The 72,089-nt window shown below is 38.4% G+C and overlaps 1 long non-coding RNA gene across 1 annotated transcript; it reads right to left on the bottom strand.

The window, feature by feature from the left end:
• Positions 1 to 20,700: 20,700 nt before the first annotated feature.
• Positions 20,701 to 49,948, bottom strand: 1700092E19Rik (RIKEN cDNA 1700092E19 gene). Its single transcript, NR_045933.1, has 3 exons — positions 49,663 to 49,948; positions 23,630 to 23,879; positions 20,701 to 21,805 (listed from the first exon to the last, which is right to left on the bottom strand). It is a non-coding gene; the product is annotated as an RIKEN cDNA 1700092E19 gene (long non-coding RNA).
• Positions 49,949 to 72,089: the final 22,141 nt, after the last annotated feature.

Here is a 72,089-nt window from a genome sequence, read left to right on the forward strand (position 1 = left end):
TAACATATGCTGTGCTTGGTGTAAAAAACTGATGTGTCATGCCAGAAAAATAAATCAGGAGCCAAAGCTCCTTCCAGTAAAGGAACAATAATCCCTGATCATCTTCTTCCCAAAGCAGAGGGAAGCAAGCAGGGAATAGCATCGAGAGATCAGGGCGTTTTGTGACTCCATCGCAAACCAATGAATAAGTTAATGAATGAGATAACGTACTCAACCAATCAATATCTCCCAGCAATAGGCTCTCAAATTTAAAACAGTTTCCAATAAAAATGACAACTCTAGTATGCTATTTTTAAGTTTTGCCGCTGTAGAAATACACATAAATCATATTTATTTTCAAACCATTCTAAGCATGTATATCTGTGTTCCTGAATGTGGTTTGAAAGATTGTAAACCTTCACCTTTTACATGGTTTGCAATTTTTTCATCACCTCCGGCGAAATTGTCACCAATACTTGCTGACTCCCTGTCTTCTTATCTCTGACTCTGATATTCTCTACATTCTATCTCAATAAATTTGCCTGTTTCTATGGATTTAATGTAAGTCAGCTCATTCAATGTTTGCAATTTGTGTGTAATTTGTGTCTCATGGTGCACTTAGCATGTTGTGCTGATAGTTCACACATTTTGTCCATATAACAAAATGCAATTTCTTTTAATTGCAGAATAAGTTTTCATTGACAACATATGCCATGCTTTATTAGTCAATCCATCTAGGGATAGATAGACACTATCTCAGGAATGATAGGTTCTTTCTGCCTTTTGTCTATTAAGATTAGTACTCCAGCAAACACTATCATCAAAGTTCTGAATCTCTAGGTCACAAAGAAATTATTTGTGGGGACATGATTCCATATGTAAGGAGAGCACAAACAGGGAGTTTCTCCCTGTGGGTGCCATGGTGACCTTTGGTTAGTGTACGGCATGACAAAATGTTTACTCTCATCTACAGTGCTGAAAACAAAGCCACCTTTTAATGCCAATAGGACTGCCATTCACAGGGACCTGCTGAGCTGATTGTGAACAATATTGACTGTATCCTATATCATCCTCAGTGCCTTTCTGGCCTCTTTGGCCCTCTGAGGCCAATCCAAGGCTCCCTGGCACATAGATATGCAAGATGCTCAAGCTACCTCTAATATACATTTCCAGCCTTCTCCAGTAACAGCATGCCATGTTTTGTGTGTGTGTGTGTGTGTGTGTGTGTGTGTGTGTGTGTGTGTGTGTGTGTGTGTTTGTGTATGGTGTTTGTGTGTTTAATCGTTCTCTTATTGTCCACTCTACAGGTAATATTTATCTGTGCAATAACCTCTTTTTAAGAGAAAGATAGGAATTGAGAAGGATGTATCAAAAAGATTCTCTGGTAGGAAAGATGAAAATGTATCAATTGTGTGCTTTTTCTAACACTTCAAATGTGCTGCTCTTTGTGTGATTTGTATGCTAAAGCCTTCACAAAGGTCCATTTGTTGAAGGTTTGGTCCTTGTGTTGATGGTTTGGAGTGGCAGTGGTAACTTAAAGAGGTTGAATTTTACATTTGTGTATGGAAGTGGGAGGAGGGATATTTGGTGTTTGTAACTATGACCAGGAGATACTAGAACTTCTCATTTCTGATTCCATCTCTGCTTTTTGTATCTTCAGCATGACTTGAGCATCTTTGCTTGGCCTCAAGCTACTCCTGTGGTCACTGTATCTAACCACAGGCTCAACAGGAATGGAAACAACTGAACATTAGCAAAACAATCATGGTTGTAGATCAACAGTGGAGCAATGGGCGAGCATTTGCTAAAACACAACACTACAAAAAAGATGAGTTTGTCCTTGTGATTATGTATAGCTTGAACTTATGAGAACTTTACTCACATGACCTTTCTTAACCTTCATGGTGAAAACTTCACCATTTCAAATTAGTAGGGTTGAATGTCACATGGATTAATTTGCTTTGGCTTATTAATTTCATTCCATTTCAAAGGCCTGGATAAATGTCTAGAATACAGAGTGCATACACACAACCATTTGAGTAAACTTTATTATGAAATACCAAGAGACATTCAATTGATATTTTAAATGTGCCAAGCAGGAAAATACTTTACAAGAAGAAATAGAAAGTCTGACATAATTAATGATGCATACCTGTAATCATAGCCTTCAGACAGCTAAAGGAGAAAAGCCTTGATATTGAAAGCAATGTAGGAACAGGAAGTTGTTAAACTTGATTTTGATTAGCATGATGATGTGTCAGGCCAGAATTAATGGAGAAATATGGTAATATTAACACTAATAACTGAACTTTTATTTGTGACTGCGAGGTGGTAGGACGTTTCTGGTTAATCTCTGCTATGTTAGAGCTCACTATCTAGCGCTGACTGGATTCAATCTCATGGTACTTCTCCACCAGCATCTCTAGTGATGGGATTGCAAGATACGTCAGTATTCATGACTTAAGTGATAAATTACCTGGATGATTGTGTAATGGGCCGTTTTTTGACTAAAAACACACTAATGCACCATATTCATACAGGAGGTAAGAGAAGGGTTGAATTTCTTAAGCTCATGTTTGAGATCTGGTAAAGTGGATAGAACCAGACGTGGAACAGGTGAAAGCTAACCTGATAAAGAATGTTGAATTAGAGATCTGAGGGCTAAAGTGTTCAGACAAAGAACTTACTTTTGTCTTTTGTTTTTAAACTTCTGTGTTTATAGCTAACAAAAACAAGCTAGAGAAACTTTTGAAAACCCCTGTATGTCTCTCTGCCTTGTTATCCTGCCCTCCATTAGAGTTCAACTTTCCTGCTTCTGTCCTCCACATGTTTTATCTATTTATCTTTGTATTTATTGCTTTGAATATTGACAAAAGTTGTGCTAATCCAACAGTGAATTAAAAAAATCCTGGTCCGTATACACTCAAGGGAGGCACTTGTTTGATTAAGTGAAAGCTCTTTAACTATATATGAAGGTTTCTACATCATTTGTTTATATTCTGCCTCCTTTTTTTTTTTACTGATAACTATAAAGAAGGAAATATAAGAAGGTAAGACTCACCATAATTTCAAGTGATACATCAGAGAATGAGATGGCTTGATTAAATATCCCAATGACAGCATTGTGTTTAGTTGATATCCCTATGATACCTTCTCTTTTCTGAAGGGTAACTGGGGTAGAGGGGAGGTGGGGGGTAATCGAAAGGAGTAGAGAGAAAGGAGGCTGTGGGCTGGATTTATTGTGTGAGAGAAAAAAAGTATTTGTAAACATAAATATAAGTACAAGTTATAAATATACACAAAATTATTTGATAATAAAATTATTATAAACAAAATATGTGAAAAAAGTACAACAAAGGCTATGTGTGCATTTGATTAAAAATGGAAATTATGCTGTTTGTTTTGAGACAGAGTCTCACCATGAAACCTTAGTGGCCTGCACGTTATGTAGATCAGGCTAGCCTAAAATTCATAGATGTACCTGTCTCTGCCTCCTAGAGGCTGAGATTAATGGTGTGCTTAAAGATGGAAATTCTGAGTACTCTTTTTAAACTACTTGTGTATTTTAACTTCAATGAAGTTATCTTTTCATAACCTAGGGAAAACCAAAAACAAAGCCACAACAGAAATGCAATGTGTAACACCATGGTAAATGTTATGTTATTAGTTCTTGAAGTATTGTTATTATTTGGCAACACTCAAACCCTGAAGGTGATAAATATTTGCTAGTGACAGAGAGACTGCAAATCTTGATATAATGATAGGAAATACTTCATGCTTTATAATTGTGATGGGAACAATTAAATTGTCAATTTTCTACATCTTTAAAATGAAGATTCCATAATTAAATGAATTGATAGAACAGGTTTGCATTTTTAACAGCTTTAACTGTGGTGATTCACAAGGCATGCAATTTACTCATTCAGAAATCTAAATAATTTTGTGGTATATGTATGGTTATCTTTCATTTAAAATGTATAGTGCATCATCTTGAGTGAGGAAACCCAATCACAAAAGAACACACATGATATGCACTCACTGATAAGTGGATATTATCCAAGAAGCTCAGAATACCCAAGATACAATTTTCAAAACACATGAAACTCAAGAAGAAGGGAGACCAAAGTGTGGATACTTCAATCCTTCTTACAAAGGGGAACAAAATATCCATGGAAGGAGTTACAGAGATAAAACTCGGAGCAGAGATTGAAGGAATGACCATTCAGAGACTGCCCCACCTAAGGATCCATTCCATAAACAACCACCAAACCCAGACACCATTGTAAATGGCAATAAGATTTTGCTGACAGGCGCCTGATATAGCTGTCTCCTGAGAGGCTCTAACAGTGCCTGGCAAATACTGAAGTGGATGCTCACAGCCATCCATTGGCCTGAGCACCAGGTCTCCAATGAAGGAACTAGAGAAAGTACTCAAGGACCTGAAGGATTTTGCAGCCCTATAGGAGCAACAACAATATGAACTATCCAGTACCTCTAGGGCTGCCTGGGACTAAACCACCAATCAAAGAAAACACATGGTGGGACTCCTGTCTCTAGCTGCATATGTAGCAGAGGACAGCGTAGTCTGTTATCAATGGGAGAAGAGGCCCTTGGGCTTGTGAAGGTTCTATGCCCCAATATTGGGGAATGTCAGGTCCAGGAAGTTGGAGTGGATGGGTTTAGGAGAAGGGGGAGGAAGAGGAGGGGATATGGAATTTTCAAAGAGGAAACTAAGAAAGGGGATAGCATTTGGAATGTAAATAAAGAAAACATCTAATTTAAAAAAATGTATAGTGTAACATTTTCTGTCAGTAGCATAGGCCTTTTCAGTCACTACCATAGAGATTTTTAGACTGTTTCCAGGACCTTGGAAGTATGCCTCCTGTGGTCTAGGTCTTAGCAGCTGAGTCCCTCCAATGCCTCCAGCTCCCACCATCTACCTTCTGATGTTTTCTGTCTTTATTCTAGCATGTCATGTTAATGTAATGGAATATTATGCGATAATTGTGGATTACTTCTTTTATTTAACTTTCCAAGGCTCATTTCTCTTTTAGCATGTGTGACTACTCCATCTGTTCTCACACTGGAAAGAATATTCCATTGTGCAGATATACTGTACTGTATTTAGTTATTTCCCTCATCCGTCAAAGGGCACTTTGGTTTTTCATGTTGAAATGATATAGATAATGTTACTTTAAATATTTTTGTACAAGTGCTCATGAAGACATGGGATTTTAGTTCTTTTGAGTAGATTCCCACAAACAGACTCATTGCAGCATATGGCATCTGTCTATTTGACTGTTGGAGGATGTGCTAGACAAATTTTCATGGTAGCTGCAACATTTTTAAAAAGTGTGAATTTTCCTATAGTCTCATCAACACTATTTATTTTTTTTTAATTTTTTATTAGGTATTTAGCTCATTTACATTTCCAATGCTATACCAAAAGTCCCCCATACCCGCCCATCCCCAACACTATTTATTATCTAACTTTTGGGTTCTGGCAATTCTGAGCTATGTAAAGTAATAGTTTTGTGTGTGCGTGTGTGTGTGTGTGTGTGTGTGTGTGTGTGTGTGTGTGTGTTATATTGTTGTTGTTTTTGTTGTACTTTTATGATAGATAATAATGCCAAACAATTAAAACTTTGCTTATTGGACCTTCTTTATATATTTCTTGAAAAACTATTTTTCTTGTCTTAGCCAATTCTAAATGTGGTTCTCTTTTTATTGAACTCTAAGATTTTATTTTAATTTTAGAATGAGTACCTCAACACATACAAGTTGTGAAAACACTCCCTCCTATTTTCTGAGTTTTTGGGTTTTTTTTTCTTCCTAGTATTGTTTAAATTGCTGATGTTTCTATTTTTCTTACATTTTTCCATTTGTCATATCATATTTTAACATGTTTCTGTGTTACAATGTAATACTAAGTTTCTGTGTATATTAGTGCCCTATTTAACTTTGATTGTCAACTTGACACAGCATGCAGTCGCCAGAGAATGGAATCTCAAGTGAGATATTTATCCGATCTGATTTGCCAATGAGTATATTTGTGGGAGATTGTCTTGATTATCAATTGATATAGGATTTCCCGAACAGTGTGAGCTCCATCATTCCATGCACAGGTGGTCCAGGATTGTATATGAAAGCGAGTTAAGCATAAATCTGTGTGGAAGCAAGACAGTAGGCAGCATCCCTCCATGGCTCCTATTCAAGTTTCTGCTTGAGTGTATGCCCTGACTGCCCCAGGAATTGAATATGACCATAAGGATGGTCATCCCATAAAGTACTTTAAGAAAGAATACTGCATCATAAGGACAGAGGAAAGTAGGAAAGTGTGTGTGTGTGTGTGTGTGTGTGTGTGTGTGTGTGTGTTTAATCAAATCTAATCTTTTTTGTCATGCTTTCTATTTAACTGTTGTATTTAAGAATTTATTGCTAAACATAAACTTTGGAGATTTATGATGGTTTTCTAAGAGTTGTACTTTCCATTCTTACATTGAGGTCTTTTATCCATTTTTGGTTAATTTTTGGTCATGGCACATGTGATGACTTGAATGAAAAATGGTTCTCCATAGGTTAAATTATTTGGACAACTGATTCCCAGAGGGGCCACTGTTTGAGGAGGTTAAGGAATATTTAGTTTGTGAAGGCTTGTGGAACAGAGACTGAGGAAAGGCCATTCAGAGCTGCCTACCTGGGAATCCATCCTGTATACACTCACCAAACCAGACACTATTGCTGGTGTCAAGAAGTGCTTGCTTACAGGAGCCTGATATAGCTGTCTCCTGAGAGACTCTGCCAGAGCCTGACAAATACAGAGGCAGATGAGATGCTCACAGTCAATCATTGGGCTGAGCATGGGGTCCTCAATGGAGGAGTTGGAGTAATGACTTAAGGCGGTGAAGGGGTTTACAACCCATTGGATGAACAACAATATCAACCAATCAGAGCCCCCAGAGCTCCCAGGGACTAAATCAGCAACCAAAGAGTACACATGGGGGAACCCATGTCTCCAGCAGCTTATGTAGCAGAGGATGTCCTTGTTGGGCACCAATGGGAGGAGAGGCCTAGGAAGGCTTGATGCTCCAGTGTAGGGGAATTCTAGGGCAGGGAGGCAGGAGTAGGTGGGTGGCTGGATTGGGGAGCATCCTAATAGAAGCAGGGAGAGGGAGGATGGGATAGGGATTTTCCAGAGGGGAAACTGGGAAAGAGTATAGCATTTGAAATGTAAATAAATACAATATCCAATAAAAAAAAACGAATTTACAACCTCATCCTCTCTCTGGTTGTCCCCTGCTTCCTGTTGGCAGCTGAGAGGTTGTAATGGAAGCTCCTGTCTTTCTTCCTATATATTCTTCTTTCTAGCATGCTGTCCTTGTCATGTGGCTATCTATCCCTCTGGAATAATAAACCTAAATAAACTCATTCTTCTATAAGTAGTTATGTTGTAGACTTTTATTATAGCAACGGAAAATTAAGTGATTAAGGGTATATGATAAACTGCCAGTCTGACTCACCTATATGAGCCATTCGATTGTTCCAGAATGTTTACTGTACTGACTTTTACCCATCCTACTAATTGGTATAAGTGCCCTTCCCCCAAACTAGCTATTGACTAGCTTCCACACTCCTGATTCTGCACCTAAACACATGCAAGCAAACATAATATTAATCTCTCTTTGTAGTAAGTTTGCCTCCAAGAAACTGGTGCTTCAGAGACAGCCCAGAAGTTTATATGCCTACTGCTCTTACAAAGAACAAGCGTTTGGTTTCAACCTTCATGTTCAGAGGCTCACAAGAACTTTTAACTCCTACATCAAAGAATTTCATTCCTTTTTCTAGCTTCTTGTAGGCATTTAACTCAGTTTACAAAGCCACATTAAAATGCACACAGCCATGGGTAATTTACATTTTAAATCTTTAAAAATAAACAATAAAACCACCCAGCCATACAATGCTAATCTGAACCTTTGTTTCAAAGACACAAAATTGCTTTTATATCTGCCTTGCTGAATTTATACATTTGACCTTTATTTGTTGATTCCTTATAATGTTTTTATAAGAGTTTATTATATGATAAAGACTGTAGTGCTTTAAATGAGAAAGCACTCCAACACAAGACCTCATATATTTGAATATTTAGTCATTAGTGGAATTTGAGGGGAAAGAATAGGATGTGTGGCCTTATGGGAGAAAGTGTTTCCCTGAGAATGTGCTTTGAAGTTTCAAAAGGCCACACCAGGCCCAGTATCCATTTCCTCTGTTTCTTGTAGGTCAGGATGTAAAACACTCAACTGCCCCTGCAGGCACATGCATGTCTGTTTCTAGTCATGATTGTCATTGACTAGGACTCTGAAACTATAAACAAGGCCCCAGTTAAATATGATCTTTTATAGTAATTGTCTTCTTCCTGCTGCCTTTTCATAGCAATAGAATATTGCCTATGATCGAAACTGTTCCATTGTATCTTTGCAAGCTGGGTAAATTAATTTCTTTTTGTAATTTCCCTGAGACCTCAAATACTATACAATAGAACTAGTGAAAATGGGCATCTTTGTCTTGTTCTATGACTTGTTCTATACATCCAAATCTCACCATTAACTGAAGTATTAAATGGAAGAAATTTTGTGATTCTTTGCATCATGTTTTGAAGGAATCCATCATCTTCCTGAAAACTGTGAGGAAATCATTGAGTGTTGATTAGATCAGTTTTAAAGATAATATTTATTTGTAGTCATAAATATGTCTTTGTGTCTATGTGAAAATCTGTTATATAAGTGCAGATGTTTGCACAGGGGTTCAGATGTTTGCAGAGGCCAGAGGAGAGAGTCACATCTCCTGGAGTAGTAGACTGAGGTAGTTATGAATTGCCTGATGTATGTCTTAGGAGTCTAACTCAAATTTTCTGGAAGAGCAGCAAGCATCCAACCACTGACTTGTCTTTCCGTCTCCTAAATCCCTTTTCAAGAAACTAAATGAGTAATTTTCAGTTGTTTACTGATGACTCTTATTTATAAACATGCAAAACTGGAAAAAGCCCACAAGGAATTCTCATGTCATTTCTGTATCTGTTCCACAAATTGAGCTGATCTGTTTATGCCCTCATCTATTAGATAAGGCTGACTTTATCACAGAAATAATTATTGAAGTTTGTAATGCCATAGCTGTTTGATGGTTGCATGTTTGTTCTCTAGAATCTGCTCTCTATGTATAAACATCTGATGTCACCTATGTTTTGTGTTCATACACATAAAAAACTTTACATAAAAGGCACCAATAACTTGTTTCAATACATTCATATGCTTTTTCAGTCTTTTCTACAACTTGATATTTAATACCTTGTATCTATAATCTGCTTTATTAATTTGTGTAGTTCTATTTTTTCTCATACACTCTGATGTCTGCCTTCTAATAACTCTTTAAGTATTTTTGCTGTTGCTTGCCTTTATGTCTTAGCTTATTTAAAATCATATAGGCTTTGCCTGGGAGCACAAAGCTTACAATGGACAGAATACAAGGAAGTAACGGTGAAACAGTTTCACTTAGAAATAGCCACAGAAAGAAGACCAGAACAGTGGCAATATCCATGAACATATTAACATAGAAGGGAAAAATTTCCATGGGTTACCACCAATAAACAAAGAACTATAGATAACTAATGACTACCAGGAGAAGGAGAACTAGACTTTCTAGAGATGAGCCATAATGGTTGTCCAGTGCAGAGTGGTCAGTCTTTCAGTCTTGAAAGAATACACACAAAGAACAACAAAATCCAACTCAGCAGATTATATTTATATATGTTTATATAAACACACACACAATATATATATGTGTATATATATATATATATATATATATACATATATATATATATATATAGAGAGAGAGAGAGAGAGAGAGAACCATCAACTTGATAATACTGCATGAAAGGATTCCTAGAGAGGATCTTCCTGGGAGAAGATCGAAGGACAAAAAAATAGGAGGGAAATCGGTATGATTCTATTTCAATTTAAAACTTATTTAAAAAAATCAAGATTGGTTAAAGCTACTGGTGAACAACTGGATCATCTCAGATAGGCACTGGGAAAACCACTGGAAGATCTTCTGCAAAACAAATGTACATCACACTCCTGAAATCACAATACTTGAGCTCTGGTGGCAGGATGACCAGGAATTTAAAGTCATCCTCAGATGCATAATGAGTTTGAGGCTAGCCTGGCCTACAAGGACACATTGTTTCTGTTAAAAGTTCAAACAATAAAGAAAAAAAGAAAGAAGGATGGAAGAAAGGAAGGAAAGAAGGAAGAAAGAAAAAAGGAGAGATAGAAAAGAATAAAAGTCCAAGTGAACACACCACATGGACATTGTATTTATAGGTGTAGAGTTTAGGAGAACGGTGCCAGTCAGAGCCACTGATTGCATAGGTACTTTAAATCTACAGGACTTCTTCTCTGTGCTTGAGATAAATTTATCATGTTTTTAATGTTATTTTTATTATGAATGCTACATTTTGGAACCCCTCCAGTTTAATGCCACTTCTTAAAAATACACACTGCTTAGTAATTTATCAGGAATCCCATGTGCTGGCAATCCAGCTGTTGGTCATGTTATCTTTATCTTTTTCAAAATCAGAAACCAAGAGTAAAATGACACCTGATTCCTTGCCAGCACAGTACGCCTGGATGTGCTCACCATCTCAATCCGGAGCTGCTTATCAATCCAAAGGGCCGCTAAAGCACTTGGAAAAGTTAGTAAAACTGTGCTGTAATTTTTTAATTCAACAACTCAAAAATATATCCTAATACTGTATATGATTACATGACTATAACATTCCTTTCAATTATGAGCTTCTGAAGATGTCCACACCATTCTGTGAAAAATGCTGTAAAGATTGGAAAACACACCTTTCTATAAAACACATAGAAAGTGTAATATATAGTATTTTGGCAGATTCAAATCTCATGCAGTTTTTCTCATGTGAGCTCAGTTTAGTTAACTGTGCAGTGTAAGCAAACTAAATCTTTTCTATCATGAGAAATTTCAATGGTAACATGTTCACTGGTAGTCCTTTGTGTGTAGAGCTGAAAAACAGGATTTTTAGTAACCTCATTCCCAGTTCTGTCAACCAGAGGAGGTTAGAGCCACAGGGAACTGACTATGGGGGTGACTCTTGACTTCTTCATGCTAGGCCTTTTTCTCAGGTTCGAAAACAAAAATGGTATTTAGTAAGCAAGAACTACTCTTGAAATTCAGACAATTTCTGTGTTCCATTGTACCCTATATACTTAAAAAAAAAAAAACATTGTGGGCTTGTTTATAATCAATGGCATATTGTTGCACCCTTGCTATTTTATTTGTGATGAATACAGGAACAGCTTTTACTAAAAGCAGGGCAATGTACCTTTAAGAAACCTACCTAGGGGTCCACCAAAAGTCCTATCCTTTGTATTTTGCGTCTCTGACTTAGAGTTTTAATTCATTAATACAGTTGTAGTATTTGTTTTTATAATGGCTCTTAGCAAGCTTAGAGCAGAAATGCTAATTTTCAGTTTTATCTCTGAGCTCACATCATCTTGGAAAATACATCAGCGTGTGTGCTAAGCTCTGCAGAGACCAGGGTTTGTGCTCTGTTTTATTTTACTTTTCATGCAGTGATAATTATACATTTGTAGGAAAGTGCAGTTGCCAAGCAATGTATATCACCTTTACCAACTTCCAAGTTTATGTTGTACAAAATTACAGTGTAATATCACAAGCAGGGATTATGTGAGTGATATGGTTTAAATGTACAGGGCTTCCATAGGCTTATGTGTTTGAATTCATCTTCCTCAATGTTGTGGTTCTCTTTTGAGAGGGTAGGTGACTTAGATGGGTGGGTCAATTAGAGGAAGTTGGCTTGCTGGAAAAAAAATTCTTATAACTACAGCCCAGTAGTGGTTCCCAACTGATTTCCTCCTCTGCTTCCTGATCTATCATGGTCTGAGTCATATCCACACTACAAGCTCCTGCAACACTAGCTATGTTGGCTCATTCTGGATTCAATTGAGAGGCCTTATCTCTATTAATAAAGTGGACGAGCTATGAAAGATGACTCGTGAATCAACTTTGGGCCTCATCATGCAACCATGTGCCTGTGTACCCATTCATATGTATGGAAACACATATGAAAAACATCCATATACATATGAATACCTCACATACATGAAAAATTAGAAAAAGATTAAAATATAATGTTTGAGCTTGTTTTGTCAGTATTTAAACTCATATGCCTGTCTCATCCCATGACAAGTCTAAAGGCACTGAAATGAGTCTTTGTCCTCAACCTATGGCATTTTGGATTCCAGTAACACAAAAGCACCATGGAATCTACCTACTACCCAGATGAAGGTAATTATTCCTGAAAACCAAGTCATCCCCTTGAGAAGAAGTGGTTGTCTTGTAGAAAGAGCTTATCCTCTTAAGTGGTGACAGCTGCAATTTCTTCAGACCACCTTGGAGAACCAGAGCTGAGGAAGCAACAGACAGCAACTAGACCAAGGCTGCTCAACTGTGCATACTGTTGGCACCTTTGCCACAGCTCTTTCTTTATTGCAATTAAATCTTATACCACAACTCTAAAAAGGGGCTTAGAGTCATTGGCCCTTTTGATCTTTTCTTCTCCTTGATGTGGCCACACTGAATAAATCACCACTTTCTCTTTTTCATACGACTCCTCTATATTTCATAGGTTTGTCAAGGTGAGTGGTACATTCTAGCTTGTTGAGGCCCCCAGAGCCTGCAATTTTGCCCTGAAAACCACTGGTTATATCATGGATGTGGAATGTTTCAACCCTTTGAATAAATGAAGGCAGAACATAGAATGTTTGAGTAGCATGAGCCCGCTATGCATACATAACATCCTCTTAGAGGAAATGTACCTATTTCAGTGACCCAATTAGAAATATGCTCAAATAATTGGGAATAATTTAGAGACTCGATGGTCTATAAGGAATAGCAAAGCTTATCGAGAACCCGTGTTCACCTAGAGTTTGCCCCCATTTCCTAGGCAAAGGCTGTTCTTAATTTTAAGTTACCTCAGGCTAAAACCTGTTAAATCCACTGACAGTTCATTTTCAAATTCCTCTCTCTCCCTAACCTGGAAATGTTTGAATTTGATAATCCTTTTAGTCAGCACTCAACTGTGGAATTTTTGCTTACCCCAGGCAAAGTGGAAAGTGCTGACTCTTGGTAGACTACATCCTTTGGCTCACACAGGTCATCCTGTTTTTGGCCCCGTGATGTTTTGTATCTGGGTGGTCTAGCTCACTTGCTCTGTCTCTGTAGTAAACTCAGACTTTCATTCAGAACATGCACTGATTTAATAACTGTTCTGTGTTAATTCAGCTATAATACTGTGATGAAATTCTGCTTCAAATTAGTGACTCACCAATTTGAGGTTGTTAGAGAACTGACACGATAACAAAAATAATATCTTCTCAAGCTCCTCGGACACACTGTAATGGAATTTTCTGGGTTTTTGTGTTGTAGAAAATCTATTTTGTGTTACTTAGAAAACATAATATTGCAGGTGCCAATGTGCATGAAAGTGATTTGAATCCAATAGTCTCTAAATGGCAAAAATGGAAAAGGTAGATTGTATTAAACCAGCTCCCTCCTTTGTAATCATCTATTGCACCTGCCTTACTAATGTTGTCTCTTAACCTCCCAAATTAATCAGTATTTCAGTAAATGTATAATACAGGCAGAGTTGATACTAACCTGACTAATCAATACTATTTTCCCTCAATATCTACCACCAGTACCATAAAACCTACTGGTCTACATTTTCCATGATCTTAGCTCCTGATTCTTCTGACATGAGAATAAGAATCCTTTTGTGTCCTGACACTGAGTATTATGTTTGTGCCCTGAAGGGCATAGAGAGGGAAAGGGGGCGCCTGTGTTAGGTTCTACACAGTCAAAGGATTGAACTACATGATTACGTGGAAAGGTTAAGTGTTACAGGTCAGACCAAAATTGTCTCGCACTATTTTGTATCTCTTTGAAATCCATGTGTGGCCCGTCTTTGTGTCTGACCTAACATCCTTGTATCTATTAAAACTTTTAAAATGTATTTTCAGCAAGTCACAAGCCTCTGTTATACCCAAAGCTAACAATGTCACCAGATAACATCTGAAATTTACACTGCACTCATCCCTGCTCTGCTGTGAGTTATCCCACAGAGTTAATTATTATATTAGTATAAAACACTTCATGAAAACTGTTTTCACGTTGGAACATACTTTTGGATCTGTCTCCATCTATGTTCCCTGGAAGTCCATGCTCACTTATATTTGTCTCTAGAATAAATTCTTTAGAGTTTGTTATTTTCATCAACTTGACATAAGCCGAGGGTCATCTGGGAAGAGAGATCCAGTTGAGAAAATGTCTTCATCAGATTCATCTGTAGAAAAGTCAGGAGGGCATTGTTTTGATTGATGACTGATGGTGGAAGTTCAGCCCACTGTAGATGGTACCAGTCCTGGGCAGGTGGTCCTGCATCATTTAGGAAAGTAGCTGAATATGATCCAGAAAAGCAAGGCAGTCAGCAGTACTCCTCCAGGGCCTCTGCTTCCATTCCTCCCTCCATGTTCTTACCTTAAGTACTTGCCCTGACTTCTCTTCATGATAAGCTATAAGCTGTAAGCTAAAATAAACTACTTGCCAGGTTGCACTTGGTCATGATGTTCATTAAGCAACAGAAAACAAACTGGCATACTTCCTTATTCCCTTTGGGGTGAGAGCTGTGTTTATGTATGGTAGATCACTTTCAGAAACATAACTTCAATTATATTCTATTTTGGACCCCAGGGAACAAACTCTCCAGTAGCAATTGTCATAAATAAGAACATTATTTTAAAAGTCAAAATTATTGTGTCCCAATCTATATATCTATTGGCTGGAAATGCAATGAAGACTTTGGTCAATAAGGTACAACCTGCTCGGGTGTCTCTTTGCTCTGTTACTGCTCTACTGTGGTTTAGTCTAAGAGAAGAGTAGCAACTGTGATTCCTCCAACTCGATCTTTAGGTTATTTCACTCCTCTGGTACACAAAGATCTCACACTGCACTTAAAATGAGAAGAAATTCTTCCAGTGCCCTACATGAGTCTTTTTGAGGTAGCTTCTACTGCTGCTCTCCTCTCCTCCTTGCTACTTACTTCTTGTTTTGTGGCTCCTGCCTTATTACTTCTGGATTGTGAAGTTCTTATTCATATTCACAAAGTAATTATTTTACATCTCTTATGTCTCTTGCTCACCTCTTAATGTGAAATATGAGACCTTGCTATTTAAGTTGTAGAGCCCAACCCATGAAAGAGGGGGCTTCTTTCTTATACTATTGTTTTTCTTTTGTTCTTTCATTCCAATAGCATCATTCAATCCCATCTGTACAAGTGTTTAACAAGAATTTTCAGGCTTTTATTATACTTGCAAGCTAAGAGTCAAACCACCAGCATTTGAAGAATGATGCCAAAAGGTAGAAAATTGGGTCAGAAATGAGTTTATTCCTTAGGATACAGGAAGCTGAATATACAACCATGCTCATACCCAGGGGACATACAGGTCAAGGCAGAGTCCTCCATGCTGGCAAGGGTAACCCCCAAAATTTTGTACCTTATTGTTTTATAGTATGATAGAGATAGAGAGATAGAGATACATAGATACATAAATATATAGATATATAGATATACAGATAGATCTATCTAGCTATCTATATCTTTGCTTTGAGCAAGATTCTACTTTTTATTATGGCAATAAGGTCATTAATAAGTGATCATAAAAATGGAAGGATCCTTACAAGGAAATTTGCCCAAATTTTGTCTAGAGATACAAAACAGAAAAATGTGTCTGCAGTAAACAGCTAGCCAAAGGGTGTTCTAGATGCAGTATAGCTCTTCTAAACTGAACCTTGACCTTCCACATAGAACAGAACTGTGTTCAGCCAGGACTACATTTATTTTGATGACAGAGATCACATGACTCAACCTTATAAATGGAAACCAAAGGTAGAAACTTATCTGGTAAGACAAGGATGCAAAACAGTAGTTCTGAAACTATCGTTGCTGAAGCCCAGGACCACCAGAGAGATTTCTGGTCCTTGTTTCCTGGATGTCTTTTATGCTTGTCTGAAAGGAATATTCGAAGACGTGATTGAAAGTGAAAAGAAAACATAGACACATGGGTACGACAAGTGGATTGCCAGGCTTATCTTCCTCAGCATGCCATAATCCAGTTTCTGTCATAAATTCTTGAAAAGACCTCCAGGCTAGCAGCTCAATGGTACCTTCTTTACTGAGTTTCCTCTTACTATACAGGTACTACCTTATCGTTCCTCCACTCCCATCCATGAATCAATAATAACCATCTCTATGAAACACCCTCTGAGGTATGTAATTTCATCCATGAAATTCAAGAGGCAAGAATCAGAAAGTCACAAAGTCAGTAGAAGTTTTGTCAGTCTGATGCCCAAATCTGAGACTTTCCTTAGTGACTTTAGATATGACAATCTTTCAATAAGTTATCTATACAATGGAATTCACTTCTCAGACCATGTAGACCTTGAACTTGTGATCATCCTGGCTTCACCTCTAAAGTTGTTGAAATTTCAGTACTGTGTCTTCTAGCCCAGTTGAAACACAGAGTTTCTCCCTTAAATTTTATCATTTTTTCTATCTTTGCTGATGAATGTGTCAAAAGACATATGCCAAGGCCAGTGAATCAGTGATGTCTCAGACCAGTGCCTCCTTCTGTGCTTTGTAATATCTGAATTAATATATTTAAATTAATATATATTATCACCAAATTGAAGCAAAAATATCTAAAAGTATGAAACCAGCAGAAAATGAAATATGAATTTCAGAATGTCTGTGTCAGGCTTGAGTGGAGAAGACTACTCTCTGCTGCGATCCCCTACTGAGGGTCTGAGCTAATTTCATAGTCTGAAAGTCACAGAGGTCTAGTACACCAGACTCAAAGTGCAGGATTAGGACTTCTTCGTGTTTTAAAGGGGTCAAACATTATATCACAAATCAATTAGAACAAATTATCTTTTTTTCTTACATAGTAGATGTATTTCTGAGTGGGTGCTGAAGTATTTTATGGCTCTTTCCTAAAAATAAGACCCAGTAATCAGTTCACAGATGTTCACAATAATTTCCAGTACTATCCTTTTTTTTTTGTAAAAATAATTGCAATTTGGAACCAGATTTACTCAAAATTATATCATTTGTTTTGATACATTAAATTATTTGAATGAAAATATTTGACTTTTAAGAAGTGTTTGATATTTTTATAAGGGTAATGTCACCATAGCAGCAAACTGCTCATAGACACTAAACTGGTTTTGTTCTTACTTCAAGATACTCTTAACAGCCTTTTCAGTTTGAGGATTTCTGTTGACCTATTCACTAATTCAGCCAGAGCTATACTCTAAACCCATATTTGAATCTGCAGTGAATATTAATCTGAGTTTGCAGTGTCACAATCAGGCAGGAAAGAAGACTAGGCCCTTATTGCTGCAGCATGGGCTCATGAAGCTGCAGAACCATATAGGGTTGCAACCTTCACCTTGAGTCTGAAGAGGGGGAAAGACCAATATTCCATCTCAGTGCAGTTGAGCAATGGAAGAAGAAGGACGCTCTTGTGCTGTACCCAGTACTTCAGCATATTTCACAATATCCCATGAACCTCTGTGTGCTTTAGCCACATTGACCATTCTGTTTGCAGATGTGTACTGACTGCTCAGCCTGGATGGTCTGGCTATGTCCTTTGTCACAGCGAATTCGTCTTGCCACATACCTTTCCAACATCAATCTCAATTGTCTATTGTTTCTCTGCTGAAAAAGTTGTAAGATTTCCCTAGGCATCCGGGCTCACATCTGAGGTGACTGAAAAGCTGAAGCCGGAGAACTGCCTTGACTTTGAAGCTGGCCTGAGCTATGAAGAAAGTTTCCAGCCATCTAAAGTTATACAGAAAGATCCTCTCTTAGGAAGAAGAAAAATTACATCAAACTCCCAAACAAACACATAAATAAGAAACACAACAGGTTATAGAATTACTTTCCTTATGCTTATTATAGTTTTTCTTTATTGCCAATGGCAAGAATAAAGATCTGCAAGAAGTCTGACATCAGAGAAGCTATGGAGTGTATCAGCTCTCAGTTCTTTATCTTGAAGGACCCTCATTGCTTAAATGCCAAATCAGTAGTTAGCTTACTACATGGTTGGAGTAGGGATGATCTAGAGCAGGCGTGGCAAGATAAAGATAGTCAGAACAGGGACAGCACCAAAAAATTGACAGTAACCCTATTGACTTTTATATCATGATGAGCTGCAACCAGTTGCATGGCATTATTAAGACTTTGCCCATAGATATTGCACATTTGCAATGCTATCAATTAATTCTACTCTTAAAATACCTTTGATTAAACACAAGATCCATGTCTTTACCTTCATAGCACCACCCACAATGGCAATGCTATTTTTGTTTTAGACTGAAATTTCCAGTGTTAAATTGCAAAATAAGTACGGACAAGACTTTACTTCTACTTTTTGTTCAGCAATGAACACTCAGTATGCCCTTGAGAAGAATATGTGTACATGTGTGCATGTGTGTGTGTGTGTGTGTGTGTGCGTGTGTGTGCAATATTTACTAGTGAGTTCTTGAAAAATCTCAATGTCTTTTCTCCCTCCCTAGCTCAAAAACCAAAATAATAAATCTAGATTTATTTTATCTGAATGTATCAATAACTTTGAGCTATGAAGTTTCCTGGAATTTGAGTCAAAGTGGGCAATCTGAGATCTTGAAATGGGCAATCTGTTGTTGAGTCACTTTGATTCTTTCATCATGGGACCTCTGGAGAAGCTCTATCTCAGCTTTGCTCTTATTTTTCTTCTCACCTAGGGTGTCGATCCTTCTGATAAGCTGGATGCTGCACTAGTCTTTCTGCTTACCCTTGAAGGCACCTTCATGTCAGCTGAAGAGAACCCAAGCTTCCAACTCCACACCTCTGGTGGGAGAAGGCGCGATAGATTTAAGAAAAGGCAAGTATGAAAGAGAATTTGTGTCCCTAATCATCAACCAAAAAAAAAAAAGTTGTTTGAAGTCTCGAGTACTCTAGTGAAAATTAAAAGCATCCATTAGTATGTTCAATACCAAATGAACACTGTGCCTTCTGACAAACAACTAAGATGCCTGCCTGCTCATTTCATGTCAGTTATAAACTTTGCAACGTTGGAATTTCCAAAACAAAGCCCACATCGGCACTTTCTCCTCTGTACAACTGTCACTATCTAATCTGTACAAATATTCTGTGTAGTTTATGCCTCTGTGAAATTAAACATAATTACTTGATGGAAACCGAACAAAGGCCTAAATTGAAAGCACATTTTCAAAACTAAATTCATTAATTTGGTTCACACACTCATGACCCCTCTCCTGTCAACTTCAATATTCTTTGTACTTCTCTGTGATTAAGCCTAAAAATACATTCTGATGATTTTACAGCAGAAACCAGCTGGTATGTTTTCCCACTTTTTGGTTCCATCCCGTGTTCCTCTCTCATCTCTTCTTCATCAACACTATCCCTTCCAACTTTTCACCAGGAGCGGTATCCTGCAGAGGACTGCATAGCTAACCATTCACTTTAATGTTTCAAAAGCAACCCAGAAAGCTAACATCTTGGATGAAAAAAAAAGGGTTATGAAAGAATGTTAGAGCAGAAATTGAGAATAATGTTTATCAGCCTTAGATGCTAGATAGAAATTTCCAGACAGGAGATTGAGGGGAGACAAGCGACTAGAAAGAAATGTGTGAAATGGTCCCTGGACTGTATACCAAAGTCATCTGGTGTGAGAAAAATGCTGGAATTCCTGGATTTGTCTGAAAAAACTAAGAAGAGTGAAGTATGCCCTCCATCTAGAAAGCTTTCTAGGACACTGTCATTTCCATATGTTATGAGAAGCTGTGAGAAACATCCTTGTGTGGTCTCCAAGAGCTAAAGGAATGTTCACGGCTCGAGAGATTTTACAGTGTCTTCCTGTCCTTGCCTCGTGGGTGGTGTTTGGAAAATCTCTGTAGTCAGAATCAATGGAGCACCCACCCTATCCAAATCCCTGTGGGCCTACAGAGTGGGTAGAAATGTTTTAGCAGATACCATCCTGTTTTGAACATATTATTTCTTAGATCTCAGAGATTGTGAATGATGCAGATTTAAGCCCTTAGAGAATGTAATTAGATTGTCCCTGTCTCATTTGTAAGATAAACAGCTAGAAGAAAAGATTTTATATGAAATGACAAATGTCAAGGTTTGAGTGTGAAATGTCGCTCTGGGTTCATATGATCGAGCTCTGTGTCACCAGCTGGTTGCCCATTTGGGGAGGCTGTGGGATGTTTTGTACATGGGGCCTTTCTGGGAAAGAAAGAGCCATAGATGAAGGCTAAAAGGACACAAGTAGGCCCACTATCCAGAAGGGCTAACTCTGCCTCCTGATTCTCTGAGATAGAACAAATCACATTTGGTTTTTTCTGGGTTTGTTTTATATGGGACCCCATCTACCGTGTCTTCCTTCCCACGATTGACTGTTTCCTCAAACTGTAAGCCAAAGTAAATCCTCCCTAGTTTATGGCTATGGTCACAGTAATGAGGAAAGTAAAAAAGGGTCTGAGGTTGCCTATACTGGTTTCAATATCATACAGTTTATTTATTTGTGCATTAAAATAACATTAGATACTGCTACACTGTATATACCTATCCGCCAATTAAAAAAAAATTTAATTGGGTTTTCATAGTTTCTTTCATGGTCTTCTGAGCCCTTTCTGAAAGCAATGTTCAGGATTGCCTGTATGCTTTTTAAGGGAATGTGTGTGTGACATTTCTGCTAAGTCAGTGTCGATGGGCAGAGAGCAGAACCGGGATCGGAAACCTACAAATTTGCTTGCCAGAGCCACCTGTCTCTACACACAAAAGGCTGAGTGCAGCATTTGTGGTCTTCAGGATCCCTGCAGCAACCCCACAGCTGCCCAGAGCCCACACAGGTCTAACCAGAATGCGAGAGTTTCTCTCTTTCTGGTGAAAAGCTTGTGTGTTTCATTAAAGTGATTGCCCCCCTCAGGAATGGCCCCTTGGGTAAGCTGAATCCCCAGGGTTGAAGAGCAGCCAAGAGAACAGACTGCAGCCCCAGATCCTGCTAAGAACGCTGGTTGTGTGTAGAGAGCAGTGCACAGCCCATCGAATTTATGGCTCACCATGTTTATAATCTTGTGGCATATGCCTCTGCAGTATTTGTTTACAAAGAGCTGAAACTCAATGTCTGTGCACTGCAAGTGATATACTGTAGGTCTCCCAGGGTAAATGAAACATGTCCATTTTACCCCATCTGGATCTTGTTATTATTATTATTTTTTCTTCCCACGATTAGCATTCTGGCAGTTTTCACTCTTCAACTCAGCTGTTCAATGTGCTCAGGGGAGATAGAGAGTTGAGTACTTTCCAAAGCCAGGGCAGTGCTGTGTGCAGACAATCTGCAGCTGAGAGGGCAATTTCTGTAAGGTGTACTCTCCACAGTTGGTGGAGGAAACAGCGGCCATGTGCATGCACAGTGGGCAGGGAACAAGTTCAAAATCCAAGCTCTTGTGAGTCACAGACTGTGGAAAGCCCCCTCCTTTCTCCCAGATGAAGGGTGGCATGGAGGAGATTGTGAGGCTGAGAACTCGCTGAGCTGGTACACCACACACGATTTGCTGAACTGCAGAAGGAGTCTTGTGCTGTTATGAATTCAGCTTGCTGAAGAGGAAAAAAAAAGCTGGGGTCATGATGTGCATTTGACACCTTGTTAATTTATGCTGCAACACGATCCAAACCAAACCAAAGTTCCTTGCATGCACTAACATGGTTCAAAATAATGCCATAACACACCCAAAGCCTGGTTCTCATTTTGGCTGAGTTACTGGGATAAAACACAAAATCATCATAGTCCCTAAAAGCAAAGAAACCTCTAAGGCATTCTCTTTCTTCTCTCTCTCTCTCTCTCTCTCTCTCTCTCTCTCTCTCTCTCTCTCTCTCTTTCTTTCTCTCCTTCTATATATATATATATATATATATATATATATATATATATTCTCTGTCTGTCTGTCTGTCTGTCTCTTTATCTCTCTCTTATCTCTCTCCATCCACCTACCCCTTCATCTGTTCGTCCATCCATCCATCCATCCATCCATCCCTATCCATGTCCTTCTCTGTTTCTCTGTCACCCTCATCGTCCCTACCTTTTTCATCTCTTCCACGGGTGAAATAAGCAGAATAAACCCAATTGTTGAAGACTTGTTCTGTCTATGCACTATGGTTTAAAGAAGATTGTCTGTGTCAGCTTTGACCTTCCTACCCCATCAATGACCTGTAACTGATATTTTAAAGTCAGACTTTCTTTAAATGTAAAATAGCTTGTAGCTGTATTTTATGCTGAATATTTTACTGTGGCTTTTATTTATATTTACAAATTGGACTTTCTTTTGTATCCTAGAGATTTTATTTTAAACATGCAGAATCAGTAAACAGAAATAAATCCTTTCACTAAATAAACTTTGTACAAATTATAAAGGTAAGGGAGAATAAGGAGAAATAGCTTTATACGTTCTGATTAAGAATTAATAGACTAGGCTTGTTTACTGAGGTACTTTTAATATTTTCATGATGTTCCAATTAAAACTTACTAACAATATTTGCAATATTATAATGGTGATACTATAATTACAGGAATAATTATTGTATGATTAATGATGATTATTAATTTCTACTCTGTATTTATAGATGTTGCTGTCTCAACAAATGGTGAAATAGAGAAATTTATAAGAAACTCTAGGACAGGGGAGATGGTTCAATGTGTAAAGTCACTTAATGCCAAGCCTGCCTTTCTGAGTTTGAACTCCAAGCCTCAGTCTACATGTGCAGAGGAAAGAACACAGGTTGTACTCTGAAATGTAATACAAAATTTAAACCCAATCTTCTATTTAAAATATTTCACTATTCACTATATTTATCTTATTTAAATACTCTCTAAATTTTACAGTTGTGTGCATTATCATTGTTTCCAGATACTTACACTGATGTCAATCATCATATCTAACTTTTACTTTGTTACCGGTGTTCAGTTGTCATAACAATGAAGGATACAAGTCCTCTGTTCCCATTTCTGTCTAGCCAGAAATACTAACAACTTACTTTATTCACAGAACCAAATCAGGTTCAGCTGCTGCAACAATTTATCCAAAGTCAGGAACTAACTGTGCAGGAATCCATGGATGCCTCTTTTCACAAATGCCACTAACCCACTCTTTGCTGTTTAATGCTTGTCATGCATGAAGTCAGAATATTTCTTCTTTTTTATTAGATGTTTTCGTCATTTACACTTCAAATGCTATTTCCTTTCCTAGTTTCCTCTCTGAAAATCCCCTATACCTTCCCTCCCCACCCCCTGTCCCAACCCACCCACTCCCACTTCCTGGCCCTGGCATTCCCCTATACTGGGGCATAGAATCTTCGCAAGACCAAGGGCCTCTCTTCCCTACTGGTTCCCTGAACAGCTTGTAAAACATCTAGATTGTCACTTGCCTTCTTCCAAGTAGTTTTGTTTCTCTGTGCCCAGGATGGGGGTCAGAGAATTATATTCAGTTCCTTCCTGGTGGCTGATGCTGCAGGTCCTGAAACCACACTTTGAGAAGAAGACCATCAGGACCTGTGATTTGATATCATAGAACATGGCCCCTCTACCTCGAGCTGAAACACTCCTGGAGTCCTCTCTTGGGGGAGATTGTCATGAACCTGTTTTGCCATCATTCCCATTTCTTCATTTAGACGGGTCCTTGAAAGGAGGACAAGATGTCTGAGTCATCTCATCTCTAACCACATGTCTTTAGAGTCCTCAAAAACCATCCCTGCATCCTGTCTGACATGGCCCTGGTCTGCCTTGTTAGGCACTGTCTGTCTGATTACTTGGAGTATGGGAAGCAGACCCTCAACTCCTCAGTCCTCCATAGTCTATCTCTAGTATGACAAGTGACATGTGTCAAGTCAAAAATGAATGAATTTCCAAGCAGTAAACAGTCGGACTTAGTAAGTGTGGCCAATATGTCAAAACTAGATACTACGGAATTCAATTTGTATGATGGTCTGGTGACAGTAAAACACTAGAGACAAACAACTAGAGTGCAAACAACGTTTCCCAAGGTCTGGAGGGGAGAGACTAGCCATCAATTACAAAATGGCATGTCACCTTTTTTGTATTGTGTAAGTTATTTGTTTTTGTTTTGACCACGGTGATCTAAGTGTATGTTTTGTCAAATCTGAGGAGTGTAAATCTTGGGGTGGAGAGACTGCTCAGTGATTCAAAGTTGATACTGCTCTTGCAAAGAGACTGAGTTCAGTTCCCAGCACCCATGTCCAGTGGCTGACAACTGCCTGTACATTTATTTCTAGTTGGTCTTAAGGCTTCCACTGGCACCCATACTCATGTGCTCAATACCTATTAACAATTAAAAATAAAATGACTATTTAAAAAAGACATGTGCATCTTAAAAGTTGTTCATATATCCATAAACTGACTTAAAAATTAAGTTCTGTCAAAACTGGGATGAATCATTCCAGGAAGGACTTCCTATGAATCTTCAGTGTGATACTGATCACCTTATTACTGTTTGCATGCTTTTCAGATAAAGGCACAGTTTTTCCATCAAAAGTCAACCAACTGAATTTCTACAAGCTTTGAAATCATATTTCAACTGCCTTCACAATAACAGATGATCAGTGAGCTGAAAGCTGATTCCTCCATGCCTTTCAAAACAGGAGAGTGGAGGGAAGTATACAAAGTGTGGAGTAATCCTGTCACATTTGAAATTCTCGATTCCATTTAATCTGGTGATTTCTGAAGTTATTTGTGCTCACTAGAATGGTATAGGTTTTCTTATGGTAAAACAAGGGATAAGTGACATGCAAGCGGAAGAAAGAAATAGGATTAAAATGTAATCACCATCAGTGGCAAACCTTTCCATTTGGGGTATTTTAATGCTTTATCTGTGGTTAATTCTCAACTAAGAAACATGCTTGCTGAATACACTCTGCCGCCTGTGGGGTCACAAGCAGATTAAGTACAACACAAATCATTTAGACCATGTTGTCCAGCACATCCTGAAGATTTACATATCACTGATGACAAAGAGACAAATGACTGAGAGATAAATCCTGAAACATATAGTTAAAAAAACAAAAACAAAACAAAACTATATCACCATAGATTCTTCAGTCTTCCAAAAAGGATGAAGTTAGTTGAAAAGAGAATGTGGCTGGTTGTGGTAGCTGCTACCCTTCCTAATGTCTGTGTGAATCTTTATGAAAGGAACTCATCAGTGAAAATAAGTCACCATACATGATATCACTAACACTTTCCAATACTGTGCACTGTCATGATTTTTACAATCAAATAACATCTTCGGCAGTTACAAACTGAATGGTCCCGCCATCATTTGAGTTTGCAAAGAACACCAAGGAGTGAAGTTTTCATGTGGTTTTGTGAGAGCAGAATGCTCATGATCATTAATTAAAAAGGGATTAAATGAAAAAGGAATTACAGATTTAGCTCTCTACGACCATCTGCATTAGCACACTGGCCTTTTTCAAGCAGGGAATGAATGAATACAACATTTCTGGCAGCTAAATCAGAAACAGGCTGATTTCCCCTCTGAAAACCCTCTCCCCCATCTCCTCTCTCCTCCCCCTGCTCACCAACCCACACACTCCCACTTCCTGGCCCTGGCATTCCCCTACACTGTGGCGTAGGACCAAGGACCTCTTCTCCCATTGATGTCCAACTAGGCCATCCTCTGCTACATATTCAGCTGGAGCCATGGGTCCCACCATGTGTTTTCTTTGGTTGGTAGTTTAGTCCCAGTGAGATCTGGGGTTACTGGTTAGTTCATATTGATGTTCCTCCTATGGGGCTGTAAACCTCTTCAGCTCCTTGGGTCTTTTCTCTAGGTTCTTCATTGGGGACCCTATGCTCAGTCCAATAGATGGCTGTGAGCATCCACTTCTGTATTTCTCAGGCACTGGCAGAACCTCTCAGGAGACGGCTATATCAGGTGCCTGTCAGCAAGCTCTTGTTGGCATCCACAGTCTTCTCTGGGTTTGGTGACTGTATATGGGATGGATCCCCAGGTGGGGCAGTCTCTAGATGGTCATTCCTTCAGTCTCTGCTCCACACTTTGTCTCTGTAACATAGGAGGAGAGAGACATGGGTGTTTTGTTCCCCCTTCTAATAAGGATCGAAGTATCCACACTTTGGTCTTCCTTCTTCTTGAGTTTCATGTGGTTTGTGAATTGTATCTTTGATATTCCAAGCTTCTGGGCTAATGTCCACTTATCAGTGAGTGCATATCATGTGTGTTCTTTTGTGATTGGGTTACCTCACTCAGGATAATATCCTCTAGATCCATCCATTTGCCTAAGAATTTCATAAATCCATAGTTTTTAATAGCTGAGTAGTAACCCATTATGTAAATGTGCCACATATTGAATGAAAATCCCAACTCAATTCTTCATAGATTTAGAAAGAGCAATTTCCAAATTCATCTGGAATAACAAAAAACCCAGGATAGTGAAAAGTATTCTTAATGATAACGGAACCTATAGTGATGTCACCATCCCTGACTTCAAGCTATACTACAGAGCAATTGTGATTAAAAAACCAAAACAAAAACAACAACAACAAAAAAAAACAAACAACAACAAAAAAAAACTGCACGGTATTGGTACAATGACAGGCAGGTAGATGAATGGAATAGAATTGAAGACTTAGAAATGAACCCCCACACCTATGATCACTTGATCTTTGAGAAAGGAGCTAAAACCATCTAGTGGATAAAAGACAGCATTTTCAATAAACGGTATTGGCTCAACTGGCAGTTAGCATGTAGAAGAATGCAAATCAATCCATTCTTATCTCCTTGTACAAAACTCAAGTCCAAGTGGATCAAGGACCTCCAAATAAAACCAGATGCACTGAAACTTACAGAGGAGAAAGTGGGGAAGAGCCTCGAACATATGGGCACAGGGAAAATTTCCTGAGCAGATCACCAATGACTTATGCTGTAAGATCAAGAATTGGCAAAGGGAACCTCATAAAATTGCAAATCTTCTGTAAGGCAAAGGACACTGTCAAAAAGACAAAAAGGCAACCAACAGATTGGGAAAAAAATCTTTCCCAATCCTACATCTGATAGAGGGCTAATATTCAATATATACAAAGAACTCAGCAGAAACAAATAACCATATTAAAAAATGGGGTACAGAGCTAAACAAAGAATTCTCAACTGAGGAATACTGAATGGCTGAGAATCACCTAAAAAAAAGTTCAACTTCCGTAGTCATCAGGGAAATGCAAATGAAAACAACCCTGAGATTCCTCCTCACACCAGTCAGAATGGCTAATATCAAAAATTCAGGTCAAAGCAGATGCTGGCATGGATGTGGGGAAAGATGAACACTCCTCCATTGCTGGTAGGATTGCAAGCTGGTTCAATCACTCTGGAAATCAGTTTGGCGGTTCCTCAGAAAATTGGACATAGTACTACCTGAGGATCCAGCAATACCTCTCCTGGCCATATACCCAGAGGATGCTCAAACATGTAATAAGGACACATGCTCCAGGAATATTTTTATTGATTATTTTATTTAATTTCATTTCAAATTTTGTCCCCATTCCTGTTCTCCACTTTGCAAATCCACCATTCTATCTTGATCTATTTGCTGCTAAGTTGGTATCCCCTTACCTACCCACCCACTCCTGCCTTACCCCTCTAGTATCCCCCTTTACTGGTTCAATAAGCCTCCACAGGCCCAGGAGTCTTCTCTCTCATTGATTCCAGATAAGACAGTCCTCTGCCACATATGTAGCAGGAGCCATGGACCTACCTGTGTATACTCTTTGGTTGGTGGTTTAGTCCCTGGGAGCTCTGAGGGAGCACCTGACTAAGACAGATGCAGATACTCACAGCCAACCATTGGACTGAGCTCCGGGGTGGGGAGTGGGGTGGGGGGAGGGGCAGTGGAAGAGTTAGGGAAGGACTGAAGGAGCTGAAGGGAACTGTAATCCCATAGGAAGCACAACAGTATCAATAATGCCATGGACATTTAAAAGCGACTTATAATACACCAGTAACAGTTTTTTAAAAGATCATATATGCATAAATCAGCAACATTTTTATAACAACGGAAGTTTTGCAAAGTATCTAATGGATTTGCACCATATATTAAATTTATAGTATTAAGTTGTTTATCTTTACTATGCATCTTTTAAACCATTTAATACATTACAACATAAGAAACAAAGCTCACAGTGGGTGTATTGCACATATTCACATCATATAAAGGTTTGTATATATTATTATTAATGTATCAGTTGTTAATGATCCATGATTATGAAAAATATTTAATGTTATTTGGGCCTGGGTACCAGGAGTTTTCCACAGAGATCTCTATCCAGGCCGGGTGGGAAGGTTCCAGAGAAGTGAATCGAGTGCAGGCAGGAAGACAGTCTCTGCCATACTTTCCAGGTCACTTGGTAACTCAGAGCTGCTCTGAACCGAGTCAGGTCGGGCTGGGCAAAGGAAAATCTGACAATCCAGTGAGGACTGTGGCAGGACCTTGGGTGGCTCTTCAGAAGAGAAGATCGCTCCCCAAGTGTTACTACATACAGCTCTTGCAACAAAAGACTCAGACGAAGGAATAGTTCTCGCATACCTTTAATTCCCTGGTTGGATTTATATACAGTTCTGGGGGTGATTCAGGGTTTGACAGCAGGCACCTCTAATTGGCTTGGAATGAGAGTTTGGGAGAAACCTTATTTGCATGTGGGAAGGCTTGGTGCTGTTCCTATGTGGCTGATAGCCATGCCTCTCCTCTGGGGGCTTTGGGGGCAGTAACTTCGACAGGAGCCAGGGGTCCAGAAGACATGGTCTAACACCTGCCGTCCCATATAGATGGGAATTACCACCCATTGGGTTCTCTCTGGGTTCAAGATTTAGCCTCGACTGGAAACTAGACTGTCTGTGTGTAGCCCATTGCCCCACAATGTTAGGTTTTTGTCTATCAGGAACCAATAAGGAACAATATCTAGAAGTTAGGTCATATTACTTTTCCTTTCCAAACACACACACACACACACACACACACACACATATCAGCTCAGCATGGTGACTTTCTCCTAATCACAGTATTTAGGAAGATGAGACAAGAGGATTATGTCAAGTCCAAGGACAGCCAGGGGTTCAAAGTTTTTTATTCAAAACCAAGGGTTCATGGGAAACAACTTTAGTTTGTGAATGGAGAAAACATAGTAATGTGTGATATTTATATTAACAATGAAAACAGAAATTCTGTGAAAATAGAAATGCAGCATATTTTATTTTATGGATTCCGATCCAAGCTTTCATACTGTGTTTGTTGGTTACAACAAGAGAACAGGGAGAACTCTGAGGCCAGGGTCAGAGCACTCAGAAGATGCCCAATAAATGCCCATTGTGCTGAAGTGGAAACGCTATGCACAGAATGTTAAATACACTATAAATTCAGTATGCCAGACAGGTACAACTCTGAATGAATAAAAGAAGCTGAAGATTTAAAGATAGAGAGCTAGGACATGTGCTGGACAAGCAATGGAGGGGAGTCTTAGGAGCCTGTACATAGAGGAAGGACAGCGTTTGGTATTCTTTACCATTTGGTGTTGAGTGAGAGGGGTAACAGGCAAAGCAAAATATCCTGTTGTCTCTTTATTTAATGTTCTTTCTGCTGTCACCCCAAACCTCTTCAATGGTATTTAGATACAGAAAAAATGCTAACTTAGAAGGGTTTCATGTCAATAGAACCCTGCAGTGGTCTGAATTCCACCATGGTTTTAGACATATTTAGGTGAGTGTAGACAGGAGGGATTGGAAATCATGTTTTGCTTTTGTTCTTTTACGGTTTTTTGCCCAATAAAGGATTGAAGGTGCCAACCACCACAAGTAAGATCAAGAGTGATGAATATTATACTATAGATAATATATAATGAATAGATATATGATTTCTGATGCATGATGTGTGATAGATGATATGTAATATATGATGTATGATAGATAACATAATATATAGTGATATGTGATATATAATATAATACAAATATATGTAAATATATACAATATATAATCTGAAACATTATATATACATATATACATATATATATTTATACATATAAACATTTGGCACAGATATTTTAAAAATGTCATTAGTGAGAAGACAATCAGGATATATTACCATTTATATAAGGTGGGTAATACTACTATTAAATCATGGTAAGAAACAGATATGTATTATATACTCAGCATAAACCATCTATTAACTAATCTCACAGTATATTTTATGGTTTTTAAATAATCACTGACCCATATTTCTTACTAAACTATAAGATTCTGATAATAAATGATGACATGACACATGCTTCATACAAACAAAAGTCTTCTTAATCAATTTTTTTTTATTTTCCATAGGCCGCCTCCCAGAAAAACTTTAAGGATGAATCAAAAATATTAAAAATATAAAGCCTACTCAACTGAATTAGATTGTAGAGTGTAGATTCTATCTATACGTTTTTTTTACTATATACCTTATTTATTTATTTATTTTATTATTATTGGGTATTTATTTTATTTATATTTCCAATGCTATCCCAAAAGTCCCCCACATGCTCCCCCACCCACTCCCCCACCCACCCACTCCCACTTTTTGGCCCTGGCATTCCTCTGTACTGGGGCATATAAAGTTTGCACGACCAATGGGCCTCTCTTTCCAATGATGGCCGACCAGGCCATCTTCTGATACATATGCAGCTAGAGACATGAGCTCTGGGTGGGTACTGGTTGGTTCATATTGTTGTTCCACCTATAAGGTTGCAGATCCTCCCAGCTCCCTGGGTATTTCCTCCAGCTCCTCCATTGGGGGCCCTGTGATCCATCCAATAGCTGACTGTGAGCATCCACTTCTGTGTTTGCTAGGCCCCAGCATAGTCTCACATGAGACAGCTATATTTCTAATGTTTGTCTTTTTATTATTTATTCTTTAATCTTGTTTTATAGTCTAGACTTTATCCCCCTCCTGGTCCACCCTCTAACTGTTCCACACCCCATATTACCTCCCTTCTCTCTATCTCCAAGTGGATGTTCCCAACTCCTACCTGAGCCCCCCCCCCCCCCCCCAGACCTCCCGACTCCCTGGGACCTCAAGTCTCTTAGGTGCATTTTCTCTGACTAAACCCAGACTGGGCAGTCCTCTGCTGTGTATGTTGGGGGCCTCATATCAGCTAGTGTATGCAGCCTGGTTGATGGTTCAGTGTCTGAGAGATCTCAGGGTTCCAGGTTAGTTGAGACTACTGCTCTTCCTTTAGGGTAGCCATCCTCTTCAGCTTCTTCCAGCTTTTCCCTCATTCAACCACAGTGGTCAGCAGCATCTGTCCATTGTTTGGATGTAAATACCTGCTTCTGACTCTTTCAAAATCTTTTTGGGCCTTTCAGAGGGCAGTAATGATAGGTCCCTCTTTGTAAGCACAGCATCGCATCAGTAATAGTGTCAGGCCTTGGGGCATCCCCTTGAGCTGGATCCAAATTTGGGCCCATCACTGGACCTCCTTTTCCTCAGGCTCTTCTCCATTTTTGTCCCTGAAGTTTTTTTTATAGGAACAATTCTGGGTCATATTTTTTTGACTGGGTGATGACCACCCCATCCCTCCAGTTGATGCCCTGTCTTTCTACTGGAGGTGGACTCTACAAGTATACTCCCCCCTACTGTAGGGTATTCCACCTGGGTGGGAAAGGGGACAAAGAAGGGAAGAGGATAACATGATAAGGTATTGGGTAAGGGAACCCTGAGGGACAGTAGAAAAAATGGAAACAGGCAACCTTGGGAGGTAGGAGATGGGGGGACTCTCTAGAATGTACAAGAGACCTGGGAGGTGAGAGACTCTCAAGACTCAAAGGACATGTATTTTTAATTTATTATAAAGTGCTTAGGCAATAGTATAGCATGTACCTACTATGAACATGACCAATGCTGATAAGGGTGCTTCCCCTGTCAACTGGCACTGAAATCATCAAAGGGAGATCTGTGGCACATCTTTGTTATTGATCCATTTCCTCTGTCTCTGAATCTAGTAAAAAGTAACAAGTGTGCCTTTCTCTGAGATTTCAATGAAGTAACTGAGATAAATCTATTGATAAGTCAATAATGACTTCCTTGACATTTCCCCTTACTCTAAGGTATCTCCAGACCCCTCATCACATCTCAATATTCCTTTCCCTCAGAGAGGACAGGTGCATTCCAAGTACCAGCCACATCTTCCTCTATTACAGGACAAGCAACTGCTTTGATTCTTGTCAAAAAACAAAGACTGTTTCTTTAAGTTAGAACTTCATGTAGACTATTTCACAAAAAAATGGAGTGTCTTGACTCATTATTGTTCAACAATGATATAGTTTTGGAGAGAGAGAGAGAGAGAGAGAGAGAGAGAGAGAGAGAGAGAGAGAGAGAGAGAGAGAGAGAAAGAGAGAGAGAGAGAGAGAGTATCATAAATGTATCATAAATGTAAACATGTGACAAAATCAGGGAAACAGCATGCATCAAGTATGATCTTAAGAGGGAAGTGATGCCCATCATGTCTTAATGGAGCTGAATTTATTTCCTACAACAATATAGTAATTTTAGAAAGATAAACCATTCCAGAATATGTAAATAAAGACATCTTACATTGTTGTTGAGGAAAAATTAATACAGTGATTGACATGGACATGCCTATAATGGAACAAGACTTCTCAGATTTTCTTTGTTGATCCAGCCAGCAACTAAGATTCAAACAAAAGAATCAATACAGTTGGTCCCAACTTTCTTCATAGGAATATTAAATGCAGAAAGAGAAACAATCAATAGATAGATATTCCTTGGAAAAAGAATGGAAGAATCAAATGTTTCATACACAGTCAATGGCTATTACTCTTTGAAGGTAATGGAGATGAATTTTCAAATATTTTAAATCTCAGAGAAGGTACAAGCATCAGCCTGCTTATCAGGAAAGGTCAAAGGAAAACTCTAGACATTGCTGTTTAACTGACCAAAGAAGAAACAGAAAATCTGTGGTAAAATTAAGAATGGTGCAGATCAAGTTCATTTAAACATAAACTGAGGACATTTACATAGGCATGCTAGTTTTTTTTATTTAGATTTTTAATTTACATTTCAAATTTTATCCCCTTTCCTCATTTCTCCTCCAAAAACCCCCCTATACCATCCCCCTCCCACTGCTCACTAACACACCCACTCCTGCTTCCCTGTCCTGGCATTTCCCTTACACTGGGGCATAGAGCTTTCACAAGACGAAGGGCCTCTCCTCTTATTGATGTCCTATAAGGTCATGCTCTGATACGTAGGCAGTCAGAGCCTTGAGTCCCTCCATGTGCATTCTTTGGTTGGTGGTTTAGTCCATGGGAGCTCTGGGGTTACTGGTTGGTTCATATTGTTGTTTCTCTTATGGGGCATACCAGTTCTTAAGAGAATACTAATGCTGTAGAAGGGTGTGGACTTGACACAGAAATGTCACATCTGGATCCATTTCTTCAAATCAAGAGGTTATGAGGTAAAAGAAAGTTTAAAAATTCCATTTTTATCACTTCTGAATATTTTACAATTTTAATATTCTTGTACTTTAGTTATAGATTATTCAGTGTTTTTTTAAAATTATCTCTCATTGATGTAGTTTTTAACTGCATGGCTATGTGAATCATACTTTACCATATTTTGGTCAAAAAATCCCTTTAATACCATAATAGAATAATATTATTATACTAAAAATTAATTTCCATACTTGAATATTTAAAACAGTACATAAAAAATGAAAGAAAGTAAGAAACTTTATTGTTTCTCAATAATGGTTGTTTGAAAGTTTATCAGTTAATCTTAAATATAAGAATTATTTATCAGTGTTGCAATAATTGTCTTCTCTGGTGTTTCAGCTCTTTCATGTGCTCTATTTTCAGAATTTGTTTTCTGTTTTCTTAATCACATAAATGAAATGCTGACTCAGTTCATTGCTTTGAAGATTAAATGCCACTCCCAGTTTTGAGTCATTATTCCTCTGGAATAGTGTATTTATTGGGGCTGGAGAGATGGCTCAGTGGTTAAGAACACTTTCTTTACAGGGGACTCAAGTTCATTTCCTTGTAACCAAGCCAAGCAGCACACAACCGGACCCTTGCATTTCCAGCTTCAGGGGAATCTGTGATGGCTAATCTTGTCTATCAACTTGAATTCATCTGGAATCTGCTAAAACCCAAGAATCTGGCCCCCTTTTTGGTGGGTCTAGTTGACTGAATCACTTGAGGTGGAAGAAGACACACCCAAAGCCTGGACCATATTCTGGTGGCAGTATACATAAAAGGAAGCTTTCGCCTTTTTCCATCTTGGCATCACTATCTCTGGAAAGTTCATCCATTCTGCTGCTGAGACACTCTGCCCTTGGGATTAGAACACACTTTTCAGTATTCCAAGATATATGGAATAGCAGCTGAAGATGTCCATCTTAATGCACTAAACAAATACTGAATTCTTGGCCTTTATTTTAAGATACAGCCATTGTTTGACTAACTAGACCGTAGCCTATAAGCCATTTAAATAGATCTAAATTCATTGCACTGGTTCAGTTCCTTTATAGAACCCTAGCCAACAGAATCTAGGACCTATGGTATATGCATGACTGCACACATACTCACACACACATGGGCACACTTAAAAATTAAAATAAAATGTTTGTTAAAAATAATATATTTCTTTTACTTAATAAAAGAGATGTTCTAGTTCCTGAGATTATATAAGCAGAAAAGTTTAAAGATATAACAAAAAAATAATTCAAATGTCTTGTATTTCTATTGATAGGCATATTTGATGTCTGGTGTTAGTCACTCATTGTTAAATTGATACTGCAGCATCTCACAATTCTTTACATGTTATATTTCCATTGCAATAATAACATGTAAATTATCCCATAAGTCTTCACAGTTCTAAACTATGTGGATAAGCAGAGGCTTTAACCTAAACTTTGACATTAAAATGGAGTCTCCTTCAAATATTTGCCAGGGTAGGAGATAAAAAAAAATAAAATGTTTTTTTTTGTAAATTTAATTTGCATAGTTGTGCAAATTATGCCTACTTGTAGAGTATTTGAGCATTGTTTCTTTATTATTTATTATTTACATGTTGATACCTTAAAGTTCCTATTTTTTGAGATAGGCTTCATGTAACTGGTCTGCCATCACACTTGCTATGTAATAAGGTTTTCTTATTTTTAATTGTATTGACTGCTACATCGGATTCATAAAACCACTAAAATTGTGAACACTACTTGGGGTAATGTAAGTTTTTGATAGAGCCAGGTTGTTAGTTCATGTTTGGATTTTCTGATCTAAATTTTTACCATTAATATCTAAGCATTGATTGCATCTCTTCCTTTTCATTTAGTTTATGATCAACTAAACACTCTCTGCTAAAACCACTTTTGATCTATTACAGTAAATGGTTTTTTAATTTTTCTTTAGTAACATGGGAATTTTACTGAATCCTCCCCAGCTAACAGTAACACTTGTTACTATCACTAGATAACTATGAATATAATACTGATTAAGATGAAATATTTTAATTGACTATTGAAGGGTATGCATATGTGTTCATATGTTCAGGATCAATGTAATCATATATGGAGGGCAGAGGAAGACATCAGGTGGTCTCTATTGTTCTGTCTTATCCTAGAGACAGGTTCTCTAACTCAGCCTACAACCTACTATTTTAACAATTATGCTGGTGATCAACAAGTCCTAGTGATGCTCTGAGATTATAGGCATAGGCAACCACAGCTGGATTTTGATATAGGTGCTAGGATCTGAATTCTAGTCCTCACACTTATGGATCAAATGCTGTTACCCATTTTTGCCCACTGAGCCATTTTATCTGCCATAAAGTCTATTTTTGTTCCTCATGTTACACATACAATAGTACATTTATAGTTCCAAGGCAAGATTACATTTTACTTCAAAAGTTGATTTTATACTTTCAATAGCCAATAACCTTCTCTGGTACAATTTGGGGGTTATAAATTGGCATGAAAACTTAAACCAAGTTCCTTCTGATGCACAGTACAAATTATAGAGACTGTAGACGTTTTATCTCTTTGTTTAGTTTTGAATTTTTCAACTTAAGTTGTCTCTGGTGCAGTTTATATAAAGATAATTATTGTGCTATTAACTGAATATTACTCTGTAAATGTAAAAACTGCAGTTGTTTTGTTGACATTCAGCATCCTTCTGTGGAAATACAACTTTCACAACTTTTGAAGAAAATAAATGCAAATACTCTGATCAAAATATTAAGAAATCAAGTACAAAATCACATCATAACAATTGTATGGCATGAGCTAATGGTGGGTGTGGCATAAGAATGGCTTACCATGTAGAAATCAACAAATAGAACACACCATATTGACATCATCTCAGTAGGTCCAAGAAAGAAGCTGATCAACACTAATAACCTTTCATATTAAAAAGTCTCAATCAATTAGGTACATAAGGAACAGAACTTGAATCAGTATAGACTCCATTAGAACATTATGCAGAAGATGGGAGGACCACAGTGTTTCTTTTAGGGTATAAGGAAAGAAAAGGAAAGCAAAGAAGAAGTTTCACTCAGCAACATAGCAAAGATGTCTTAGCCTGAAGAATTAGTTCAAAGAAAGATTGCTCACAATAGAGAGGAGTTGGTTTATTTGTATTTGCCATTGATGTAAATTTATACATATAAAATACAAATGACCCCATCAAAAACTAGATGATGACTAAATTCACAACATGTTTATTATATGTTAGTTATGTATAGGTCCATGCAGCAAATTGTTGGGGGGGGGATGCTCAAAATAAACACTTTCTATTAACAATGTCAACAACAAAGATCTAGGAATAAATGTAATCCAAGAACTAAAATATTTTCTTGGTAACAATTAAGAAAACTAACCAGATCTGACATCTCAGGCCTGTAATTTTAGCATCCAGAAAGCTGAAACAGAATGATTTCAGCAAGGATTTAAAGTCATACCAAATGACTATATCTATACCAAACAGGCATATAGTATGAAGCATCCTTTGGAGAACAAAAGGAAAAAAATGACAAAGTTTCATGGAATTTTATATGGCCTGCAGAAGCCAAAGCAGTCCCAAGGAAATGAGCAAAGACCGAAGTATCATAATACCTGATTTCACTCATATTTGGAAGTTATAATCATCTAAACAGCAGGGGGCTGAGAAAAAAGATACGAAAGATTGTAGAGATGAACACACTGAGGAAGACATTGAAAGCAAACTGATATTTACTAAAGTATACAAGATGTCTTTTGGAAAATGTCTGTGTCTTCAATAAATGATTCTGAGAGAACCATAGATACATTCACAGAAAACTAAACTAGACATTGAGCCTTCACCACATCAAATAATAATAATAATTTCAAACAAATGCAGAAGACACTGATTATGAAGCAAAGAAGCATGAAAGTTCTAGAAGACACAAAATTAATACTTTAAACACTACTAGAAATAAACGTGTTAAAATAGGTTCTCGCACTCAGGAGGCAGAGGCAGGTGGATTTCTGAGTTCAAGGCCATGCTGGTCTACAAAGTGAGTTCCAGGACAGCCAGGGCTATACAGAGAAACCCTGTCTCAAAACAAACAAACAAACAAAAAAAAACCAAAAAACAAAACAAAACCAAAAACAACAACAACAGCAAAAAAGGTCCTCAAAGCACAGACTATGGAAGCAAAACAAGTGGATAGAATTCTGTCCTTTTGGTGTGTCATCATTCAGCCGTAAGTAAAAACAGATGCAATCATGTAACAACACATTTGGGTGGAAATAGAAGATGCTGAATCTGGGAAGACAACTGCTGCCTGTCTCCACTCATCTCTAGAATTGTCTGGCATAGATCCTGCAGTAGATGATAGAAAAAAAGCTCACCTGATGAAGTGGGAGACATGATGCATTGAATCAGCCTTGGGCACCATAGTACAACTCCATAAAGGGAAGGATATTTATCATTCTGTGGAACATTGGGGTAACTGAAGTCTGCAAAATTGATTACCTGTTATAAAATAACTACTGAAAAAGTCTTAAAATTTTAAGAAATGAAAGTGTTGACATTGAGGAGATAGAAATGGTAATTACCCTGGCATGATCACTATTTAATATATCCAAGCACTTAATTATAATATTACACTTTATAAATAATGGTACAATGTCATATATCAATTGAAATATATTTTTTAATCTAGGAAGTTTATAATATGAAGGAGATATTTAGATTTACATGATCCACATATAAAAGAAACCAACCACTTAACTCAGGATAGAAAAGATTCAGAAAAGAAGACTTTGTTAAAATGCAAACTGGCTTCATGGGCACTTTCTGGCTAAATAGAGCCAAGCTGGATGCTGCTATGCATTTGCAGTTCTGTATCTCCACAAGACTAACTAGATAGATGGATGCCTAATTCTGTGGGTTTTGTATCATTTGTTCCTATATGTTTCTCTCTAGTTTTTCAGATTCAGGTCTTATTTTGACTGATAAGTTTTGGGGTTTTTTTGTTTGTCCTTGTTTTGTTTTTATCATTTTAAACAGTAAAAGCATGACTCTTAGAATTCCCATACATGGAAACACTCATTCCTTATTCTTTCAGTTTAACCAGTGAAAAGAGGATGGTTGGACAGCAACCTTTTCATTCCTCTCATTTTCCTTGATTTTTACTTCTATGCTCAGACATGATAAGCAACAGGTGAATAGTTTGATGTCAATATGACAGAGTTTCTTTTGGGATGTAAAATAAGACTGGCAGAGTTGAAATATAAAATAATCCCCTGCACCCACAAGCTGCACATATGTGTGTATATATGTGTGTGTATGTTTGTTTGTATATGTATGTAAGTATATGTATGAATATATGTATGTATGTATGTATGGATGGATGGATGGATGGATGGATGGATGGATGGTGGTAGGAGCTAATTGATAACCTTATCACACTAAACAACTGCTCTAATTGTTTATCCTTGAGAGAAGTACTCAGCAAGGATTCCTTGGGTTTATATTTTTCTCCTTCAACTTATCTTAGGTCAACATCAAAAGATGTTTTTGATTTCAAAAGGTTTTGCAGAATGAGCTTCCTGTGGCTGATTGAGCTGTCCCATCCATCTTCATTGTAAGAGGATAATACACCCGCATTCTACAGAGTCTCAGCTTTACTTACTACGTGGCATATTTATGTTTTAGATTATGAGTGCTTATAGCCATAGTATATTCAAATGTTGTCACAGGGAGAAATGACCTCTCATTAGCATTTGTCTTAGTATACTTTCTATTGTTATCATAAAACATCAAAGAGACTTAGAGATAAAAAGGTTTATTTGAGCTTACAGTTGCAGTATGTCATAAAAGAATGTCAGGACACAAACTCAAGCCAGGAATCTGGAGACAGAAATTGAAGCCAAAGTCATGGAAGAAACTTGCTTTCTGGCTTGCTTATCCTGGTTTGTTCAACTTATGTTTTTATACAGGCTAAGACCACCTACTTGGGGTTGGCACCACCCACAATGGCTGAGCCTTCATACAAGAGTCAATAATCATGAAAATGACCCCAACATTTTGTCAATCGGCTAGTCTTGTGGAAGCATATTCTGAACTGAAGTTCCCTTCTCTCAGATGACTCTAGCTTGTGTCAAGTTGACAAAGTTACCAAAACAAGGTGCTTGCAATCCAGCCTATCATAAAAACACAAATTCTAGGTCACAGTTCTTTCTCCACTTGGAATCAGAACTGCAGGACTGCCTTAGGAGAACTGTATCCCTTGGTAAGGTTTCTTCCATCGGCAATGAGCTAAAAATATACCTTTGTACCCTTGAAGTAACAAAATGTGAGATCTTTGTGTCCACATCACTGGTCACTCATAAATCTATTGGCTTGTGAGCTTTAAAAGGAATAATTTTAGGAAGGCTTTTGACACTACATGCATTGACATCTTTACCACTGAAAACAGGAGCAGAAATGATTTTAAATCTAACCAATGCAGAAAATGTTGGAAAATATGTAACTATTGATTTGTTTACTTTTTAGGAGAAGATCTATATCAAAAAATCTCATAAAACCTCTGACCATTTAATAGAATTTTTGTCTGCTTCTGTCTTGACCCATTTATTGGAGCAGATGAAGCTGTCCTGCCCTGGATTAACCAAGCATCACGCTTTCTTGATGTTTTGATTATTCCAAATGCCCATCTCAACATGCAAGAGCAATCAAGTAGCATTTATTGAAAGAGCTCAGGAAGAAATATAGGTGTTGAAAGCTGCATTTTGTTCAATAGGGCATGCAGTGTTATCTCCTTTAGATAATGAAAAAGAGGAGCCAAGGAGAGATTTAAAAAAAAAAAAAAAAACTTTCTCTTGCCCCCAACCCTCAACCTCAACACATTAACAAGAAAACCACAATCTGTCATTTAACGAAGTACATTAAAATTAGGGAATGACTAATGGTTTTTAATCATGAAATGATTTTTCAGCATTAAGTAATTTTGATGTAGAAAATTTATTTATTAAGGATAATTCAAAAATACTTGATGTTGAATTTTTCAACACCAAATGACAGGAATACTTTTGTACCAAGGACTTTCTTAGTAACTCTCAAGCTATCATTGGCAATAGTCTCAAGGAGGGCTTGCTAAGTCCCATTTTGCAGGGGCCTTCTACAAATGTCTTGAGTCCACTTGATATGAGTCAACACATGATATTTCTTTTTCTGACAAGCTCCTAAAATGATGTGTCTGGAACTGACTACAAAATGCACTTCAAGAAGTACTGTGAGATTCAAGCCAACTAAAAGGGGGGAGGGTCCTTACCTTACTTGTCCAGAACTCACAGGCACCTACAATTAACTTCACAATTAAAGCACTTATTATCACAAATGGCTAAACACTAAGTGATGTGTCAGATCACTGTTTAGCATCACCCAAAGTTAAATGATCTCCTGTACTTCTTATTTAGCCAATACGAAGAGTAGAGCCAAACATATCAAACCCTGTTTAAATAGACACAATTTCTATCACTAATCACAACAGTGTGGGGCTTGCCAAAAACCTATAAAACTAATGGGATTGCAGGAAAATCACATCACCTCTAAATCTAGGCTGGTAACATCAATGCTATTTGTAACAACATGGAAATTGACAGTAGCACATTTTATGCCTGTTAAGGGAAGGTCTCCCTCCTAAGAATTAGTGTTACATTTGTGAGTCCAGATCTTTCTACAATGGCATCTTAGACAGGATAAGTGCTGGTCTTATATTTGATGCTAATTGAAAAGTGAATGATATTGGAATTAATATATCGCAAGGATGTGTTTGTCCTATAATGGAAAATTCACCTTTAAAATCCACTGTCCCTGTTCCTATTAAAAAATAAATATAGGAAAGAATTCACTGATTAATTCAAGCAACGTTTGCTCCATCATGAATGAAGCCCCCAGAAATTATAGCACACTGACAATCTAATGAAAAAGCACTGGAGGATACTAACCTGCAGCTGCATTTTTAACCTCTGCTCTGGGGGCCTGCATTACTTAGCAGATGAAATTAAAGTTCTGATAAGTAATACAAATTGTTTGTAGGGGAGGAAAGTGGTATGTGATCTCACCCCTGCCTTTAATCCCATTCACTTTCCACTCCTCAGCTTGCCAAAACCAGTCTACATCAGCTTGCAAAAAACAGCCTCAAGGAATCATTTTTGTCTGGAAAACTTCAGCTGGCCATGGAAAACTCAGGAATAAAACTTGCTCAAAATATTTCCCGGAGGAATTATGTATGGAGAAACAGATATGCATGTGTGAAACAGAATATACACACAAACACACACACACAGAGAAAGAGAGAGATACACACATGCACACACACACACATGCACTTACACATATACCTCACATATCATAAACACTACACACATACACACTAAGACTTACATAAATAATATACAAATCACATACAGAAATTTCACAATACACCATACACACCACCCATACACCTCATATATATGAAATTAATTTTTCTACCTAGGGCCAACGATTCATATACCTTACCCACATCTAATTTTGTACACATTCTACTCGTTAATGCAAATCTTTGCATTCTCCTCACTGGTGAACCTTCACAGAGGTAACAGTCACCCCTGGATCCATGTGAACTTGATATCTTGACATAGCTGCCCTCTGCCTGCTTTCCTTCATTTCCTTTGGACCAATTCTTTAAAAATAGTCAATCTTGAAAATAACTGTGGGGTTAAGTTTCAGCCAATGGAGAAAAGACACAGATTTATAGTATAATAAAAGTCAAGTGAACATTCCTACACTGGTGTGCCTGCGAGTTTGGGTTCTGTTGCAGCCTTTTTGCAAAAGAAAATTACCTTTCTGAGCTATCATTGCCTTTCTGCAACATTGAGATTTTTTCTTTATTTCCAACACATATCATGCACACAGACATATACACACAAGCCATGCACATATAAAAAGAAATATATGTACAACTCACACATGGACATACACTAATACCTCACACATGACATACATATCCACCCATTCCTCAAACCATACACACACACACACACACACACACACACACACACACACACACACACACACAAGTCACTTGAATAAGGTAGAAGTAGCAAATTTTCTTAGAAAAGCATGTCCTACAAGTCCAGTGGAATCAACTACAAGCCCACTGGATCATGAACAGAATTTCTATTCTATGGGCTGATCTGGACAGATGTTCCATAGGCAGGACTAGAATGTGTGAACTATTTGAACAGTTGGGTTTGGAACTATTCATACTTTTCACTGTGAACATTTTGTTATATCTTTAAAAACACACATACACAGCAGATATATAGATATCCTAGCCTATAAAGGTTCTTGCCACTAAACTCGAGTTTGAGCTGAGACTTACTTGGTAGACAGAGAAAAGTAACCTTGCAAGTTACCCTCTGACCTTCATTAGCATTCTGTGACACTTAAACATATGGACACACATATGACAATAGTTAGTAAATAATCACATAGAAACTAAAGATCTGCTTGATTGTAAACTCTTGTCTTTAATGCTTGAAGACTACAAATATCAAAAGCATGTGCAACCATAGAAAAAGATATTTAATACAAATGCTTCTGAGAAATCATTGGTAGTTTAAACAATAGAATTTTGGCTTTTCACATTTGTGGAGGCCAGAAGGTCAAGATCAAGGTCTGGAATGGCTGCTTTCTGTGAAGGTGAACACCTGGCTTTCAGAAGATGACTTCTTTCTCACCATTCCTCACTGTTGGAAATAGAAGGCATTAAGGGCCAGTTTATGTTTAGACAACATGATGCCTATAGAGATATCAAGTATGAGTCAGCTAAGGCATTGTTGATGCCAAAAATATATAAACTACGTGTCAGCAAAAATGGCCTACATTAGATGTCTAGAGGTGCCAAAATTAAACACTCTAGTCAGCTGCACAACTATGCTCAACATTTATGTGACTTTCTGTATGGTTCTGTATAAATCTGGTGTTGGGATCAGAGCCCTTGTCTTGGCATTTTTGTGTTTTGTCTTTGATGCTTCCTTCACTAACCTGCTTCTGTGTTTGTAGGTCTGTATGACAAGTTGCATGTAGCCTATATATGCCCAGTCTATGTGTGTGCTTATGCTTGCCTGTGTGTAGCATATACCTAGATCTTTATCAATAACTTCCTATGTAGCAGCTATAGTATGGAGTAAATAAGGGTATCTTACCTGCCTGTGGATTTTCAATGTCCTTTCAATCTATCAGCTTCCTGTGACCCTCACCCTTTCCTGTCTTCTGAGCCTGGACTTCACAGTCTCCTAGACTCTCTGTGTTGTGTGCTGATTCCTCATATGAAAAGAAAAAAGATACTCTACAGTCTTTTCTTTCTCTGCTTGGGATTTTATGAACACAAAGGATATAGAACATTGGAAGGCAAGGTGATAGTAGTTTTCAATTCAATTAAAAGCCTAGATGGAATACATTTCAATTGCAATATGTTGACAGAAGATAGTAAGAAAAGAAAGAAAAATTAAGTTGAGCAATGATCTATTGATAATTGCAGATGTCTTGAATATTTAATTGTCTCTACCACCTTTTGAGTTTATTGAATGAATTTGACCTGAATGCCTTAATTGATTTTCAAATTAGTTAGAAAACACATACTTAAAAGTAGTCAAATTAGGTACTGCTGTCAGCATAACTGTCCAAAGTTCTTTGTGATTCCTTCTTCCTAGTACCCTTTTCTCCACCTTTTTATTGTGCACCCCTGAAACCAGAGCTGTAGCAAGCTCCAACAATAAATAAGCCATAGTAACAAAAGAAAGCAAACAAAAATATGCAGTCTTACCCTTGACTAGACTTTACTCTTCTTGTAGTTAGGGACCCATCTTACTTAGAACCTGAATGTCTAGCATATTTGTTTTCAGATGGAAACTGAGGGTGCTGCTGACATTTAGCCTTGCCTTTGTGCTCATAATGAATGAGTACTAACTAATATGCAGGTACAATTTCTACCTATTAAATGGAGTTACTTTATATTTACAGTATATATAGTCTCACTGTCTTAGTCCATGTTCTATTTCTGTAAAAAATAAACCATTACCATAACAACTCTTATTTTTTTTAAAAAAGGCACTTAATTGGGGGCTTGCTTACATTTTCAGAGGGTATTTATTATGATCACGGTGGGAGCATGGTGGCATGTGTAGGAGACACTGTAGTTAAGAGCTGTATTCTTATCAGTAGGCAGACAAAGACACAGAGAAAGACATACACACACACACACACAGAGAGAGAGAGAGAGAGAGAGAGAGAGAGAGGGAGAGGGAGAGGGAGAGAGAGAGAGAGAGAGAGAGAGAGAGAGAGAGAGAGAGAGAGAGAGAGATTTGCATGGACTTTTGAAAGATCAAAGTTCACCCTCAGTGACACACTTTCCTTATAAGGCAACACCTACTCCCACAAGGCAATACTTCCTAATCCTTCTAATCTTTTCAAACTATTATACTCCCTGGTGATTAAGTATTCAAATATATGATCCTGGGTAGAGAATTGTTCCAATCATAACATTCCACTCCCTAGCCCCTATAAACCTGTAGTCATATCAAAATGAAAAAAAAATGCATTCAATCAAAGTCAAAAGTCTTTATTGTCTATTACAATCTCCTCACTGAGTGTGATAGTTTGTATATAATTGGCTCAGGGAGTGGCACTATTTGCAGGCCTTGTTGGAGTGGGTATGGCCTTGTTGGAGTAGGTGTGTCACTGTGGGTGTGAGATTTAATACTCTTGTCTTAGCTGCCTAGAAACTAATTCTTCCAGTAGCAGCCTTCAGAGGAAGTTGTAGAACTCTCAGCTCTACCTGTACCATGCCTGCCTAGATGCTGCCATACTCCTGCCTTGATGATAATGGGCTGAAACTCTGAACTTGTAAGCCAGCCCCAATTATATATTGTCCTTATAATGTTGCCTTAGTAATGGTGTCTGTTCACGCAATCAAAACTCTAGGACAGTGAGGAACTACTGAATCAAAGCAAGAGCAAAACCAAGAGGACAAATTCGAAATTCTGTACCTCCATGTCTAATGTCAAGATGGTCTTCAGAACTTCAACTCCTTTGTAGACTACAACACTCAGAAGTGAAAGGACAGCTGGGCAGTGGAGGTGCATGTCTTTAATCCCAATACTTGGGAGGCAGAGGCAGGTGGATTTCTGAATTCGAGGCCAGCCTGATCTACAGAGTGAGTTCCAGAATAGCCCGGGCTACAGAGAGAAATCCTGTCTCAAAATTAAGAAAGAAAAAAGAAAGAAAGAAAGAAAGAAAGAAAGAAAGGAAGGAAGGAAGGAAGGAAGGAAGGAAGGAAGGAAGGAAGAAAGAAAAAAAGAAAGAAAGAAAGAAAGAAAGAAAGAAAGAAAGAAAGAAAGAAAGAAAGAAAGAAAGAAAGAAAAAACAACAACAAAAAGAAGTGAAAGGACATGAGGTACTAGCTCATCACTCCTATATTTCATCTTTTTTGCAATTTTGGGGGATCTGGTTTCTGAGCTTGTCTGAGACTGGCTTTCTAGAATGTAGTTTAATGTTCAATTTATAGATTCTTGATTTCAGTATCTGAGGTGCTTTAGGCTCTCACTCCAAGTTCTCTCTCTTGGTCTTTACTGAATATGATTTCCCTTTGCATCATCTTGATATTTTTGATTCATAATTTCTCTTGCTTAGATCAAAGTGATCCTTACAACTATAAAATATTTTATACAAATTTAAATAAATATTCAAAATAGTTTTAGTGTCTTGAATTGTTTTCAAATATAATGCACCTTCAAATTTGTGATGAGTGAAGATACAAGTCACTTATATTTAAAATGAAATGAAAATAACCTATCACCTGGAGGATCAAAGCCATTTCTTCCATATTATCTCTGTGAAACACTTTAGCTTCATGGTCAAAAGTCCATATCCCCTTGTCAGCAGCTGAAGTTGAAAATTATAGCTAAACTTTTAACAATTACTGTCCCCTAAGGCAAAGGAACCACTGTTCACTTACTGAGGAGGTTACAGAAAATGTGGTACATTTACACAATGGAGTACTACTGAGCTATTAAAAGCAATGAGTTTATGAAATCCTTAGGCAAATGGGTGGAACTAAAATATATCATCCTGAGTAAGCTAACCCAACCACAAAAGAACACATCTGGTATGCACTCACTGATAAGTGGATATTAGCCCAAAAGGTCAAAATACTAAAGATACAATTCACAGACCACATCAAGCTCAAGAAGAAGGAAGACCAAAACATGGATGCTTTACTCCCTCTTAGAAGGGGGACCAAAATACTCATGGGAGGAAATACTGAGACAAAGTGTAGAGAAGAAACTAAAGGAAAGGCCATCCAGACTGCCCCACCTGGTGACCCATCCCATATACAGACACCAATCCGAGACACTATTGCAGATGCTAAGAAGTACTTGCTGACAGGAGCGTGATATCGCTGTCTCCTGAGAGTATCTGTCAGAGCCTGTGCTAGCAGCCAACTATTGGACTGAGTACAGGGTCAGCAGTGGAGGAGTTAGAGAAAGGCCTGAAGGAGCTGAAGGGGTTTGCAACTCCATAGAAAGAACAATAATATCAACCAACCAGAACCAGAACCCCCCCCCCCTACCCCGGCCCTGAGCTCCCAGGGACTAAACCACCAACTAAAGAATACACATGGAGGGACCCGTGGCTCTAGATGCATGTATATCAGAGAATAGCCTTGTAGGGCATCAATGACCCTTGGTTCTATGAAGGCTTAATGTAATAGTGTAGGGGAATGCCAGGGCAGGGAGGCTGGAGTGCATGGGTAGGTTGGGTGTGCCCTCATAGAAGCAGGGGGAGGGGAGATGGGATAGGGGATTTCCAAGGGAAAATCAGAAAGGGGGCAAACATTCGAAATATAAATAAATAAAATATACAATTTTTAAAAAAAGAAAAGAAAAAATGAACAACAACAAAATAATGCTCCCCTTAGGCTCATATATTTGAATGTTTAGACATCAGAGAGTGACCCTATTTGAGAAGGATCAGGAGGTGTGGCCTTTTTAAAGAAAGTGTGTCATGGGAGTCGGGGGTCAAGGGGAGTCAGGTTTTCCAAAGTCTATGTCAGATCAAGTTCTGCCTCTTTCTGTGACCTGCAGATCAAGCTCTAGCTCTCAGCTACTGCTCCGGGGCCATGTCAGATGCCATGCTTTCTGCTAAGTTGGTAACGGACTAGCTCTCTGAAACTACAAGCAAGCCAACAGTTAATTCTTTCCTTTTAAAGAGTCGCATTGGTTATGTAGTGTCTCTTCATAGCAATAAAACAGCGGTTAAGGCACCCATTAAGAAAAGACTCCTTTAGTTTTCCAAATTAACTATTTATATTACTGTTAAGATATGTATTGTTTCCCATGGTTACTTTTGTACTTTCCTCACTTGATACTGAAGCACTAGAAAACCAAGTGAACATATTCTTATGAGTGTTCCTATTGCTATTTCATAGGTGGATACATCATGTGTACCCAGAATAAGTACTTATAAAGCATACAGACAGATTGACCTAAAACTTACTTTTGAGTGGACAAATCCTTGTTTAATTGTGTTTTGCTTCTTACCCGCTTCCCACCTTTTATAAATGGAAATATTAGCAACCAGAAATGGAAGGGACAACATTTCCATTTCCCCAGACAATTTCAATGTGATGGAATTGAGAGAAATTTTTCATTTGAGTCTGTGTGTTATTGGAAAGTAAAGGACACACCCACGGTATGATAAAATATGTTCATATTTCACCAGTTAGCATTCAAGGAAATGTGAAGATAGTTAATTGATTGCCCTACATTCTTCAGTTTCTCCTGGGGAACTTTGACAAGACTTCATGGTTCCATGGTGACCTGTACATGTCAAACAGAGGGCAAATGCAAATGGCCATCTGCCTGGCCAAATGTTGTTAATTATAGACTGGGCTGTTCCCTCACTGGCATTCAACATACATCTGTTGCTTTCCTAAGAGAATTCTATACTTTTTTTGAGACATGCCTCTTTCTTACCTGATATGGAAAGAGCCTGCCTCAGGATTTGTAATCTACCTGACTAGAGTGACTTAATAGCATTATACCATGGAGGCACAATGGTATTGCTTTACTGTTTTCAGTAAATGTTTTCTATAAATATTGCTTTGTGTAGGAGGAGGATATTTTAGAACAGTGTCAAGTGAATTATGTTGGCTGATATTCACTTTGTTTTCAAATGGTGGGCATAAACAACTGAAGAGATTCATCCCTTCTGTCACAGCATCATGACACAAGTCATAACACTCTACATAGCATTTAGCACTTGGAGAAACGTGTTGTAGAATAGGAACACAAAACCTTATTTTCAAAGGTTGTGTAGTCTTTAGAGGTAGGAGTGACATGTGACTCTTAAAACCCAGGAACAACTCATAAGCTTATCACACTGTAGGTATCAACTGGAATGAATTTCCACCTGCAACTTTTTTAAAGAATTAAAAATGAAAGATGTAAATGGTCCTTCAAAACTTTAGGAAATATTTCATATAACCATTGAGATAAAAATCTCTGTGTATATTTTAAATAACTTTGCAGTAATAGTGAGGTCTTAAGGGGACATATAAGCATTTTTAGAATGGATTTTACCACTCCTGAACACACACACACGTGTTTTACACCAGTATCTTTTCATCTTTGTTGAAATAATTTGGTATTGTATGTGAATGTTACAGATTATAGACACAAATATTGTATTGATACTGTAACCATCAAAAAGCCAAAGAGATACATTCTTATGAGTGTTCCTGTTGCCATGTCATAGATACAGCATGTGTACCCAGAATAATTACTTATAAAGTATATAAGCAGATTAACTTAAACTTACTTGTTGGGGTACAAATTCTTCTTTAGTTGGGTTTTCTTAGTAGTGGGAGGAGGTATCATCCTCATCTCCATGGGTGTTTGAAACTATAAGACAATAAATCAGTGGAGGGCAAGAAAAGGAATGGGTGTTAAGGGAATTTGTGGGGTGGTGAGCTGTGCATAGACAGCCTGGCCTCAGGTTGAGTACAAGCCTTGAACCCTGGTGACCCAGTAGGTGGTGACTTCTGCCTAAGAGGTATGCCCCCTGGGCCCCTGCTTCTATTACAGCTACACTCTCCCACAGCGACCTCCCCCCCTCCCCCAAACTCCTGGTATTCTGTCTGGACTCCACCTCCACAGTTACCTGGCAACAGTCAAGTATGCTCCTACCCACAGTTACCTAGCAACGGCCAGGTTGGCCCAGCCCACTAGAAAAGGGGCTGTTTGCCCCTTCCTCCCTCTCATACTTTCTTGTCTCTCTTACTTTTGCTTCCTGCTTGCTCCTTCTCTCCTCATACCCTTCCCCCTCTCTCCACGTTGTCAAGGCTGGCCTCTACTTCTCTACTCTTCTCCCTCTCTCTGCCTTTCTACAATAAACACCTTAAAACTGCCTCTTCATATCAGGATCTGCCTGCTGGAGCAATGGAGCAGGTCTTCCCCTAAAGAGCTATGCATCTAACCTCCCACTGGGAGGCCTCCCTGTGTTCCCAGCCCAGCCAAGCCAACCCAAGAAAGCCAAGGACTTTCATCCCTGTGGTAACCAGCCTGAGCCTTTCTCATGCCTTTTACACTTTGGCCTGGGTCACAGCCGGCCCATGGGCCCACACTGTTCTCAGGTCTTCGAGGCATTCAGCATGCAATGCCCAAGAGTGAGAACCTACTAGTCTCGGCCTTGGTGCGAGCCTGGACCTCTGAGCCAGCTCCCTGCAGTTCTACAGGTACCATGGACTGTGCTTCCCCACCCGAGGAGCAGAGCCTTGTGACTTCTCACAGCCCGATGCCCACCTGGTGACAGTCAAACTTCTTGAGTCAGCCTCTATGAGTGGCCCTAGCCCTGTGGCGGGCCAGACATCGGATCCCATGATGACCCACAGGAACTGGGGTGTGGGTGAAGTGAGATGGTGAAGACTGTGGTACTTAGTAGACTGAGGAATTAAAACCAGGCTCGAGGCTATTACCATGGCTCTTCTTAACTAAACTGTTCAACTCTCTGCATATAAATTTCTCAGATGAGGAGATGGACATAGTAATAGTCATAACCCACAGAGTTATTGAGGCCAAAGAAATGAAAAATCATAAACATAAGGTGGAGAAGAGCAGCGAGGTTTTAACTGGTGTGTTCATTAACCGTGTGCATTAGTGTTAGAATAAAGAAGATGAGGAAATATTAAAAAAACCCATGTCATTCTGCTTAGCAGTTTGTAAATGCCCACCATTGAACATGTAACTACACATTCTGTGCGAATGCATGACAGCAATTACAGTCACTTACTTCCTACACAAGGCTAGCTATTAACTTAGAAACCGTACTTTGAATATCAGTTCTGGCAAGGCGTTTTGACATATTGATAAACATGACCTCTGCCTCATCCCAACCCCACTCCACCCCACCCCAGTGTGTGTGTGTGTGTGTGTGTGTGTGTGTGTGTGTTTGTGTGTGAGGAGCGGGTGTGGCAGCAGTCCCAAGATGGTGCCCAGGACTGCAGCTAAGTCTTATGACTTGCACCTGACTTCCTCATACACCTGAAAATAAGTCACGACCATCGTGAGAGCTGCACAGGCGCACCATGATGCTGGCGGTGTAAACAAGTCCATATTTGGTGGAGACATGCCCCTGACGCCCTGATTGGCTGAAGCTGCATGCCTGGTGAGGTGACATGATGTGCCGTGAGTGGATGGGGGCTGAGAGTATATAAGTGTGAGAGGCCCGGGGTTCGGGGGAGAAAAAGATGAAGCGAGAGAGATGAAGATTGAAGTATGCTGAATAAACTGCTGTTAGAAGAACTGGTGGTCATGTAGTTCTTGCTGGTCGGAGAGCAGACACGACATGTGTGTGTGTGTGTGTGTGTGTGTGTGTGTCTGTCTGTCTGTCTGTCTGTCTGTCTGTCTATGTTGAGGGCTGGCTGCTTACTAGAGAACACAGCAAACTGTACATGCTATGGTAAAGCCACCCTTCATTGGGGGGTGGGGGCTCTAAGAACTTCAAGCGTGGAAATAGATCCCCAGGCCAGTGTGAATAGAAGAGAAAGTGCCAAAAGAGAACTTCTTCACGCAGATAGAACCAAGCTCAGCTTTAAAAGCTGTTTAGGAGCTCACCAAATTAGGAAAGTGAATGAGATAGACAGAAAATGCTATGTGCTGAATCACTCGAAAATTGAGTAGGCTGCCACAATCCAGACAAATTAGTATGTGTTCCAGATTTCAGGGTAAAGATACCATGAAGAGTCCTCTGTGGCCTGTGTTGTAGAAGTTTGACTTGTTTCCTTTCCACTGACATAATGGATGTTCACATATTTGATTGGATACAGTGTGATACTTCAATTTACATACAATTTAATAATCCCATTACAGCAATGGGTATATCTTCTCAAACATTTATAATTTGTGTGTCAACATTCAAAATCTGTGAATCAAAGCTGTTAGTCACATTTATAACATACATTATTCTTCTCATTGCTGTGACAAAATGCCTGATTAAATGGACTTTAAGAGGGGAAGAGTTTATTTTGGGAGAAATTGTGACAGCTGAATGCCATGGCTGGTCACATAGCATCTGCACTCAGGAGTAAAGGACAAAGGGATTCTGGTGCTCATGTTATTCTTCCTTTCTTCCATATTTTTAGTCTGGAATGAGCCCATGAATTAGAGCTATTCACAATTAAGATGGATCTTCCTTCCACAGTTAAACATCTCCAGAAATGTCCTCACAGAGATGCCCAGAAGTGGGTGTCTCCTAGATCAGCAGTTCTCAGTCTTCCTAATGCTACAACTGTTTAGTTCCTCATGTTGTCCTGATCCTAATCCATAAAGTTCTTTTTTGCTACTTGATAATTGTAGTTTTGCCACTGTTATGAATTACAATATAAATATCTATGCTTTTTGATGGACTTAAGTGACCCTGACAAAGTGTCAGGTGAGCCCCTGCAAAGGGGTCATGACCCACAGCTTGAACACTAATGTCCTAGATGATTACAAGTCTCTTTAAATTGAAAATTGAAATTTAGCTGGTATCCTACTGTGTGATAGAACACTGGACTTGATTTCTGACCAACTATTTCAATAATCTGTTCTCACCATCTCTCCATTCTTTCTCCTACCTCAAGCTCTAATGATCACTATTAATCAGAATCATAATCTGCATTTGTAAAGTGAAAACAAGAAATGAAGGCAAGGGTGATGTCTATACAGGGAGGACATCAGATGCCTAATAGTAGAGTTAATTATGAGTTCTATAATGGGTGCAGGCAACTGAAAGATCTTCTGCAAAAGCAGTAAATATTCTTTATATAAACACTTTTCACTGCTATGAGGGCAGCCAAACACCAGATTCTTCAATAAATTGTAGAGAATCCTCATGTTCACATGGGGAAAGAGCATGTCTCACATTTCCATTTACTGGAAGTCCAAGTTGGGTTGAAAAATCCTTAAAAATGTTGGTTTGACAATAGAACCTACTTGTTTATTGCTAGAAGAAAAGTATTGTTTCCCACACGCTTGAGCTTTGGACTAATGATGGAACCAGTCACCCAGTTATTTGGGAGCTGGAGGCACAAAGAGGGCAAGTTCAATGTCTAGGTGACAGACTGGGTTCAAGGCCAGCTTGAGTAATTTGAGGTGGACTGTCTCAAATAACTGATGCAGTAAGAATGCAGCTGCTAAGGGAAGAAAGACAGTTGGTGTTCCATGACAAGTGAGATGGCCTTGTGATGCTGACTCCAACTCTCAGGATTTTATAGATATATCTCTGAAATACTGGATATGTTGTAGGCGGGTGAAAAGGAAGAACAAAGGAAAACAATTTCTTTGTAATAGTGCTGGGAAAACTAAAGAAGGTTGCACAGTTGGAATTACCTTGAAACACAGAGTCTATACTCGGTAGTGGAGTCAGCACCCTACAGGGTAAAAGGCTAATAATTATTTGTTCACTGTTCTTTATTAAGATAAATAAATATCCTCTACAGGACATACTTCCCTGCATTACCTCAGAAGTTTTTTGACTGAAGATACTCAGGACACAAATGAATAAAGGATCCTGGAGAAGCAACAATTGTTTCGATTTGGGGGATTGTCTTAAGTTTTGTTTCTTCTTGTTGTAACAAGTATCCTGACCAGAAATGTTTAATAGAGAAAAAAATTGATTTGGTTTCACAATTTAAGGTTACAGTTATTCATAGTGAGGAAAGCATACTGGTAAGAACTTGAGGCATGGTTATTAGTATCACCATCCTTGCCACCTTTGCCCCCCCTAGGTGGGAGGTAAGTTTCTACTGCACTATGTACTTCAAAAACAGGGTTCAGAAAACCCTGATCTGAAACTGACCTGAAAACTAGATTTCATGGTACCAGAAAGTACTATGTAAGCTTCCAAAAAGGGAAGTACTCAATAGTTCTACCCAGCTATGACACCTATAAACCAGATGAACAAATAGCATGGAATGTAACCCTATGTGTTCTGGACTCCTGACTAATTACTCAGTGCTAGAGAAATATTGAGATATAGTAGAAAATCTAAAACTATTAATTTACTAAACCCACATCATACCTAGCAACAATCTATAACATTTGTCTGCATAAATAAAGATAAGCATTCTTATCATTCACCCAACATCAAGGAAACTACTATAGGCAGGACCACTAAGAAAACAACAACCAATCAAAATGAAGAACTGTGGAACCCAATCCCAGTGCACACATCTCTAAACACTCACACTCCTGTTGGCATATTTGTTATAGGTATTGTATTGGGTTCCTATATCTCCAACTCCTTCCCAACTCTTATTACACAGTAATCCTTTCCAAACCCCAACTATAGGTAGGAGAGAAAAAAAGATATTAGAGGGAAAAGGGGAAGCACTCCTCTGTAGGCTACTTCCTGCTTATTAGTGACATTGGGTTCCTTGTGGGGAATTCCAAACTTTGTCATCAGAATATCTAGCAGTTCAGCAAGTCAGAAAATCACGAATGGCAAACGAAACAGCAAAAGCAGCAACAGGATGAACAAAAAGACTCTGGAGCACCAGCAGGGAGAAGCATTAACCTCCAGTGTCCCTATAGGGACTCTCAAATTTATACCCTCTCCAGAGTCCCCAGAATTAAACTATCTGCAGTTGGCAAAGATAGTAAGGGAGAAGTTGGGATGCTTTCCAGGGACAAGCACACCAGTTGGTTGTCCTATAACAAACTGTCGGACCAGAAAAACACATGTACCAATAGTAACATTATATGGACTCAACAGGTTATACTTAGGAATATACATATATGTGTTTGAAAATGCATAAATGAATGCAATAATAACTCCCGAATGAAAGAGGCTATCTATTGGAGGGAAAGTGGTGTGGGTGCTGTATGGTAAGGACTAGAGGTAGGGAAAGGAAGGGAGAAATACTGTAATTAAACTATGATCACAAAAAGAAACAATCAAAAGCAGAAAAACTATGAATGATTATGCTCAGGCCATTTTTTTCTTCTTTCTATACAGTCCAGGATCCAAGCTCAGAGACTGTTAACTACATTGAGAGGCTCTTCCCACCTCAAGTAATACAATCACAATAATCCCCTACTGGTTTGTCCAGAGTGTAGCCTAACCTAACAGGTATGCCAAGTCTTATTTTGTTGATAATTAACACTATTACAAAGAGTTTTCTTTGGAAAGAACAGGAAAGGCTAGCAACTCTCATCCCTAGCTGATGATAAAAATCAAGTTTACTCTTTAGTAATGCCCAATCTTGTAATTTTAAATTTGAAGGATTAAAACCCACTATGCCATCATATTGCCATGTACACTTACAGTTTTGGATTTCTGGGTCTGGTCAGAGGAGCCTGGATTTTCAACTATATCCAGATTTTGTGGTTTTTCTTTGTTGATTGGTTACAACTCAGGTTTCTGTTTTCCTGATTTTTTTCATAAACATAAATCTTATAGCTCTTATGTTTTATTCCCAGGGAAAGACAAACTTGTTGAGAAAAGCAACATTTCAGCTGAAAGTGGATTGTGGATCAGAATCTAAGTTCTACTGTTAGTTAATGTATAGCATTGAAAAGCTACTCTCCTTCAGCCTCAGATTCCTTTCTTATACAAAACTGGTTTACTTACATCTCCTTATATCATCGCATCCAAATGTCTTCAGATGCTAAAATTTTTACTTTCTCAAGTCACTTTCAAAGACAGGATTAATAGTGCAAAAGCCAACATCTACAGCCAGAGTAGGAAACTTGCCATGCACAGAGATTCTGGAAACCTTCCGGTGACACAAGATTCTTTTCACCGTAGCAGCACAATCATTTCTACCAGCGTGTTCCATTACAGCTTGACTTACTGTCGGGAATTCACCTGCTGACACAGTAAAACTCCTGACTGGAAGCTGTAATACCTTAGTGTCATGCCGTGGAGGGGGAAAACCTGTTCATAAATTCCACCAATGTGCAGTGCTTTACTTGGGGTCCCAGTTGCAGACTCATTATTTATGCTGTGTACAGTAGGCCATCAGTGTATGCCCCTGGGAAATTAGTTCACAATTTAGAATGGTTTCAAAGTACAAGTGCTTCTTAAGTCATTTTCTGAGGTTAAATGAGAACTCTTATTGCTTTCTGTGAGCTCAGAGGGGATGGTTTATATATCAAGAGTTCCCCCTTCCCAGCATCTGCTGCACTCTCTTTCTCCTCTTCCAATGCTCTTTCGTGTTAAATCTCTTTCACTCACTCCTTTTTCCTCCCCAGTTTTTGACAGTAATAAAGGAAATAGTATTTTTTGTATTTTTTTTTTCATTTTTCTAGTTTACTGGGACTAGTTTAGTAACTTAATTTTAAAGAAAGAATAATATTTACTTATTGTGTATTCTTGTTCCATGGCACTGGTGTGGAGGTCAGAGGGCAGTTTACGGGAGTTGATTTTCTCTGTCTGCCATGAAGATTTCAGGGAGAAAATTCAGATAATTAGTCATGGGGTCTAATACCCACTGAGCCAACTCAACTAGCCTAGTTTCTCACTTTAGCTTTGTATTTTAGAGGCTCCAGAGATCGTGGAGAGTATAGCCTTTCCAGCTGGCATTGCTTAGTGAGTTAGAAGAATCTCTCCATTCTCATTCCACACCCCCCATTCTAGCCTATTTTCTTCATGGATTCAGATATGCTGCTTAAGAGCATCCCAGAAAGGTCAATCCTACAAACCAGTGATTCATCACCCTGTGCATTGTCTTACTGGCAAGCAAAAAGTATATAATTAACATTAGGAGTGCTTTGTGGGGACTCCATCTTCATAAGCCCTTGTGATTCTCTAATAGAACATTCTTAAAATTTTAAGTCTTATTCATTCTCTAGGAGATTTGGTCATCAAATGCCTATCTGGCTATTCATAGCATGATACCAACCTTAGATAATGGGTATCAATTCACCTGTTATTGCTTTTAAGAAACAGAAATAATCCATCATATAAAGCTCTTATGGGGATTTTTTAATTCCCCTTTTCTCAGAAAATGTCTAAAATCTTAAAGCCTAATATAATTAATTATAATAAGCCAAAGAGTGAATAGAAAATGAACCAAAGTTGTTAATCACATTGAGTCTACCATTCTCCCAATAGCCAAGGAAGACAATGGTTCCTCTAATACCAATATTACAGCCTGTCTCAGGTGCATTCGGAGAACCTTTCAACAAGCAGAAAGCATACTCACCAAGGAGATTAAGTGTTTAGTTTCAAAATGTTTGAAATCACTAGCTCAAATACAGAAATGACACACCAAAGAGTGTAAAGAAACAAAGAACGCGAGAGATCAACAGAGTAAATATCACCTAGAAGTACCAACAGTCTTAAAGGTTAGAAATCCTTAGTTCAACAAAGGACCCATCTATTAAAAACAATCAATTATGAATTCCCTTCAAAAGTAAAAGTTATTCATCCAATGGCTATTAGCTACTGGCTGCAGGGGTGACAGGCTAAAACTCAGGTTTCAAACTAAAACTCAAAGTTAAAGGAATAAATTTTAGAAAATTAGATGGTTTCAGGCTAACTTCTGAGAGGCAGTGGGAGTTCAGATCCCCAGATCCCAAATCCCACACCCATACATGATTTGTGGGATTGCACTGGATAAAAAAAATCAGTGTGCACAATAGTCAAAATTCCATGTATTATTTACAGTAGCAATTGACCTCTATTGTTTTTATTGATTTTAGTTTATTTAAGTCAGTTCTTTCCCTGCTGTTTTAATGTGAGATTAGCTCAAAATTAACTCTCATTCCTCCTGCAGTTTTGGAAGGGAGTAAGTGTTAGTTGCTAGTTTTAAGGTGGGCATTTTACTGCCCTTTTAAGACTAATGCATTTAAAATCTTTTCTATATCAATAATTCCACTAGTCTAGGGATTGATTGGTTTAAATAACGTATTAGGGATCTATAAATGTTTCAGGTATAGAAATTTAATAATCCTTTTTATATAAGAAGAGTAAGTGGACCCTGTTTATAATGAATAGCCAAGTCATTTCTCCCTTCCTCATGTCTCCACAATTTGTTATTTCGGGTTCTTTGTTGTGATTTTGCTTTTCCATAACATACTCATCATCAGCAAATCCCAAGATTGCCAGGTAGATCTAGAATGGAGGTGAACACATTAAAAGTTTCTGAGTAAAGATATTAGACTATTAAGGCCTTCTTTTAGATTTTTGGATTGTTAATATTTTATTCAATGTGTTTTATTAATAAGATTCCTCTACACATGGTAGGAGAAGTCATAAGACACAGAGTTATGGCTTTTCCTATCATCAGTGTTACTGAACTTAGGGTCACAATCTAGATCCTAAGAATTCAAGTTTACCTATCAATAATTGAGAAGCCAATTAAACCAGTTAAATTAATAGTGAAAAACTGAAAAACAGACTTGCTAAATGTGGCCACAATATAAAGAGGGCAGAAGGGTTCAGTGGCACCAGCCTACATCTTTACGATACTGGATTGATGCTAGAAGCTAACAAAGGAAGCCAAGGATACAGGAGTCAAACAGGTAATGTCCCAACTCACCACTGCTTCACCATTTTCTGGGATTCAGTCTTTTCCTGTCAGTAGTCTGACAAGTCCCCTCTCTAACTGGTGCCTCTTCCTTTCTCCAGCATGAGAGTTCTGGGGAAATGCTCATGTTTGAGTGACTGATGTTCTAACATGCTAATAGTGAAAATGAGGGGCACAAGTGTTTCTTTAGGCTATCTTATGCCAAGACAAGATGTTAGCACTAAATCGGGATCACAAAATGCACAGAGCTATTAGGAACCTTTTTCTTCTCTTTGATGTCTCACCTAGTGTTATTCTGCAGTCTTGAATTGATTTCCACATGTGTGACTTGCTTTCTGAGTATGTATTTCTGCAGCAGAGGGTTCATTTTCATAAATGCCACTGAAACAAGGGAAGAAACAAGTCTCTAAAAGTTATATTCCACCTCCAGTTGTTTAAATATGCCATCTTCTTTGGTTCTGTAACACAACATTCATTGGAAAAGTTGTTGTATATTTAAAAAAAATGATAATATCTTTTTTCTTTATCCTTGAGTTTATAATTTGCAATGAGCCAAAAGATGCCTTCTCTGCATAAAAACGGAGACATACTGTTGTGTAATCAAATTTTTGTAAATAGGTACAGTGATGTAAGACCTACCACCGGCCAATATATTCCAGATCACTAAAACCTAGTGCAATACTTTGGCTCCATGTGAAGCACATGGATCCATCAATCAAATCCAAGGATATGGCCCTCAGTGAAAACACAATTGCAAGCAAAGCAGCGAAAAGCTGTAAATTAAATCATTTTAGGATCAATGGATTGGTTGCGGCATTACACAGTGAAAGTCAGGAATTGCCTTTCTTACTTAAATATTTCTAAACCTAACCCTAAAAATATGAGTAAGTTTATTGTCCATCAATGGTTAGGTAAATCCAAGGAGTCACTTAATTTTCACGTTCAATACAGTTATGCACATAAAACTTGAAACTGTGACCACATGCACAGACTCAGAGAGGTTCAAACTGCACACAATAGTACTACTTCAAAGTGGACCCAAAGCCCCACCTCAAACCAAAAAGCTGTTTGCAATTGCTAGCTGTTGAAATGAGAAAATCAATTTTCCCAAATAGAGTGTCACTGGGTTTATTAGTCACACTCCAGAGCAAGGCCCATGCCCAGGAATTGTTGGCCAACACAAAATGGAATCCATGATTTTTTGTTTGTTCATTTGATTATGTGTGCGTATCCTTTCACTTTCTTCTCTTCTCTTTTCTTTTCTCTTCTTTTCTCTTCTTTTCTCTTCTTTTCTCTTCTTTTCTCTTCTTTTCTCTTCTCTTCTCTTCTCTTCTCTTCTCTTCTCTTCTCTTCTTTTCTTTTCCCTTGTATTTTTTGGTCTTATTGCATTTTTGTTTGTTTGTCTTGATTATTTTGAGAAAGTGAGGAGGGAGGAAGATAAAGAGAGGAGAGAGAGAAAACATGACATTGAATGTGTTAGGGAGAGGAGCTAGGAAAGGCTAAAGAATATGTTACAAATATACTGGTTTTTTGTTTGTTCTTTCTTTCATTCATTTTGTTATGTTTGTTAGTTTGTTTTGTTTTTGAGAGAGAATTTTTCTTCATAGTCCTGGATGTCCTGGAACCCACTCTATAGATTGGGCTGGCCTCGAATCACAAGTGCTAGGATTACAGCTATGTGTTATTACCAACCAGCTTATATACTATATAAAATTTTTAAGTTAAAAACAAGTCACACACACACTACTACTTCAAATAAAGAAGTTACTTAATTTCTCTAAACGCATTCACCTATGGAAAAATGAAGAAAAATAACCCATGTCAGGGTTGTGTGTCACTCTGACTAGAGGACATGCCTTTAAGACTTCTGGAAAAATATTGATGAGGGCTTCATAATCAAAATGAGTTTATATATAGGTTAATGTGATGCTTTTCTGCAGGCTTCATAATGTCTCTCCTCTCTTTCCCCATCTCCCTTCCTCCTCTCTCTTTCTTTTCTCTGTCTTCATGGGAGGAAGATAAACAGACTGCCATTGGCTCAATGCTTAGGAAGAAGGCTAGGGTGACCAACCAGTAATTCAAGTGACCCACCTTCCAGTACTCGGATTATTACACTTGCTTTTCCTTGTGGCTTCTCAGAATCTTACTTAGGTAATGGTATTTGCATTTCAAGTAATTTTTCTACTGAGCCATCTTCCTAGCTACAAAGTGAGATTTGGAACAAAGGAAGAAAAAAAAACTAGCACAAAATAGCAAACCCTGGAACTTAAGATTCTGTCTGACTGAGCAAACATGTGCTCTCAGGGGGACCAATGGCTTCTTTAAATTGTTCATGGAAAGTTGTTGGTTGAAGGGATCTAAAAAACAAGTCACATCATCCCCTTCTCTTCATGTGGTGGGAGAATCTACTCGGGCTTTAAATAGCCAGGAGGGAAATCCTGGAGGTAACATCCCCCAAGACTAGAACTGCGCTTACCAGCATTGTAGAGATGGAGATATCCTTCTAAAGTTCCCTGCTACAGGACAATGGACAGTAAAGAAGAAAGACAAGCATTGCTGTACTGATCAACAACATTGTTTTCATTTCCTTTGAATATTTGGGGGGAGAGAAAGGCGGGAGAGGGGGGGGGAGAATATATGGTACCTAGCTGGCTTGGAAATGCTGATAATTTGGGACTCAGTTGTCTCCACAAGGACAGCAGAAGAATTATGCACACAAGTTTGAGGCTTTTTCTCTGCTAAGGAAACATCTGCATTCCATTAGAAACAAGCCTGACTGTGAGTTAATTCTAATGAGCCAAACAAAATTATTTTTTTGCTTAAACTCTTGCTATACTGGTACTGGGAGGGTGAGTATCGTGCAGGGGAGGGCGAAGGGAAATTAAAAACAGTGGCACAGATCTTCGGTGTGGTCATGAAAAGAGTGAAGTAAAGAAGTCCCTTCCCACGGGAATAGGTGCATGGATTTCCCCACCCCAAATTCTCCCTCTTTTCTTCCTTGGGAGAACAGGAGACTGGTGGAGAAAAAGCCTCCACTTAACCTCTGAAAACACAAATTTTAAAACAGTGGAACATTTTACAGAAACTGTTGATTTGCTTGGCCCACAAGTAACATATCATGTCATTTATGATTTGTTAAGAAAGCAAACAAATTAAAAACTACACAAACAGCCCGTTGTAGGCATTTGAATCCATTTTCAGAGTTAATAAATTGGTGCCATGCTTCCAATATGCATAAGGCAAACCTTTACTGAAACAAGTATCTTGCCCCCTATTGCCATCTTGTGTCCTTCACATATCGTTTTGTATATATTAACATCAATTATTTCATCAATTGTGTGTTCACCTCCTTCAACATACAAAGCGACACATCCCCATGAACACAGGGAAACTATTGTTTTAGACCAATGGTCTGTAGAGCGAGCGTAACCAGCTGTTCCTTCGTCTGACATAATATCTTTTCTCAATACCATTTCTTAAGATTACATCTGAAAATTAAGTCCTACTGTGTCTCAGATTGGGAAGGGAGATGGAGACTGTGTTTTTAATTGAGTGTTGAGAGAGATGATCCAGCTTTTAATCAGCGATGCCAAGTAGTTGCACTCTACGTTCATTCAGGCAGACAAAATGTTTTAAATTTCTGTAATTTAATCTATCAAAAAGAAGTATGTTGGGAGTTGTTTGTGGATGCAAGCTTGATAGGCATGCTAAAATTCATTTCATATATATACATATATATGTGTGTGTGTGTGCGTGAATTACACTGTATAATTTACAATTACATTGTACATTATAGATGTGTGTTCTATATACATACAAACATGTGAGTTGCATGTGTGTGTATGTGCATGTGTGTGTGTGCATGTGTGCGTGTATGTTTGTGTGTATGTATTACTGTATTTTTGGATCAAACACAAGCACAAAGAGGGCTGAGTACTGTACCAGATTTTTGGCATCATTACAATTGGCCTTAGCTAACTTATACAACTTCATGACAGCTATCTATATTGAGAATCTCTGTAAAAAAAAACTGTGCCATAAATCCCATAATATCCACTAAAGTGATTTTCCTATTACGACACCAAACACTTCTGTGACTCCAGAACTTCTCAGGCTTTAGTGTCAGTTCTTTCTCTCCTCTCTCTCCCTGTCTCTCTGTCTCTGTCTCTTTCTATGTCCATTTCTTTCTTTCTCTCTCTCTCCCTTTGTTCATTTTTTCCCTTGGTTCCTTTCTTCTTTTCTTACCTTTTTAAAATTCTGATTTTGCTTAATAAGACAAGTAAATGCTTGGCACATGTCCATAGTTTGTCCATCATGCTCATTGCACATACACAGGCTTCTAAATACTGAAGACTTTGCTCTGTTCTTCATGACTCCCTCATTTATCTTCTTTTATTTTCTTTATTCCAGTCTTTATATTTATTCAAAAAGCTTCCATAATTCTGTGTAAAAATATAAGCAATTTCTAAGTAAACAAATAATCCCAAGTTAAGCATGGCAATCTAAAGGTTTTCCATGGTTCTTGATTGGAACCATGCCTGGGAATACATTAAAGTTTTCCATCATTTAATATCATACATTTTGTTTTATCTTGAAGATTTTTAAATGGGAAAAAAAAGATGATTTTGAATACATGTGGAGAATCTCAAAGAAAATAACTGGGATAATTACAAAATTGACAAAGATGAAATATACACATGAAAGAATTTGAGATTACTTGACTTTATGGAGACAAGTAATTATGATGCAAATTAAGTCAGCATTCACATTAAGCTGTGTTCAGCTCTTTTATTCAGCTTTGAAATGATACCTGAGTAAAAATCAAGGGAATTGTATCTGAGTATGAAATCTGAACACCGTAAGCAAGGTGAGGTACCTAAGGAACAGCTTGCTCAAGAACACACATTTCAGATAAAACTGAGTCTCGCATACTAAGTCAAATTTATTTATTTTTCTCATTGTTTTTCCAAAAAGATAAAGATAGGGGTCTAAACTTTTGACCAAATGAAAAAGGAAGGGGAACATTAAAAGCAACCACACTTTTAAAATTCTGGTCCATTACTTCCAGTATTAATTCCCATGTCATTTTTCCCAATTTTTATTAGGTATTTTCTTCATTTGCATTTCAAATGCTATCCCGAAAGTTACCCTATACCTTCCCCCCACCCTGCTCCCCTACCCACCCACTCCCTTCTTGGCCCTGGCGTTCCCCTGTACTGGGGCATATAAAGTTTGCAAGACCAAGGGGCATCTTTTCTCAATGATGGCTGGCTAGGCCATCTTCTGCTACACATGCAGCTAGAGACACGAGCTCTGGGGTTACTGGTTAGTTCATATTGTTGTTCCACCTATAGGGTTGCAGACCCCTTCAGCTCCTTGAGTACTTTCTCTAGCTCCTCCATTGGGGGCCCTGTGTTCCATCCAATAGCTGACTGTGAGCATCCATGTCATTTTAAAGACAAATGGGATCAGCATATTCTACATTGGACATGTGATAACTTAGTATTCACAATGGAATCTGTGGGATGGCAAAGGAGCTTACTGACAAGCCTAACAACCTGAGTGTGACAGTAATTGATGCAAGAAAAGAATGGACTCCTTCAAGCTGTCCTCTGAGCTCTGTATCTCCGCTGTGACATTCAGATGCACAGACACACAGACACACACATACAGACACACACAAATATTAGAGTCTTTAAAATGACAAGAATATATAAAACAGGTTGTAAATTCATAGTCTAGTAATAACTATGGCCAATGTCAAAGATATTATACACATATACTAAGTCAGTTTCTCTTTTCTGTTATTGGAAATACCATTTTTGTTTGATTGTTATTAATTAATTAATTAATTAATTAATTAATTAATTAATTTATTTATTTACTTATATACACTCCAGATTTTATTCCCCACCCAGGTCCACCCTCCAACTGTTTCACATCCCATACTTTCCACCCAACCAGACTTCTAAAGTCTGTGGGACCTCCAGTCTCTTCTCTGGCTGAACCCAGACCCCTCAGTCCTCTGCTGTAAATGTTTTGGGGGCTTCATATAAGCTTGTGTATGCTGCCTGGTTGGTGGTCCAGTGTTTGAGAGATCTCAGGGGTCTAGGTTAATTGAGACAGCTGATCCTCCTTCAGGGTCACCCTCCTCCTTAGCTTCTTCCAGCTTTTCCCTAATTTAACCATAGTGGTCAATAGCTTCTGTCCATTGGTTGGGTGCAAATATCTGCATTTGACTCTTTCAGCTGCTTGTTGGGTCTTCTGGAATACAGTCATGATTGGTCCCTTTTTGTGAGCAATCTATAGCCTCAGTAATAGTGTCAGGCCTTGGGACCTCCCCTTGAGCTGGATACCACTTTGGGCTTGTCACTGGACCTTCTTTTCCTCAGGCTCCTCTCCATTTCCTTCCCTGCAGTTCTTTCATACAGGAACAAATGTGGGCCAGCGTTTGACTGTGGGATGGCAACCTCTACCCTCAATTAATGCCCTGTGTTCCTGTTGGAGGTAGGCTCTATAAGTTCCCTCTCCTTATTGTTAGGTATTTCATCTCAGGTACTCCCTTTGAGTCCTGATAGTCTCTCACCTCCCAAGTCTCTGATGCATTCAGGAGGGTCCCCTCAACCTCCTACCTCCCTTCTTGGCTGTTTCCATCCTTTCTGCTGGTCCTCAGGTGTTCAGTCCTTTTCCCTCACCCAATACCAGATCAGGTTCCCTTCTTCTCCCTACCCCAGTCCACTCCCTACTCTCAGGTTCCTCCCTTCTTCCCTACTTGTGTTTGTTTTCCTCTCCCTCCCAAGTGGGACTGAAGAGTCAGCCCTTCAGCTTGTTAACCCTTTTGAGTTCTGTGGACTGTATCATGGGTATTCTGTACTTTTTCTTTTCCTTTTTCTTTCTTTCTTTTCTTTCTTTCTTTTCTTTTGGCTGGCTAATAACCACTTATTAGTGAATCCACACCATGTCTGTCCTTTTGGGTCTGAGTTACCTTACTCAGCATGATATTTCCTAGTTCAATCCATTTGCCTGCAAACCTCAGGTTGTCCTCATTTTTAATAGCTGAGTAGTATTCCATTGTTTAAATGATTCATTCTTCTGGATTATTTCCAGCTTCTGGCTATCACAAATAAGGCTGCTATGCACATAGTGGAACACATACCCCCATGTCATGGGGGCGGGCATCTTTTGGGTGTATTCCCAAGAGTATAGTTGGGTCTTCAGGTAGATCTATTTCCAATTTTCTGAGTAACCTCCAGATTGATGTCCAGAGTGGTTGTAACAGTTTGCAATCCCACCAGCAATGGAGGAGCATTCCTCTTTCTCCATATCCTTGCCAACATGTGTTGTAACCTGATGTTTTGATCTTAGCCATTCTGATTGGTGTAAGGTGGAATCTCTGGCTCATTTTTTTTTTCACTTCTCTGATTACTAAGGACTTTGAACATTTCTTTAGGTGCTTCTCAGCCATTTGAGATTTCTCTGTTGTGAATTCTCTGTTTACTTCCATACCACATTTTGATTGGGTTGTTTGGTTTTCTGATGATTAGCTTCTTGAATTCTTTATATATTTTGCATATTAGCCCTTTGTTTGATGTGGGGTTAGTGAAGATTTTTTCCCAATCTGTAGGTTTCCCCTTTGTCTTATTTACTATGTCCTTTGCCTTACAGATGTTTTCCAGTTTCATGAGGTCCCATTTTTCTCTGTAGGGAGCTGTGAGAGTCTATAGCCAACAGGAGCCAGGGGCCCAAGGGGCATGGCCAAACACCTGCCATTCCTTATAGGCAATAATTCACCTGCTGGGTCTCTGGGTTCAAAGCCTGTGCTCAACCAGGGACCAGATTGCCTGTGCACAGCTCACTGCCCCATACTTTGTAACTTTCTCTTCTATTAGATTCAGTGCGTCTGGTTTATGTGAAGGTCCTTGATCCACCTGGACTTGAGCTTTGTACAAGGTGACAATTATGAGTCTATTTTCATTTTTCTATATAAAGACAGCCAATAAGACCAACACCATTTATTGAAGATGCTGTGTTTTGTTTTTGTTTTTGTTTTTTTTTTTCATTATATACTTTTGGCATCTTTGTCAAAAATCAAGTGTCTGTAAGTGTCTGGTTTTATTTCTGGGTTTTCAATTCTATTCTATTGATCAACATGTCTATCTCTGAACCAACACCATACTGTTTTTATCACTATTGCTCTGAAGTAAAGCTTTAGGTCAGGGATGGTGATTCCCCCAGCCATTCTTTTATTGTTAAGACTTTTTTTTCCTTTTGGGATTCTGGGCATTTTGCCCTTCCAGATGAATTTGAGAACTGCTCTTTACATGTCTAAAGAACTATGTTGGGATTTTGATGGAAATTGCATTGAATCTGTAGATTGCCTTTAGTAAGATGGCCAGTTTTACCTTATTAATTCTGCTAATCCATCAGCATGAGAGATCTCTCCATTTTCTGAGCTCTTCTTCTATTTCTTTCTTGAGAGACTTGAAGTTATTGTCATACAGGACTTTCAATTGTGTGGTTAGAGTTACCCCAAAATATTGGATATTATTTGTGGCTCTTGTGAAGGGAGGTTTTGTTTTTCTGCCTGTTTATCATTTGTATAAAGGAAGGTTACTGATTTATTAGAGTTAATTTTATATCTGACCACTTTGCTGAAGTTGTTTATCAGCTGGAGAAGTTCTCTTGTAGTTTTGGGGGTTGCTTATGTATACTATAATATCATCTGCAAATAGTGGTACCTTTATTTCCTTTTTACCAATTTGTATCCCCTTGATCTCTATTTGTTGTCTTACTGTTCTAGCTAGCACTTCAAGTACTATATTGAATAGATATGTAGAGAGTGGACATCCTTGTCTTGTTGCTGATTTTAGTGGGATTACTTCAAGTATGTCACCATTTAATTTGATATTGGATGTTGGTTTGCTGTAAATTGCTTTTATTATGTTTAGATATGGTCTTGAATTTCTGATATCTCCAATATTTTTAACATGAAGGGGTGTTGAATTTTGTCAAATGCTTTTTCAGCATCTAAGATGATCATGTGATTTTTTTTCCTTTGAGTTTGTTTATATAGTGGATTATGTTAATAGATTTTCCTATATTGAACCAACCTTGCATCCATGAATGGAGCCTACTTGGTTGTGGTGAATGATGGTTTTGATGTGTTTTTGGATTCAGTTTGCAAGAATTTTATTGAGTATTTTTGCATCAATATTCATCAGTGAAATTGGTCTGAAGTTCTCTTTTGTGGTTGGATCCTTGTGTGTTTTAAGTATTAGAGTAATTGTGGCTTCATAGAACAAGTTAGGTAGTATTCCTTCCATTTCTATTTTATGGACTAGTTAGAGGAAAGTTGGTATCAGGTCTTATTTTGAATGTATGGTAAAATTCTGTACTAAATCCATTGGGCCTTGGGCAATTTTTGGTTGGTAGTTTTTTGTTGTTGTTGTTTGTTTGGGTTTTTTTGTTTGTTTGTTTGCTTGTTTGTTTTTCGAGACAGGGTTTCTCTGTATAGCTCTGGCTGTCCTGGAACTCACTCTGTAGACTAGGCTGGCCATGAACTCAGAAATCAGCCTGCTTCTGCCTTTGCTCCCAAGTGCTGGGATTAAAGGCATGTACAACCACTGCCTGACTGGTTGGGAGGTTTTCAATGACTTCTACTTCCCTGTGAGATTTGGGCCTGTTTAGATAATTTACCTACTCCTGATTTAACTTTGGTATGAGTTACCTGTCTAAAAAACCATCCATTTCATCTAGATTTTCCAGTTTTGTTGAGTATAGGCTTTTATAGTAAGATATTTTGATTTTTTGAAATTTTTTTCCTTTTCTGTTGTTATGTCTCCCATTTCATTTATGACTTTGTTAATTTGTATACTGACACAGATCCCCTTAGTTAGATTGGCTAGGGGTTTATCTATCTTGTTGATTTTCTCAAAGAATCAGCTTTTGGTTTTGTTGATTCTTTGTATTTTTCTCTTTGTTTCTATTTAGTTGATTTTGGCTGTGAGTTAGTTTGCTGCTGCTTCTGCTGCTTCTCCTTCTCCTTCTCTTCGCCTTCTTCTTCTTCTTCTTCTTCTTCTTCTTCTTCTTCTTCTTCTTCTTCTTCTTCTTCTTCTATCTTTTAATTGTTATTTCTTTTTTAAAATTTTTTATTAGATTATTTTCTTCATGTACATTTCAAATGCTATCCCAAAAGTCCCCTATACCCTCCCTCTGCCTTGCTCCCCTACCCACTCACTCCCACTTCTTGGCCCAGGCATTCCCCTGTACTAAGGCATATAAAGTTTGCAAGACTAAAGGGCTTCTCTTCCCAGTGATGGCTGACTAGGCCATCATCTGCTACATATACAGCTAGAGACACAAGCTCTGGGGGTACCAATTAGTTCATATTGTTGTTCCACCTATAGGGTTGTAGACCCCTTCAGCTCCTAGGGTAATTTTTCTACCTCCTCCATTGGGGGGGCCCTGTGTTCCATCCTATAGATGACTGTGAGCATCCATTTGCTTCTTTTTGTTCTAGGTCTCTCAGGTAAGCTGTTAAAGTGTTAGTGTAATCTCTCCAGTTATTTTGTTTGTTTGTTTGTTTGTTTGTTTGTTTTTTTAACCAGGGCATTCAGTGCCATGAATGTTCCTCTTAGCACTACTTTCATTGTTTCCCATAAATTTGGGTAGGATGTGTAGCATTTTCATTAAATTCCAGGACATCTTTAATTTCTTTCTTTCTTTTTTCACTGATCAAGTTATCATTGCGTAGAGAGTTGTTCAATTTCCACATGTATGTGGGCTTTCTGTTGTTTTTGCTGTTATTGAAGACTAGCCTTAGGCCATGGTGGTCTGATAGGATGCCAGGGATTATCTCAACTTTCTTTTATTAGTTAATGGTTGTTTTCTGACCAATCATATGGTTAGTTTCAGAGAAGGTACCACAAGGTGCTGAGGAGAAGGTGTATTCTTTTGTTTTAGGGAGACATTTCCTGAGATATCTGTTAAATTCATTTGGTTACTAACCTTTATTAGTTTCACTGAATCTCTGTTTAGTTTCAGTTTCAATGACCTGTTTATTGGTGGAAGTGGGCTGTTGAAGTCTCCCTCAATTACAGTGTGAGGTTCAATGTGTGTTTTGAGCTTTAGTAAAGTTTCTTTTATGAATGCGGCTTCCCTTGCATTTGGGGCATAGATGTTCAGAATTGAGACTTTTTCTTGGTAGATTATTCCCTTTGATGAATATGAAGTGTCATCCTCATCATGTATGGTAACTTTTGACTGGAAGTCTATTTTATTGGATATTAGTGAAAGACCCACAACATGAGGACTCCCCCACGTTCTGACTCAGGAGAGGCGACACCCCAAAATCACCAATGAGAAACGGTCTTGTTGCAAATTGCAAGAGGATTTTTACTCAAGAGCGCTCTCAGGCCCACGGTCATACACCATGCAGGGGTAGAGGACCATGGCGCCCCTAGTAGCTGGATTAGGGGGTATTTAAAGGAAGAAACCACAACTTAAGGAGGTGGGAAGGGCGTTGTTGGAAAATACCAAAAATACCAGTTAAGAGTCACAAGGAAGTGCAAAGTTACAAGATTCACAAGGAATACCTGGTAAGTGTTAACTCTCAAGACAGCTTCTAAGAGCCCCTAACAATAGCACATTTGCATTGCAGGTTCTGGGTGACTTTCTTTGAATGAGCACTCTTTGAACCCAGGAAGCGGGTGGGTGGAGGAATGTCACTATCTGTTTTATGATTAGCATACCTTTACAAAGGCCACATTCCCAAGCCTGGGCCTAAAGGCCTAGAATTCTGTTTTTACTTTGTTTTACTTTCATTAGGACTGCACCTCCTGCTTGTTTCCTGGTACCATTTGTTTGGAAGACTTTTTTTTTTCCATCATTTTATTCTGACATAGTATCTGTCTTTTTTATTAAAATATGTTTCTTGTGTGCAGCAAAAGGATGGATCTTGTTTGAGTATCCTCCAGTCTGTTAGCTTATGTCTTTTTATAGGTGAGTTGAATCCATTAATATTGAGAGATATTCAAGAGTGATGAGAGAGATGACTGTTGATTCATATATATATATATATATATATATATATATGTATATATATATATATATATATATATATATATACACACACACACACACACATTGGGTTTTTTTTTTTTTTTTCGAGACAGGGTTTCTCTATGTAGCCCTGGCTGTCCTGGAACTCACTCTGTAACCAGACCAGGCTGGCCTCGAACTCAGAAAGCCACTTGCCTCTGCCTCCCAAGTGCTGGGATTAAAGGCTTGTGCCATCACTGTCCGTCTCCTGATACGTTTTTGTAGGTATCTTTGTGGTAACTGGTGCCCAGTTTCCCTGTGTACAGAGGAGTTTCTGGTATGCCTTCAAGCTGTAGTGTCTTAAGGGAGGCAGATAAGCTGGTGATCAGTTCCTCAGTTGCCCTGTGTGGCAGCAGGTCTTCTGAGATGCCTCTGACTCTGATGTGCAGAGGATCTCCTGGGGTGGCTCATGATAGGGTGTCAACTGCTCTGAGTGCAGCAGATTCTCTAGCATGGCTCAGGATATAGTGTCTTCATGGGCAAAGACCAGCTAAGAGTCTGCCCCAGCAGAGAGAACCATGTGGAAGAGACAAAAAGGGAGTGGTCTTCAGGCGGCAGAGATTTTGGTGGGTGATAGATTCAGAGGCCACTGACTTCCCAGAGGGAAGATCTGGGACTTTGGGGTGGGAGTGGTGGTTCTTACCAACTGCTCTGAGTACAGTGGATCCTCTAGGATTTGTCAGAAATACCAGTTCTCATGAATTATCTTTCTTTATCTCACACCTACTTCACCATGAGGTGTTCAGCATCCTATAATTATTTTTTTTTAAAGATTTATTTATTTATTATATGTAAGTACACTGTAGCTGTCTTCAGACACTCCAGAAGAGGGCATCAGATCTCATTACGGGTGGTTGTGAGCCACCATGTGGTTGCTGGGATTTGAACTTTGGACCTTCGGAAGAGCAGTCAGGTGCTCTTACCCACTGAGCCATCTCACCAGCCCAGCATCCTATAATTAAACTGTAGTCTGTCTTCAATATTTTTGATGCTGTGGTCAAGCCTACACTTTGATGTCCTCAGGGAGTACATAGGGAAAAATTCCTGAATAGAACAGCAATGGCTTGTGCTGTAAGATCAAGAATCGATAAATGGGACCTCATAAAATTGCAAAGCTTCTGCAAAGCAAAAGACA

Source organism: Mus musculus, chromosome 13, assembly GCF_000001635.26.
Source record: "Mus musculus strain C57BL/6J chromosome 13, GRCm38.p6 C57BL/6J".
In the NCBI taxonomy this organism is placed as follows: Eukaryota; Metazoa; Chordata; class Mammalia; order Rodentia; family Muridae; genus Mus; species Mus musculus.